At 50.0% G+C, this 70,470-nt stretch overlaps 2 protein-coding genes across 2 annotated transcripts; one reads left to right on the top strand and one right to left on the bottom strand.

Annotated features, from left to right (window-relative positions):
* Positions 1-3,174: 3,174 nt before the first annotated feature.
* On the bottom strand, positions 3,175-11,651 carry Psmc4 (proteasome 26S subunit, ATPase 4). Its single transcript, XM_032894086.1, has 11 exons — positions 11,535-11,651; positions 10,624-10,722; positions 10,325-10,511; positions 8,784-8,930; positions 8,591-8,700; positions 8,407-8,500; positions 4,262-4,429; positions 4,099-4,175; positions 3,789-3,957; positions 3,550-3,605; positions 3,175-3,386 (listed from the first exon to the last, which is right to left on the bottom strand). The coding sequence occupies exons 1-11, from the start codon at positions 11,568-11,570 to the stop codon at positions 3,273-3,275; spliced, it is 1,257 nt and encodes a 418-aa protein (XP_032749977.1). The 5' UTR covers positions 11,571-11,651; the 3' UTR covers positions 3,175-3,272.
* Positions 11,652-28,811: 17,160 nt separating this feature from the next.
* LOC116892406 (IgGFc-binding protein-like) lies at positions 28,812-66,340 on the top strand. Its single transcript, XM_032894084.1, has 19 exons — positions 28,812-28,868; positions 32,414-32,763; positions 36,800-37,370; positions 37,987-38,591; positions 41,478-42,045; positions 43,389-43,981; positions 46,822-47,404; positions 47,507-47,706; positions 48,691-48,832; positions 52,228-52,565; positions 53,728-54,301; positions 54,632-55,248; positions 55,688-56,231; positions 57,076-57,647; positions 57,963-58,536; positions 60,162-60,361; positions 63,124-63,507; positions 65,814-66,085; positions 66,185-66,340. Exons 1-19 carry the CDS (start codon positions 28,814-28,816, stop codon positions 66,192-66,194), a joined length of 7,752 nt encoding a protein of 2,583 aa, XP_032749975.1. The 5' UTR covers positions 28,812-28,813; the 3' UTR covers positions 66,195-66,340.
* Positions 66,341-70,470: the final 4,130 nt, after the last annotated feature.

Here is a 70,470-nt window from a genome sequence, read left to right as displayed (position 1 = left end):
CCAGCAATGTTGAGGGGAAGTCTGTTGTGAGGGCAGGTCTAAGGCATGATGGAGTCCTCCAGACAGGAGCATCAAGTTCCAGATGAAAACTCAGGTGTCATCTGTTGCTTCCTTCATAGAAGCAGTGTTTGAGTGGTCTTGGGATGGTTGTAGCACGGTATGTGTCATGTTCTCTGGTCTGTGTAAACTTAATAGTGACATCATGTTGGTGATGAATAGAATCTTCAATTACTTAGCAACATGCACACTGCCACATCACCTGACATGTGCTCATGGGAAATAGTAGAAATGTTACTAAAGACTACATGAAAACTGCCACAGGCTCTACACCCTAGTTCAACAGACTCCGTGATGCTATTCAGGCCATAAAATTTAGCACAGAGACAGCATACCTTTCAAAATGGAAGCAAAGACTTAATCAAAGTCCATAGCTCTGGAGTCTCCAAATGCACGGGCCTTGCTTTTTGGCTTCTGCAGTTCTGCTTCTGGCTGACTGCTCTTAACTGAGGTATGTCAATCCAGAATATGGCTTTTGTACTTAAAAGGTCACCTTGACAAAGGCTTGGGGCTACACTGGGATCCCCAAAATAAAATGTAGTCAACAGTTGGCTTTCTGTTGGTTTAAACCTGAGTCCCAGAGGTCCTCTCTGGTGAACCTGTGTAGGATGCCCTGAACACATAGAATTGTATACCAAGGTCACTGCTGACTAGTAGTCTGGGTCCTTCTACTTACATGAAATGGTACACATGCTCTGTGAAGCAGCAAGTGAACCAAAAGAAAAAACAGGTTCACCATCTCTGAAATGTTCCTGACTCAAGATAGGTGGCCAGGAAGATTGAGTTCAAACACTAGAGAGCATTCGATCTGAATTGTTTTTCAGGTCCATTCCCAAACTCCATCAAGAAAGAGCCCTCTGTACCACTAGCTTGCAAAACAGTGTGGTTACCCATCTGTGGTCCACTGACCCAGAGGCTGAAGAAGCATTGTTTGATCCCAAGAGGAGTGTACAGCCATTAGGACAATAAAGACCGTAAGAAATACTTGGTTGGTCACCTTTGACAACAGAGGCAGAGTCTGACTCAGTCACTCCAGTGCACCAGGGAGCCATACTGAGTGAGCAGCTCTCAACAGCAAAACCAACCGTGGTGTCTGCATCCCTGTTGAGGGCAGTCAGGCTCACAGGGAGACAGGACTTCTACAAAAGCCCTGGGTGTTCTCTCCCCTACCAAGAGATACTGGTTGGTTATGCTGACATAGGACTTCACGCCTCTTCTCAGTATTGCTGGGACTTGGGCTGTGCCCATTTTACTTAATGACACAGCCTTGGAAGTGGGCAAGATGTTCTGTTGTGGTTGTGGCAATACTCCCATGCCCTTACCCCACGGTACCTGTTTCCTGACTCCTCTGGAAAGAGAACATGTTTCTCATTGCCTTTCCACACAAGTTCATTTCCTCTGGTCTGCTAAGCAAGTTCTCAAGCTGCCACCAATCTCCACAACTATGTTCTCCATTCTACCTCACTCTGAATCACATGTGGTCTGGGGTGGGGGTGTCTTTTCTGTTCATCCTGCCACCTATGGAAAGATCACCTCCTTCCCTTCAAGGACTTGATATTCTCCAACTGTTTTCCCTAATATTTGTTTTTTTAAAAATGTACTTTTAATGTGTTTTTGCCTACATTTCTGTCTGTAGACTGTGCATGCCCAGTGCCCACAGAGGCTGGGGGCTCCAATCCCCTGGAACTGGAGTTACAGTTGGGAGTTATCCTGTGGGTGCTGGGAATCAAACTTAGGTCTTCTGGAAGAACAGCAAGTGCTCTTAACTACCCGGCCATCTGTCCAGCACCCACCCCCCTTCTCTTACATTCTTACAATCAGAGGATCCCATTGTTCTTTGAAATACATACTAAGTTCTGAAACAACACCCAAATATTCACCATGTGTAGAGGACGGTGGGGTGCCATTATAATCTATCTGCACTTCCCGACAGCTCTATATTCTAGTCTGGAGGGGATGAGAAAGTAACAGTCAAACGCAGTGGGTCTCTACCTGTCACAACTCCTTTGGGGGTTGAATAATCCTTTCCCAGGGGTTGCCTCAGAGCCGTGGGAAATACGGATATTTAATCCTGATTCACAGCTAGCAAAATTAGCATTGTTTAGCAGCAATAAAACTAATTTTATGGTTGGGGTACCAAAACATGAAGAATTCTAATGAAGGGTCACAGCATCAGGAAGGCTGAGAACTACTGGTCTAAACCATGGCAACTTTCTCCAAGCAGAGAACATGGACAAGCCGTACAGAGGATGGCAAAGGGACCCCTTCCTGACCTGGGTGAGTGGGAGCAGGCTGGGTAGCTGTAGGGAGGGACACAGATCTAAACAGTACTAAGGGGAAGTGGGATTGGCCTTGGTCTTCAGATCCCTGCAAGGACAGGCAGCCAGACAGGGCCACAGGTGGGCGGGGTCAGACCCGAGCCTGGAACGCCACACTCAACTGTGGTTAACAGCCGAGAAGGTAACAGAATAGCAGGACAGCCTCTTCAGACAGATAACCAAGGACACCACACCCAGGGAGGGTGGGCAAAACTTAACCAAAACAGAGCCCTGGAAACAGCAAGACAAACGAAGCACAAAGTCTCAAGCAAGGTGGAAGACATTTTGTTAGGTTACGAGTGACTCAGAAAGTCTCATTTGCCTCAGGAAGAGCATTTAGCCAGAAGTTTAGTCTTCATACACAGGGTAACACTCCCAACACGGAAGAGTGCACCTTGGGAACTTGCCCCTTAATGGGCAGACAGGTGTGTGCACTGGAGCTTAACTGTTTCCTTGGCAACCAAATACATCTGCACTCTCTTGACACTGCTGTGTACAAGGAGAAACCAAGGGGCTATCTCTGTCCCTGGCCCTTGTGTACATAAGACAGGCAGAAATTACTGAAAACCCAAATGACCTTCTTGGAGAAATGACAGAGGGGCTTCAGTCTGTGGCCACGGCTTTGGTTGAGGTTGTCTATCCCGTTTCCAAAGTCTTCGAAGTCATTTGGTCCACATTCTCCACTCTTCTCCAGGCTGCAATCCAGGACAGGAGCCTTATTTGTCAGGAGACAAGGAGGGCCCAGAGCATCCTATTCAACGTCCATATTCCCTAAAGGAGTTAAACACCTAAGAAGAAATTAAATAGGTCCAATCACGTCCATTTATTGACGAAACCAATCCTGGGTAAAGAGAAAACTAGCCTTTGGGACAGGTGCCTGGGGAGTGTGGGGAGGGGTCACTTGTAAAACTCATGTTCCTGCTCATCTTTCTTGATCACGGTCTTGTATGCTTTCTCGAAGTCCTTGGCCAGGACAATGTAGCGGTTCTCACGGACAGCCAACATTCCACTCTAGGATAGGATGGGAATAGAAACTGTACATCAAGAACTGCCCTCCCCACTCTCCAAACCCCATGAAAGCCAAGGAAGAGAAATATGGGACCAAGAACCCAGGGAAGCAACAAGGGGAAAAGACTGGAAAAGGGGAGACACCTTCAAAAAGACTATCGCTCACCTCCTGACAGATGGAGTTGATATCGGCTCCTGAAATCTTATCTGGGCGGGCCACATCTATAGTAGCTGAGTTAAAGAAACCTTTCCTCACATGATGGGGTCAATTCTTGAAATGGATGCTGTTCTGGTCATCACCCCTCTTCCCTGGACCTTTCCCTGTACTCCCCAAATAGTGGTAGTGATGAAGACCCAACCTTCATTTCCTGCTGGGTTTGCTCTTTCACTTTCAAAGAAGGATACAGTCTTCTAGGTCGACCTCCTCAGAAAGGTTCATCTTGCTGGTGATGGTGGAGAAAATCAACCTCTTCTGGCGACGATCAGGGAGTGGGAATTCAATTTTGCGGTCCAGGCGTCCTGGCCGAAGTAGAGCTGGATCCAAGGTGTCTGCTCTGTTTGTGGCCATGATTACCTGGCACGGGGAAGAACCAGCTTAGGCTTCTGCCATCCCTCCAGCCTCTTTCCCTGTCAGGATGTCTGGCCCTTATAAGCCATCCCAGTCTTTCCCCAGCCCCTATGCCATGCCACCCCCTGCCAGTCCTGAACCCTAAACCTTCACATTGACGTTTTGGTCAAATCCATCCATTTGATTCAGTAGCTCCAGCAGGATCCTCTGAACCTCCCTGTCAGCTAAGAAAGAGTGAGAAACGTGGTCAGCTCAGAACGCATCCTTTGACAAGCCTGCACGGGAACCAGGCCATTAGGGCACTGCTCACCTCCTGTCTGGGCATCGAATCTCTTGGTGGCAATGGCATCGATTTCATCTATGAAGATGATGGCAGGTGCGTTCTCCTTGGCCAGGCGGAACACATCCCGGACCATTCGGGGGCCCTCACCCAGGTACTTCTGAACAAACTCTGAGCCCACCACACGGATAAATGCAGCTGAAGGCAGAATGACAAGGGTATTAGAATGGGGGCTGTCCTCCTTTGGGGTCCCTTATGCTTTACCTGACTCTGGGAATTCCTAAAAATGCCCTTTTCTTGTATAACTACCCTCAGTAGCTCATAAGGCACAGGGTTGGGTCCCCACATCCAGCCACTGCTCATGCCTCACAATGACAGATAAGCCCCAATCACAAACCCTATATGTACATATCATGGGAGGAGGTACTTTTTAAAAGAATCAGAATATTAAGTACAAAACAAAACTAAAAGCCCAAATTTCTAGAATGCATGCAGAATCAGTTAACAAAACAGAAATGTCCATAGACTAAACTTGTCTGGCCCACGGCACCAAGTTCATGTTTGCTCTCTGAACCATACTTGTTTGTTTGTTTGTTTGTTTGTTTGTTTGAGAAAGGCTCTTGATACAGAGCTCGCTCAGCCTTGTCTGGGATTAAGTATGTAGTGAGGCTGGCCTTGAGTTTGTAATTCTCCTGTTGCAAGCTCTGCAGGGCTGGGATTAAACACATTTGCCCAGCTCTTCCCAGCCCTGGAGAATCAAAGGCTCTCAGGTCATCTTCTCACATAACTGACAGCTGGCGGCAAGGCTGACCGGGTTTGCTCTGGGCTCTCCACCTGCATTTGTTTCCTAATAGGCAGGCAGCTGCATGCCATGTGGAACATACTTCTGGGACTCTCCCTCCTGCCACCAGAGCAAGGAGACAGAATTCGTACACACAGGCCAAGCAGGAGCTGAACAAGACACTCCCTTGGGCCCACACTCACATTTGCCTGAAGGTATAGAGGTATCCACCCACTTAGGCATCACCTTAGGGTCCCCACACATCCTAAGCTCAAGGCTGCTGACTGTCCCAGACACATGTCACCACTTTTCTTCCTGCCCACAGGAGACCCATCTCAGGAGTGGCCTTCTATGACTTACTTCATCCCCGTCCTCCTTCACCCTCCCCAGCCTGTCACTCCTTTAGACTGGTCAGCCTCTGCCATTCCTCCCACCCACCCTAGAGCACTCCCCTGCTTAGTCACTAACCCTCAGTCGCCATCAAGTAGATGTCTCGTCTCACCAGGACTTTCCTTCTCGAGGGAGACAGCTCAGGGACTTTCCCATTGCTCTACCCCCACACCCTCTTCCAGTGAAAAAGCCTTTTCCAGATTCACTCAGAACAGAGGAGCCCCTCACTTTCTGTCTGTTCTTGGTCATGCTCACCTGTCTGGATTGACACTTGGGCAGAACAAGGATGCTAATGGACCACTGGTGAATTTCGAAAATGTCTATTCTCCAGTTCAGAGTAACTTACAGTGTCAACTTTCTGTGTTTTCTAACTGCTCTGTGACTCTGGGGGACATGAAGTGACATGGAGGAGTCTGGGTGAGGGGTGCATAAGAACTTTCTAGAATCACTTCCCCTAAAATGACCCTCAGGAAATACTTGAAAGACTGTTCTAAGGTGGCAGATTCCCGAGTCCCAGATATAACACAAAGACAGCGTTATGATTCTGTTATTAATGTCTTCAATAGTAGCCATGCTCTTACCAAAGCATGAGAATGTACCCTCTCTACCATGGGCATGGCCTACACATCCCTGTGTCTCCCTGAGCTCAAGGAATCAGTGGAGCATCAAGGGCCAGCAGTTCAGGGGTTGGAGGTCTTGCGTTAACTCCTAGCACTCTAGCTGGTCAGCTGGTGACCTTGGACCAGATGGAAGCCTGCTTTCTTACGTGAGGCATTCCTTTCTACATGGATGCAGCAGTCGGCAATGCCTGGTGCAGTGCCCAAAGCTACTCCTGGGCATAAATGTAGTTATTCAGTACCATCACCACACGGACGCCCACCCACAGGACAGCCATCATGGAGAACGGAGAGAGGACAGAACAGATGGTGCCAAATTTCATCAGCCTGCCCTGGTTCTTTAAGACAGTCCAGGAACCACCCTGCAGTCTCCCTCAGAACAACCTTGCATTTCCACAGGAGACGTTTAAATCATGTCCTTCCCCACCACCTGCCTTTTCCACATCATCTAAGCCTAAGCCGCCACCACAGAGACCTCTGAGCCTCAGGTGACTGCTCAGCTCCAGTGCTCCTTGCCGGGAAAGCACCTTCCATCACCCCTCTCCTGCATCCTCCTGTCCCTTCATCTCCCGCCTCTCCAGGGCTCTCTCCATGCTTGGATCACCAACCTTTCCAGCCAACGAGCTCCTTCCCAAGAGCAGTTCTAACAGTAAAATCCTCCCCAACTTAAACCAATCATGTCTACCTTTCCCACCACCTCCCCGGCCCTGCTGTCCTTGAGGACGCGGGCTCCAGGAAGGAACACTTGCTCGTTGCAGTTCCTCAGGAACTGGGGCACACGGCACAGGGTGGACACGCAGCAAACACCCAACGTGGCCCAACGCCAACTTCTGAAAGGTCTATGCGACTTCCATGACAGATGTCTGGCTAGCACTCTGACTTCTATTTACCATCGCTCTTACCATTTTTATTTCCCCTTTGGAAACCCTGACTTACACGCCCAAAGACGAACTGAAGAGGACACGCACTGATGACTTCCTCTCCACTCACAGCTCAAACCAAAGCGATAGTGCATCTGTGTTTTACGATTCTGGCTGATGCGCCCTGGTCGTGAAATCTCAGTGTGTCCCACACTGTTGGAACACCACTGTTGTGAAGCCACTGTTCCCTTCCCCAGTTCATCCCTCTATCCCACAAAGTCAACAAGAAACCCAGGGTGACCCAAACCAGGGACAGAGAACTGCTCTGGAATTCCACCTCTCGCCAACTACACCCAAGTCATCAGTAAATCTCAACGACGCCACCCTTAGTTATCCATTCCTAAGCACACAGCACGAGGTTAATATTAGGGGTCCCCAAACCAAGTTTTCTTTTTTTTTTTTTGGTTCATTTTTTGAGCTGGGGATCGAACCCAGGGCCTTAATGCTTCCTAGGGGCTCTACCACCTAAATCCCCAGCCCCCCAAACCAAGTTTTTCTGATTGGCTGTCAGGTTTCTTTTAGACTAAACTATTTTAGTCTGTTCATAATCAGGCCCCTCACAATTTCTTCAGCCTCACTCATGCTGCCAAATACAGCTCAAACTCACCAGGAAAACCCCAAAGTATGAGTTTGCTCTTGTGACACCTGCAGTCTACCCGAGTCTGTACATGAGTCCCTCTCCACCTCTGACCTCTGCATGTGGTGTTTATTCCCTGATGTCAATTCCTGCTCCCAATCTCTGCCTGACAATTCCTCCTTGCCCCCTGCTTCCTCTGGAAACCTTCCTGAGAGGTCCATGCAGGACTGACAGCACATCCAGGACGCTCTGTCTACCCTGATTCCCTAGGGTACCCTGTGGACCACCCTCTCCCGGATCTTATCTCTAACCATTTGCCCCTCTGGCTTCTGGTTGATAAGCACCGAGTCCGAACCCACCATAAGAAACACACTGCATCGGTTCACTAACTCCTCGTTATTACCCTATGGAATTAGGATGGGATGTTTGCTTAGTGGCTTGGTTTTTGGTTGTCTGGAGAAGGGTCTCACTTGGTAACCAAAGATAACCTTAAATATTCATCTTAATGCCCCAGTCTCCTGCGTTAGATTAAGGATATTTGCCAGAATGTCCAGATAGGCTTTTTAAATTTTATTTACTTACTGAGACAGGGTCTCACTATTTAGCATTGGCCAGCCAGGACCTGCCCATACAGACCAGGCTAACCTTAAATTCACCTGGTCCTGCCTCCTGGGTGCTGGGATTATAGGTCTGTGATGCCACACCTGGCTTGTTAGACTCTAATTTTGAGAAAACTGAGGCACAGTGAGGTGAAATCACTGCCAGGGACTGCACATCCCGTGAAGGCCCGCCTTCTGGGCTATGTTTACAGACACGACTGCTATGTCATCCCTACGGAACCCAAGGAAGCAGGAGGCAAGGCGAGCGAGAGGAGGCCATGAGAGGCTCACCTGTCGTGTGATGTGCCACAGCCTTCGCTAACATGGTCTTTCCACAGCCAGGTGGGCCATACATGAGGACACCTCGGGGAGGATCGATGCCAATCTGAAAGAGGTGGGGAAAGGATGAGCCGAGGGATCCCATCGCCAACCCTGGGCCCAGAGAGACCTGTCCTGCCCGCCGCCTCTCTCTCACCTGCTTGTAGAGCTCGAAGTGCGTCAGTGGGAGCTCCACAGCCTCCCGCACCTCCTGCTTCTGGATGTCCATGCCTCCGATATCGGCATACATCACGTCGGGCTTCTGGTCTGGTGGGACAGTAGAGCTAGGGCTTGCAGCTTGGCCCACAGGGCCCCCTTGGGACTCCCAGCGCCCTGGGTGTCCCCCTCACCTGAGGTGAGCATCATGATGCTGCTGTCGGCCTCGGGAGGCAGCACATCCACCAGTGCGTTGCTGTGCTTGTGCAGGGCCACTGAGGCATTGGGTTTGAGCAGCTCCCGATCAATGGTACTCAGGATGCGCACATAGTAGTTAGAGCCTTTGGAAAGCAGGCAGGCAGGAAGACGGTGACATGAGAACGCCAGAGACTCGACGGCGGTCCTTCCCCATTCCCCTCTACATCACAGCTGGCCCTTCCCACGTTTTTCCACATCTGGCCCTGGGTCACCCCCTCTTAGCCTCCCCTAACCTACCCCCTACTAATGACTTCCCTGCTGGTCTTCAGCCCTGACTCTCTCTTGAGTTCCAGCTCTGTGCATCTTATGTGTGGCCGCCTGGATGGCCCTGGGTATCTTTCAATGTGTCCCAACAGTCCTGGTACTCTCCGCTAAATGGTGCTGTTCCTCCTAGATCTGTTGCAAGGATACCCATTGTCTTTGAGTTGCCAGCCAGAGGACTAAGCCTCATTCTGGCCCTTTCTCCATTCTTTCAGGACTCCTCAGTCTCTCTTTCCACGCAACCTCCCAAATCCATTCAACCAATCCCTCCTCTGCTCTCACCTGGCCCACCGCTAAACCCCACCCTCATCTGGCGCCATCTTCAGCCCAAGACTCCATATAGATTCCTGGTTACCAGCCTCCAACTCCATCTCCCTTCTCCAGTCTACTCTCTACAGCGAGGCTTGAGTGTGCAGCGGCCTCCTAGACATCTTCCACAACAACCTCAACTTCCCTCACTGCCTGCCTCCAAACCTACTCCTCCGATTGCACTGCTATCTCAGGGAGCCCCACCGTCTTACGTCTCACTTTCGGAGCACAGGCTCCATCTTGGATCTCGCTCTCCCTTTACTTCCTCGAAGCCCATCTGCCCAATCCCACACAGTTATATGACTTTATCTACAACCTTTATAAACATATGGCTCAGTCCAGAGCCACGGTGGCCAGCAGCAGGAAAAGACAGGTAAGACACCAGAATCAACAGCCAGTGTTAAAAAAGCAGGGCACGGGTTTTTGTTACTAGCATCTGCTGTATGCTGGGTCCTCAACAGAGCCCAACGTCTTTGCATGCACCCAATGCTTCCGAACAGCAGCTCCAAACCCAGCAGCGGTTGTGAAGTTAAGTCAGTGGAGGGGAGTGACCATACGTTTGTTTAAAGCAAACAGACTAGAACCACAAACATAAATGCTCATGATCGATTTTTTTGGGGGTGGGGCTAGGGTGGAAGAGAGACAGGGTCTCTCTATGGAAACACACTATGTAGATCAGGCTGACCTCAACCTCGCAAAGATCCTCTTGTCCCTGCCTCCTCAGTGCTGAGGTTAAAGGTGTACCCCACCACACACTTGGATGGCTAAACTTTATATATATGCATACACATGGATTGAGGGGCAGAAAGAGACATTCAGGAAATAAAGTACATATCCACTTTTGGATTGGTCAATACTGTGGCCATTATATCACCCGGTCTTGCTCCCAACCTACCCGTCCACTCACCTGTGGTAGAGCCCACAATGGCTGTGTTCTGATCCACAGCTTCCAAAAACTGACCGATGACCAACGGAATGCTCTGGATTCGCTTTACCTCCTCCTGTGCATGGAGGAACTCCTTCTTCAGGTTCTTCTGCTCATCCTTGATATACTCCTCCTGCACCTCCAGGAACTCCAGCTCTTGCTGTAGCTTCTGTAAGGACAGAGAGAGCAAAGGGTGGGCGGTAGGTACCAGAGTGGGAGGTGGGAACAGTATGTGATGGGGGACGGTAGGGAGGCAGGATCCAGATTAGGGTTGAACGTACCTTGTAGCGGCTGTATAGGTCCTCCAGGTCCTCAGGTTCGGGTCCCAGAAAGGACAGGCCGGTCTGTGGCCGAGACACGGACAGTGCTGGGATCTCATCCTATAGACAATAAAGAAAACTTGGTATTGGAAATAGAGAATCATCTCACAAAATCGGTGAGAGCATTCTTCCTATTTTGCCATGAAGTCACTCCGTCTCTAGTACCTGATATAATTCATTATCTATCAATAGATATAGGAACTGCTCCATACCCTATGTTTTAGATTTCTAAAAGTAGGCCCCTTAAACAAAAATTTTCACGTCAGCATCTCCCATCTGCTACTATAATGCCCCTAACTAGGATGAAAGTGTTGCTGCGACTCCATACTGGATCCCAGTCCCCTCAAGAGGTTCTAAAAGTAGCATGGATTTTAAAGTCAGAGCACATTCGAGTCTCATTACCCAGTTTTCCCCCAAAAGCTTTTATGTCAGACTCCCAACTCACGTTAAGGCCAGAGGTCACTCGGCCAAACCACAACTAATACTTAACGCCTCCCAGTTCAAGCCACAACCACAGTCAGTCCACTAGCCCCTTGGCCACGGGCATACCTAGGCCACAGGGCCCCATACATCACTCTCCACCTGGTCCAACACCGAAATCGAAAATCTATTAAGCACAGCTATCCAGGCCTCGAAATCGCTCGATCTTAAAAGAGTCTTTAAGTTTAACACCACTTTCCTCTCGCTCTGCTTTTTTGAGCTCTGCCGCCCTCCTGACAACACGACTACCCAGCCAGGCCTCGGGACCACTCAAAGCTAAAGCTCTACACCGAGGCCTCTGAAACCAACCAGTCCAGAGCTGGGATCCTGTGAATCGCTCAGCATCCCACTCATGTCTAGCTCCCGCTAAGAAACCCCGATCCCCACCGCACCTGGATTTTCTCCACCAAAATGCCTATCTCCTCCATAGTGACCAAGCCGGCCTTAGTGCAGCCCGGCCAGTCACGGCTTCCGCTGACGCCAACGGAAGTCCTTCACATAGAGCATCTTGGGAAATGTAGTTTAAGGTATCGCCGAGGGTTGACCCGACAGGCCGGATTGCAAGAAGGGCGGGAAACTCTTGGCCCTGGGCTCCGCCCCCAAGATGCGTTCCTGCACTGTGAGCTCCCGGCGGGCGCGGGAACCGGCGAGGACTTTCCGCGTGTGCTGCAACTCGCATTCTGGCGCCATCTTTCTTCGCGGCCGCTCGCGCGTTGTGGAGGTTTCTCCAGTAGGTGGCGCGGCTGCGTTGAAGATTATTCAAGTCCTGTCCTGACTGATTAAAAAATCCAGAGATCTGTTAGAAGGAATTTTCAGATTTCGCGAAGTATAAGAAATGAGACCGACCCTGCAGAGAGAAGCAGATGTCACAGAACAGTGAAGCACCAAACAGATCTAACCAAAGCTGGAGAAACCGAGCCAGCCGCAGGTGCAGATCTTTGCCAAGTCCTATCGATATTTTTCTTCTCCTCCGTCTTCTTCATTTTATTTTTAGGAACTGGAGAGAAGGCTCAGTGCTGAAAAGCACTTGCTGCTCTTCTAGAAGACCTGAGTTCGGTTCCTTGCACCCCAGTGGGGCAGCTCACAAGCATCTAGCTCCTTGTGGTTTCTGTGGACACCTTCACTCAAGCACACAGATACACTCTTACACATAATTAAAAATAATAGAAATAAACATTTGAAGGGATTTTACATTTAACTACGTGTACATGTGTATATTGGAGTGCGAGTTTGTGCACATGGATTGAGTACATGCAGAAGCTAGAAGAGGGCATAGGAGTCTGCGCACTGGAGTGACAGACTGTGTGTGCCATCTCTCCAGCCTCCTGTTGAGTTTTTGTTGTTGTTGTTTCCCTCTTGGTGCTAGTGACTGGGCTCAGGGACTTTGATATTCTAAGCAAGCCCAGCTAAAATTCTTAATATGTTTTATGTTCTCTTTTACAGAGAAGGAAGCTGGTGTCACTTGAGCAACTGGTAAAGCAGGGTTAGAAGCTAGATCTATATTCCTTGTACCAGGGGCATACGCTACCGTCCTTCATAACCGCTATAGTTTTTGTTAAGTAAACTTTATATTGGGGTGTAAATAGGTAGCAGGCGCAAATCATTATTTTTCTAGGTATGTAATTCTGTACAAATTGAACTTCCTCTCTGTTCTGTATACTATGAAGACTGATCTACAAGAGCTGTCACACTGGCTAGCAGGTGGGTTCCTTTCGTCTGTCATTTGAAGAAGTAAAAGACAGAAAAACAGTCACCACAAAGTAGAGGTGAGGTTTAGTGGCAAGCAATACAAACGTCTGAGAGCAGGACCTCTCTGACTCTTAAGGAAGTTTGTAGGTTTTTTTGTTTTTGGTTTTTTTTGTTTTTTTTTTTTTCTATTTTGGTTTTAAGGTGTCTGCTTGGTGATTTCTGCTCTTCTATTGGCCTCATGGTGTTTGTTTTTTTTTTTTTAAAGAATTATTTATTTTTTATATGTGAGTATTGTAGCTGTCATCAGACACACCAGAAGACGGCATCAGACTCCATTTCCAGATGGTTGTGAGCCACCATGTGGTTGCTGGGAATTGAACTCAGAGCCAGTGCTCTTACCTGCCGAGCCATCTCTAATGGCGTTTATGTGCCCCTTCTATAGCAGGCCTATGTCTTGGTCCACTGGCATGGAAATAACTGAATCGTTGACTGGCTGAGGTAAGCGTGTGCACTCCAGCACTCTCTCCTCTTTGTGGTGTAGCAGGTTTAGAGAGGTCTGCGATACATGAGGGAGGAGTGGCATATGTTTCAGAGAAATGGGAATTTACTGATGGGGCAAAACTCTACGAAGAAACGGAAATTCACTATTGAAGGCAAAAAGCCATTTAAAACCTACGGGCCCAGGGCCTTATCTTGTCTTTCGGATTTGAATGAGTGGTGTGCGTGTGCGTGCATGTGCGTGCGTGTGTGTGTGTGTGTGTGTGTGTGTGTGTGTGTGTGTGTGTGTGTGTGTGTGAAGTAACAGATAAGCAGAAGCACCATGCAGATAACCCCTCATCAAGGCAGCTGGAATTCCCACTGGAGAGTCCCAGGTGGAGCAGCCTCCTCTTGAGTAATGCTCCAAGAGAAACAAACAAGCAAGCACACAGATCTCACCATCAGATTGGGTGATACCGCCATCAGATTGGGTGCTTACAGTCATCCATCAAACATGACTTGGGAAGCCCCTGCAAGGCAGCCAGCTAGACTCTCCCACTGGAGAGATGTTGGCAGAGCAGTCTCCTCGAGGGTGAGGCTTCCAAGGAAAAGAACAAATGCAGGCCACAGGTAAATAACAGAAAGCTGGCTCTTTCAGCCAGTCAGCAGAAACTGCCACAGCTTGACCTAGTTCCAGCCCAGTGGACGGTTCTCTCTCACCACGGCCAAGCTTTCAGCTTCCCTTTCCCACTGCAGGCATTTTTATCCCGTGGGAGAAGCAGCAGCCTCTGGTGGAATTCCTGTGCCTTCCGGCTGTTCACAACGACACAATGGTTTGCTGCTGTTGCTACTTTACATTTTTTTTTTATTATGGGGGGTGGGGTGCACAGACTTCAACTTGAAGATTATGTAAGCCCTGGGAGTGAAACTCAGGCAAGCACCTTCCTCTATTGAGCCACTCCACTGACCCATGCACAGTATGTTTATAGTTTCATTCTTATGCTTGTGTATGCGTGTACACCATGTGCATGCATGCCAAAGCCCTTGGGGATCAGAAGAGGGTGATAGAAACCCTAGAACTAGAGTCACAGGCAGCTGTAAGCCACCAAGTGGCACCAGGAATTGGACCCGGGTCCTCAGGAAGAGTAGAAAGTGCTCTTAACCACTGAGCCATCTTTCTAGCCCCCTCTTCTAGCCTCCCCGCCTTTCACATACACTTAACTTCTTGCTGTTTTCCTTCCTCCTAGTTACAGAGTTAGGGGATCAGCCTCCCCTAGGACAGGGACTTGGGGGGACAACTTACATACCTGGGTTTGAAATGGAGGGTCAGCTCCACTTGTGCAGCTAGTCCTCCGTGAGCTCAAGGATCACGTGACAGTTTACCAGCGCAATGGACACTGTACTAGACAGTTATTACCGAGATCAAGCATTAGCAGCCCCCAAAGCACCTCAGAGTTTCCCAACCCAATAGAAAGATTCACTCACGCTGACAACGATGACATTGGTCTGTTTTGAATTTTCTCCGGACCTGTTCAATGTACTGTGTGTTTGCCTTTTCAGAAACTTATCATTATGTCAGTGAGACCATTCATTTTTGAATGGTTTCCACTGGGGGATATCCAAGTAGATTTCTTCTAGTAAACATATATACATTTATTCGGGAAATATACCCAAGAGTGGAATTGGTGTCTGAAGGAATGGCTCAGTCAGTAGAACACAAAGCACAAAGACCTCAGAACCCACGCAATCCCTGTGCTGGGACAATAGATGGAGAAGGGAGAGTCCCTGCAGCTCACTGGCTTGCCTATGTAGACTAGTTAGTACACTCAAGCCAATGGGAGACTTCGTCTTCAAGGGGGCCAATGGCATTCCTGAGGATGACACCCAGGGTCACCGTCCAGTCTCTACACATAACCAATCACATGTTCACATACATATGATGAACTTTTTTAAATGAGCAGAAGTGGAGGTCAGAGGGGCACAGGATGTTTTTACCTTAGTTGTCATAGCAGTAACATAACAGTTATCCTAACAGACACACTGACCAGAATGTTTCCCTTCCCAGCATGTGTATCGTGGATCCTCACCCAGAACATTGCCAGTACTTACTTTTAGTCAGACAAATTCCAAGCCATTATCTCCTGATCTTCATAAACATTTACAAATGAGGAGACTGATGTGCCCTAAGAAATAATTTCCACTGGTTCACAAAGACACCAGTGTTTGCAAAGTGCCAGCCAGCTCTGTGTTCAGGGAACTCAGAGATTAGTCACACCTGGCCGAACACCTTTCATTTTCCTCCAAAGGGTTAGACAGCTTTTAAATTCTACCTTTCAGATTTTATCTAAAACACATTCTGGAACTCATGGTTTAAACGCCATGATTTAAAAATAAAATCCACTGTATGTTCTTTGCTTCTGGTCACCCCAGGTTCCAAGCACCGTGTCCAGTTCTCTGTGGTCCTGTTGTGGAGTATCCACCGGAGAAGACGGCCTGGACACAGGTTTATGCCAATAGAAAGTCTTTATCATCCAACCAGCAACTACACTGAGCTCTCGAGATCCCAGTGGAGAACCAAGCCTTTCTCAGAGTGAGGTTTTAAGCATAAAAACCACATCCTGGATTGACATACTTCCAGATAACAAAACAACCAGAAGCAGAACTACAGAAGCCAAAAACCAAGCTTGGTACATTTAGACTTTCCCAGAGCTATGGACTTTGATGGATTGGGCCTTTATCCCAGTTTTGGCAGGTGGTACTGCCTATGTGTGAGTTTTACAACTTGAATGGTACTTCGGTCATGGAGTCAGCTGTGCTAAGATCTGGGACGGGGGTGTTACATCCTTTACCTCACTTCCTTATCTCCCACAGCAGCCTTAAAAGGTTGATGGCAGAAGTAAGCAGTAGTGGTGTGATTTGTTTTGTTTTTGATTTTTGAGATCTCTCTATGTAGCTGTTGACTGGCTTGGAACTTTTTATGTATAGACCAGGCTGGCCTGGAACTTAGAGATCCACCAGCCTTGCCTCCCAAGTGTTAGGATTAAAGGTGTGCATGAAACTGGCTACACTAATTCTGAAGTACTTTTTACATACCTTTGGATTTAATCCCCATAGTGGTACTTGAAGTGAGAACTCTGGTTTAACCATGTTCTGTGGTCCTACGTGAGAAAACGTGCTCAGGAAGTGAAATTACTATACAAGCACCCAGCATGTAAACCACAGAGACGGCACTAAAGTCAGAGTCCTGAGTCTTAACATCATTTGATAGTTATCATTGATGTGATGGACACCTTACACAGGTAAGCCCATCCTTCTCAAGAGTTAGGAGATCTAGTGCTCTCAGGAATTTTTCAAGCTAGACCGACCTTTCCCTGCACTATGAGACCCTTCTTCCCACTCCCCAGAGCAGCCCATGGGGGCCATTAACACAGGACAACTAGAATCAGGGAAGCTCACTTAACTTCTTTATTAAGGTTCAAGCCCAAGCCCAAGGCTTGCTTTCTCTCTATTCGTCCCCCACCATCTAAAAGAAATCCTGACTACTCCCATAGTTAGGACTTGGGTGCTCTGGGAGAGGCTCCGTACACAGGAGCAGGCCAACAAGAAATCCTGACTACTCCCATAGTTAGGACTTGGGTGCTCTGGGAGGGGCTCCGTATACAGGAGCAGGCAAACAAGTAAGTAGAGATTGCCAGGTGAGACTGTCCTCACCCTCAGGAAGCAACGAGCGCCCAGCTCCCCTTGCCACTTCAGCAGCCTCGCCTCTGGCCAGTTGGCGAGCCTGGTGGTTTCTTCAGGATTGAACTACGAATCCATTATTGCCTATAATACAATTTAAAAAGGATTTAGTGACGTTTTCACAGAGTAAGACTTTAAAAAGAAAAAGTAAGGTCAGGAGAGATGATGGTACATGCTTTTAACGCAGGACTCAGGAAACAGGTTGACAGATGCCTGGTCTACACAGCAAGTTCTAGGCCAACTATGGCTACACAGTCAAAAAAAAAGTATGTCTTTATCAAAAATAATTTTAGTTTGAATTTTCAGGGTTAAAGCTTCTAAGAACTTCCCACACTCTGAACCCAGACTCTCTCCACACGTGTACAATATACCTATTTCCACAACATACCAAAAACCCTGTCAGGACTTCTGTGAGGATTGCATGCACGAAGACTTGACACAAGCGCAAGGCCCTGGGTTCAGTCCCCAGCTCCGAAAAAAGAACCAAAAAAAAAAAAAAAAAGAAGAAAAAAAAAAAAAAAAGAAGAAGAAGAAGAAGAAGAAGAAGAAGAAGACGACTTGACACGGTGGTAGTGCTGACGCTTCTGAGCCATATCCTGTCACAGGGCGATTTAGGCCTTTAGAGTGGAGTGGTGGGGTGCAGGGTGGCTGGCCCCGTTGGATCCACAGCGAGGAAGCAGAAAGATGTGAATATTAGTGCTCATTTCCCTTTCTCCCTTGTTCATCCTCATTCTCCCTGGGACACCTTAGGACATGGGATAGTGCCATCCCATTTAGGGCGGGTCTTTGCTCAAATAAAAGTCTCTAGAAACACCCTCACAGACATATCCAGGAGCACATCTCTTAGATGATTCCAAATCCAGTCTATCAGACAATGACGATAATGATGAACTGTCACAAGCTCACCCCTTGCCAACTAGACACGCAAACATGCCACTTTCAAATCGTAACATTTCGCTTTTAGCTCTTAAAATCTCATAGTTATCTCACAATGCAAAACAAATTTAGATCATTAAAGTCTCCAAAAGCTTGGCAGTTTTGGGGTATTTATTCAAAATGGTAAAGGCAGGGTCCTCTGCTGAGGCTGATTCCTCAACTCCAGGTGTCTGCTTTAAAGAAGTTATACTTCCAATACATAATGACACAGAGTAAGTTATTCCCATTCCAAAGGAGGGGAATGGGACATAGCAAGAAAAGACTGGACAGAAGCAAGATAGAAATCCAGCAGAGCAAACCAAATCTTACAGCTTCACGCCTGGCACCTTGGCCTCTTGGTAGCATCATCTCAGTTCCAGCAACTATATGCACCTTCCTCTCTTGGGGCCATTTTATTCCCTGCCTACAGCTTTCCTGTAGAGACATCCTGTGGTGCTAGCACCTACGACATCCCACCCTGCAGCTTAGGTTCCACATGCACAACCCTACATAGCGGAACTTTTCATTTTTATTTACCTATTTATTTGTTTATTTAATGAGTGTGTGCTCTGTCTGCATGTACACTTGCATGCTAGAAGAGAGCATCAGGTCCCTTTATAGAGGGTCATGAGCCACTATATGGTTCTTTGGAATTGAGCTCAGGGCCACTAGAAAAGGAGCCAGGGCTCTTAACTGCTGAGCTTTCTCACCATCTGGATAATGGGATATTTTGCATGGAACTTGACTCTATCTCACATTGCCTGTGTAGGGTAAGATATCTAAGCTCACTTCCCATCTTTGAAACCCACCAATCCCTGAACTAAAAAACTCAATAATCCCTGAGCTCAGCCCAAGCTCAGGATTTGAAAACCCACCAGTCCCTACTGTGGAAAACTCCACTCCCAAGAAACCCTGTATAACCCTGCTTCCCCCTCAGTTCTTTGCTGCTTCTCTTCCAATTGTGTCTTATCCAATAAATCTCTTACGTGAGGTTTGCTGTGTGCTGTGACTTTGTGGTATTCCTTGCCTCCCAACTGCCAGTGTAGACTTAGATTTTACAAAACTTACTTTAATAAGGTTTATTAAATACTTCCACCCCCCCTTCTTGTCCACCATCCAAAGGTAGGGGAGAAAAGATGATAAATAGGAAAGGGAGGATGTAGACCTCTTTAGAAGTAGTTCTTTGGGACGATTCCAATCTCTGTTGTCAAGATACCAACAGTCCAGCTCAGAAGGGTCAGGATACCCAATAGGAATCAGCAGTGGTGGCACAATCCAGCAGAAACGGCCAGGCCTCTGCTGAATAGGCATGAGTCAGTGGTCATAGCCAGGGAAGCCAGGAGGAATTCTCTCCCATGCTTCTCTCAATAAAGATCAGCAAAGACTGGAGGTCAATGAAGCTTTGCAAGGCTAGCTATGCAAGCGCCCCATCACTGTCCACTGAGTCCCACTCAGACTACCTCCAAACATCAAGTGTCCTCCCAATAGGTCTTGCCTCAGCAAAACACCATGTTAGTCCGTAACATATGACACAACCAGAAACTTCCTGGTTTATGGCCAGGATACCTTTCCCTTCAGAGCTGCAACACTAGCATTAGGAAATCTTTTCCCCTTGTTATGGGCTCCACTTAAATCTAACATAACTCAAACACCAGGTCAGTGCAGATGACAAAATTTTATTGTAATCAAGCTGCTGTTGATCAATTAGGGTCACAGAACAGACTCGGAGCTGACCTGCAACAAGCCAAAATATCACAGAATATTTACTTGTGCGACTATAAATATCTGACTAAGTTATTGGTACATTTTCCCACCAATCAGGATAGGTGTTGGTTCCTGGGCCTGGGAACATGAACTTAGTTTAACCCTGTGAACAATATGGAAAAGTTGTCCCTGAGATGGCTGGACCCAGATATCCCAGATATCTCTTTGTAACAGAAGCCATTGGGAAGTCCCCAGCTCCCCCTAAGACCTGGGACCTTGAACTTACTTTCCCCTTATGACTATACGGAGTCTGAATACAAAATGGCAGCAGTTAGGACAAGTTCCTTTTTCTACGATTGGAGATAAGCTTTCAACATCAAGCAAGAGATATCACCTGCATAAAAAGGAAGTCAAATTGCTATTCTTCTCAGATGACATGATCTTATATAGAGAAAATCTCGGATTCTACACCTTTAAAAAAACTCACTAGAGCTAATAAATGAACTTAGCAAAATTACAGAATATGAAAACTCACAAAAATCAGCCACGTTGGATGAGAGTGTAACTCAGTATTAGAGCACTATCCTTTCATGCACAAGAACCTGAGTCCCCAGCAAGAACACACGTGACTCAGTAGCGTTGCTGTACACCAGGGGTAAATCAACAGACGTAGGTCAAGAAAGCAATAGCTATTTTTTTTTTGTTCTTTTTTTCGGAGCTGAGGACCGAACCCAGGGCCTTGCGCTTCCTAGGCAAGCGCTCTACCACTGAGCTAAATCCCCAACCCCTAGCAATAGCTATTTTAAACAATGGGGCTGGACAGATGGTCCAGTGGTTGCTCACACCTCCCTAGAACTCCATCTCCAGTGGTATTCACCACCTCTGACCTCTACAGATACCTGCATGTGCACACACACACCACATGCTTTAAAAAAATCTAAAAGTATTACCAAGGAATAACTTTAAGAAGTTTTATAATGAATATTACTAAACATTGGTGAAATTGAAAAAGACACCAAAAAAGGAAAGAAAAAGAAAGAAAGAAAGAAAGGAAGGAAGGAAGGAAGGAAGAAAGAAAGTGTTCGTAGAAAGAATGTGTTTAGCAAATGATGAATGGCTCAAGAAGATGTCCACACATACACACACAATGGAACACTATCGGTCATAAAGAGAATTTAATCTGTTAATTTGTAACAACTTGGTAGAACTGCAAGACACATCAGGTGAAACATCACAGGCAAAGAAGAACAAGGTATTACATCATAGGCTACATAACTGGGTAATACATCAAACCACAATAAGAAACAAAGAACTAAAATTCTATAGGATATATTCCCTGGCTCTAATGAATAAGTTATGGATCATCTAATCACAGGAATATTAAACAACTCATTCCAGCCTTACATCAATGAATAAATTACAAGGCACAGTGTACAGAATTAAATGAAAAAAGTCATTCAGGTATATGGAATGCAGCTGTACTAGAGGGAAATTTTACAGGATTTGGTGTAGGCATACATTTTTTTCCAACTTACTTTAATAAGCATTCAACCTCCCCTCTAGCCCACCACCTACCAGAGGTAGTGGGAAAGAAAAGCTATTAGCACACAGGGGAAGTGAACCTGTTTAGAAATAGTTCAGGGCCATTTCAATATTCGTTGGTCTCAGTCCATTCACTAGCAAACACCCAAACGTATCAGAAGCTGCAGTCCAGTCCTCTCAGTAGTCACCACTCACAAATCAGCTAGGGCAGTTCAATCCAGAAGAAACTGCAAGGCTCACCAATCGGGTCAAGTTGTCCGAAGAAGTGGTAAGATGCTGCAGGGACCTCATGAGAAGTTCTTTGACAAGTTTCTCTCTGTCATCACCAGCAGCAAAGCTCAACAGAGCAACATAACATCACACATCATCAGGGAAGAGTAGTGCGGTGAAGCAATTCAAACATTGCTCCGGCTTCCTGCTGCCTACGGGGTCTCGTTTACACTCCTTCTAAACATCACAATTCCTTTCATGTGTCTCCTTTAGCAAAACATCCTTTCACGCCCGTGCGCCCCAGAAAAACACCGTTCGACATAACTGACTTCCCAAAGAAACCAGAATTTTCATTTCAATTTGGTGCTTACAATAGGAAACAAAGTCTCAGACCAATAATCTAATCTGACTAAGAAAGTCACAAAAGAAGACCGAAGTAAGCACAAAGACAGGCAGAGGGAAGGAAGAGTGGAGATTAATAAAATTAAACAGAAAAGAGAAAAAAATTAAGGGAATGGCCAGTAAACCTCCAGGAAGACAGATGTCACCAATGTCGAGATGGAAAGTGAGATGTTGCTATGTATGCACCTTTGCGTACTAAAAATGATAAGGGACAAGTTATATTGTCACACGCTTGATATCTTAGATGAACTAGATAAGTTCCTTAGACTCTAAAAGTAAGCAATGTAAAACAATCTGAACATCCCCCAAAGACTTTGAACTTAAAAGGATTAGAGGCTGGGGAGAGGGCTTAGCTGGTCAAGCACCAGCCACACAAGCACAAGAATCTGAGTTTGGGTCCCCAGCACCCATGTAAAAATTTGAGCACGTTGGTGCACATCTGTCACCCTAGTGCCGGGAGTTGGGGCAGAGATAGACCACCTCCAGAGCTTACTGGCCAGCTATTCTAGCCAATCAGAAAGCAGCAGATTCAATAAGAGAGTCTTTCTTAAAAGAAAAATAAAAGGGAGAACAACACCCAGTGTCTACGTCTGTTCTCTCCAAACTCACATACTTGCACACCCATGCATTTTCATGCCATTACAATGTTAATTGCCAGCCTGCCAGGGAGAAGGGCCCCTGGAGACGCCTCTGAGGTCTATCTTGATGACATTAATTGATACGGGAAGGTCAACTGCAGAGTCCACTCCCTGCACAGGCGATCCCGGATTGAACAACACACTGAGAGTAAGCTGAGCACTGGCTGGCGTCCATCCTTCTCTGGTTCTTGACTGTGGGTGTGGTTTGACCAACTGCTTCAAGCATCTGCTGCCTGGACTTCCCGCCATGATGGGCTGTACTTTGAACTGTGAGCTACAATAATACTTCCTCCGCCCTTTCCTTTTTTTCTTTTCTTCAGTTCCTCTTATTTCCTTTTCCTTCTTTCCTTCTTTCCTTCTTTCCTTCTTTCCTTCTTTCCTTCCTTCCTTCTTTCCTTCCTTCCTTCCTTCCGTGCTTGCTTTTTCCCTAAGTCAGGGCTTCAATGTGTAGCCCTGACTGGCCTGAAACAGAGAGATCTATCTGCCTCTGCCTTCTGGGTGCTGAGATTAAGGCACTCACCATGCTCTGGTAACACTTTTTCAAGTTGATATTGTCAGAATATTTAACCACAGCAACAGGGGGAAAAGTCAACACACACACACACACACACACACACACACACACACACACACACACACACAATGTTTAGAGAAAGCAATCGCCAGGCAGATGAAATATGAACCTTTCGCATACTTACAGAAATGAAAACAATTTTATGCAATGTTTCCCAAGAACATTTGCCAACTCAGTCTGAGACCAGCATGACCTTAACACCCAAACCAAGACCATCACAGAAAGAAGAGACAGTGGAGAGAAGAGAGGGGAAAAGTACAGTATGCTTCGTGAACTTCAGTTTTAAGGCCCTTGAGAATGTTAATAGATTGAATCCAACAGTATGTAAAAAGTATTTTAATACATACCACATGTAAGTGTGATTTCTTACAGGTATTCAAAGCTGGTTTGATATTTAAAAGAAATTAGTGTAATTCACCATTTCGGCAAGTTAGAGGAGTTTTATTGTGACACAGGGGAGGTGTTTGGTAATATCTACCATTCATTCATGGTCGCACTTTCAGCAAATTAGAAATAGGAGAGAGCTGCTGGAACCCAGTAAGACATCTACTCGAAGTGTATGTTACAGTAAAAGAATGAATGTTTCCCAGAACAGGAAAAGGCCAAGGACCGTTCACGCTCATCACTCTTACTCAGCACAATGTTAGAACTTCTACCCAGCTCAATGAAGAAAAACTATTAAATAAAATACATGTCAAGGACTAAAATGTCTCCACTTTGGGATAAAATACCAGCACTCAGCAGTCCCACAACTGAAAAGCGGCTGGGATCAGTAAGTCCAACAAGTTTGCAACGCGACAGCTGAGCGTGTTTCTCTACACTAACAGTGGAAACGCAGCGTCTGAAGTTGAAATCAAACTACCATTTGCACTGGATAAAAGTTAGAATTCATCAGTAAATCTAACGGAATAAGTAGATTTATATTCTGAGGGATTTCAGAGACTGATGAGATCAATATCCAAATAAATGGAAAAATAATGTTTATGGATCGGAAGGCTCAATATTGCCACAAGAAAAGTCCAGTTCCAAAAAACCAATACAGACTGATAAGTTGGACTGTGCATTGAGGATCCTCTGTGTTCTTAGAAAGACTAAAAAGCCAAGGCACAGAAAAGTGGAAAATATTTGCAAAACATGTAATCAACAAAGAGTTTGTGTTCAGAATAGATAAAGAATCCATTTAGATTCTTGACATGCAATGAAAGAGTGTTGAGAAAGAAACTTGAGGACGTATATTACTAAAATCACAAGAAAAGGGTCCAAACGGCCAATAAACACGTGAAAACGTGTTGAACCTCCCTGACAAAGAAACAGGAATTAAAATCACAGGTCACAGGCTGGAGACATGGCTCAGCTGCTAAGAACACCGGCTGCTCTTCTAGAGGAGCCAAGATGGCTCCCAGAACCCACGTGATTGACAACCCTCTGTAACACCAGTTTCAGGGCATCTGACATCTTCTTCTGAATGCCTTAGTGTCCTGCCTTCATGTGGTGTACAGACATATACTCAGGCACACATATGCAAAACATGAGCATTTAGAACCACAGATCCACACCTCTATGCTTTTAGAAAGGATCGGTGCAGCTCTGAAGCGGCCATGATGGTCACACATACTGTGCAGGATGAAATTGGTACCTTGGTTTTGAAAAAGTATTGACAGCATCCAAGTCTTAACCAGTGACCTGGGAAATTTACAACCAGGGACGTCACACTATTTCCCAAAGCACTGGTGTGCATTCACAAAAACCCATCAACTGGAGTGAAAACAACCCAAACGGTCATGGATGCGTATGATTTCATATAACTGAGTGGCATATCGCACTGAAAAATAAACTCTAGTTACTTGGGCAAAGAAGCCGATGACTGAAAGTAGGCAGTCAGAAAACCAGACAGACTCTATTGACACAGAATTCAAAACTAAAGTAGCCTCTGGGGTTAGAAGCCAAAATAGTCACCACCTTTCGAGAGACAGGGAGCGAATAGTGTTTGGAAGGGAGAACGAAGAATTTCTGAGATGCTGAAATGTTCTGGCTGAAGACTTTACCTTTACCTGGGCTTATAAAACTCATCTGAAGGGGTTGGGGACTTGGCTCAGTGGTAGAGCGCTTGCCTAGCAAGCGCAAAGGCCCCTGGGTTCGGTCCCCAGCTCGAAAAAAAAAAAAAAAAAAAAAACTCATCTGAAGATTGTAAGGGTGTGTTTATTTAAGACGATTTAATGGGCTATACACATTTATGATTTGTTTACTTATTAACAGTGTATCTTATTTTGATCAGATACTCGAAAAAGTAGACTCAAGGATCACATCAGAATAGTTGTCTCTAAGGAACCTAAAGGGAAGAAAAATGAGTATAAAAGAGGAAGCGATTAGGTGTGTGGGTGGGGACAGTGTGTAAGCTTCCTGGTGAGTAGATGGAGTGGAGGCTGTGCTAGTAACAGCTGAATGAATCCTGGGCACAGGCCCTCATTTGAAAGTACACTAGATAAAAAAAAAATCAGCTCGTCCCTTGCGCTTGTCACATTTCAAGTGCTCAGCAGCCACAGGGGTTCAGCGGCTCAGTTGTCTACCACAGGCAAAGGAGAGAGAGAGTGCCCATCATCACAGAGTGTTCTGTGGAACAGCCTGGGCGGACATGGCTGCAATCTGGAGAAGCAATTATGGTGAGACCATAAAAAGAATCTAAAACTCGCCAGCATTGATGGTGCGTGTGTAGGGAACGGACCAAAGTAGTACAAAAAAATGCAGAAAGTGATGTCATGGACGCCAAGACAGTTTCAGTGAGGAAACGCTGATGTTTGATATTATGGGAAAGGAGCTGGAGCCATGGGGCAGTTTCTCTGCGTGTGCAGATCAGATCACTGGGTCCAGAGGTGAAGGAATAACGTTAGAAACTTCTAGCAAGGGGTTGGGGATTTAGCTCAGTGGTAGAGTGCTGCTTGCCTAGCAAGCGCAAGGCCCTGGGTTCGGTCCCCAGCTCCGGGAAGGGGGAGGGGGAGGAAAAAGAAAAAGAAACTTCTAGCAAAACCTGAATTTAGATGGACACAATAAATCCTTTGCCCTGTGTCCTGGTTTGTAGAGTCCAGACAGGTCAGGGGTCCCCCAGCATCTGGAATGGCCTGCCTTATATAAGGAGAGGTCCAAAGGTTCAAATGTAAATATTCTTAGCTTAGGCTCAAAGGAAAGCGGTCATTGTGGCCATTGTCAGAATGGTTTTTTTGTTTGTCTTGCTTTGTTTTGTTTGTTTTTGACCATAAGGAAGTGTCCCTATAGGTTATTTCCGGGGTTATAAGTGAAATTCCTGAGAATATAAATAATCTGGGGCAGGGCACACGAATGTATCATAACACACACACACACACACACACACACACACACACACACACACACAGAAAAACCCGGAAAGGAGTACCAGGCCGGGAGGGTTGTCAAGTTACAGTATTTGTAAAATTGTTCCTCCATTCTATTCCTGGGGTCTCCATCTGCAGAGAGCCATGATCACAGGGGTAGGCTTCTCTTTGGTTTCAGTCAAGGGAGACATTAAGGCTTAGAGGAGTGCATGAAAGGGGGGCTAGCATTCTCTCTGAAAACTCAGCCTAGTGCTTTCCTTCACACACCTCACTTCTCTGAGTGTCTCAAGACCCACAATGAGCAGGCTGATGTCATAGCTTGCACTCACTTTCTTCCTTGGAAACCCTGATCTCTTCCTTCCCTGTCCACCTTTCCCCCGGGGACTCTCAGTTATCCAGAGTCTCACCCACACTCCACTTGTCTCTTGTTCTCGCTGGCTTCTATCCAGCCTGTGTTTACTCACTTTCCTGATTGACCTGAGGCCTCATCAGGACCCAAGCTTTATCTCTCCCTCTGAGAAAGTCACAGCCCTGTGGAGAGAAGATTCCCCCACCCACTCTGGCTGCACAGAAGCCTAGGCCGCAGTGATAAGGACAGGACTGGGAGGGGGTGTTGACAGAGGACAGCAGGCTTTGCAGCTGGTGTTTCTGAGAAGACTCCTCAGCAAACAATGGTCCCCAAAGTAGGGATTAGGAGAGTGGTGTGAGCTGGGCCAGCCCTGTGGAACAGGATGGCTCCAGCCCAGACTGCTATGCCACCTGCTCCCCATGGAACAGGGTCACTCAAAACCTATCTAGTCAGTCCCATCCAAGGGTATACAGGAAAAAGGGAAGGAAGGAAGGAAGGAAGGAAGGAGAGAAGATCACGAAACTACAAAATAAATAAATAAATAAACCAAACCAAACAACTGTCCAGGAAGTGAAACCCTCATGATCCTGTGGAACCAGGAAATAGAGACCTCCAGCCTTCATTGTACACACCCCAAGGCCCAGAACCCCCACCCACCTGAGCCCCAGAACCCCCACACACCCCTGTCCCCACCACACACCCTGAGCCCCAGAATCCCCACACACCCCTGCCCCACCACACACCCTGAGCCCCAGAATCCCCCACCCACCTCTGCCCCACCACACACCATGAGCCCCAGAACCCCCACACACCCCTGACCCACCACACACCTCTGCCCCACCACACCCCCTGAGCCCCAGAACCCCCCACACCCCTGTCCCACCACACACCTCTGCCCCACCACACACCCCTGGAGCCCCAGAACCCCCCACCCCTGTCCCCCACACCCTGCCCCACCACACACCCCTGAGCCCCAGAACCCCCACACCCCTGTCCCCCCACACCCTGAGCCCCAGAACCCCCCACACCCCTGCCCCCACCACACACCATGAGCCCCAGAACCTCCCCTGCCCCACCATAAGTAGAGTATACACAACATCAAAAAGCCCAGCAAAGCTAGTCTCCATGTTTTCATTTCCGAGGAGAGAAACCCAGGAGACTTTGATGGACTTGGGGTAAGGCTGTTATGATCCATGCCACAGGCCCGCTCACCCCCAGACACCTGTTCTCCATTGGTGACTGGAAAGGAGATGTGCGATGGCCTGGAACCACGGTTCAACTTGGGACTGCAAGGAACTAGGACCCGGATATGGGTCCTTTACTGTTGTTTCTGGCAGGGGTCAAAGAAATTAATCTGACCAGTAAGCCAGCAAACACGACCAGTTGCCACCTCCCATCTCAAGTTCAAACCCTGCCCATGTCCAGGGACTCAGGATCTCAACGTGCTGCTCCCCAGCTGTCTCCATAAGGATGACGCCCTTCCATGACTGAATCGATCTGTGAGCTGCCAGGGTGTAGCCAGCAGCTGCTCTGACACCCTTCCCAGCACACAGGCTGCAGGCTCATTCTCCACCCTTGGCAGACCTTCAGGGCTCCCCATTCCACCTGGTCTGAGATCAGCATCCTCCTCCAGGAAGTTGGCTCCCTGGGCCTGTCGGGTGACCTGAGGTGTGGCCAGAGGAGCCAGGAATCTCCACTATATAACCTAGCTTGCAATCTGGTCCTGCAGCTCTGGGACCCGCAGGTGAGAAGGGCTGGGATTCCCTGCAGAAGGGGGACGACGAACACCCTATTCTGTATCCAGGCCCAAGACCCCCCTCTTCTACCTCTACTCTTAGAGCCCTGGATACCAGTACGCCCTGCATTGCCCTTGGTCCTCACCTCCTCCTCACCTCATGCCCAGCCTCACCCCCACCCCAAACCCCTCTATTCAGTCCTATCTATTCAACTGCCCTTTCCCTTTGAGCATTCCTTACTCCAGGCGGCTCTTGTCCTAAGATTGGCCCCCCTCTTCCCCTTCTGTCCCCTCTGGAATGGTCTCCAACACGAGAGCATCTTTTGATCTCCCTCTCTCTTTGCTGCAGGCATGGGATCCCCATGGAGCTGGTGGGCCCTGTGGGCTGGAGCAACCCTCCTGTGGGGTAAGTCAAATCAAGCCCCTTATTCGTGTCTGGGAAGCTTCTCTAGGTCAGCACCCTCAAAATTTGTCCCCTCTACAAACCACCTCCCAGTGCTCCCCTCCGCCTGCAACCCGACTAACTTAGAGACCGAGGCTGGCTGAAATTGGAGACATCCTTAGGTACTGAAAGGGATGTGATAGAATTCATTTACACTCTCTCTCTCTCTCTCTCTCTCTCTCTCTCTCTCTCTCTCTCTCTCTCTCTCTCTCTGTGTGTGTGTGTGTGTGTGTGTGTGTGTGTGTGTGTCTGTCTGTCTGCCTGTCTGCCTGTCTCTCTCTGTCTCTATTTTTTTCTCAGATACACACATACACGCTTGCACATACATGCACACACCCATGTTGAAAAGCCCACTAGCTCTGCTCTTGTTTCACAGACGCTGGGTCCACACTCCTATGATCTCTTTTCCCCTTCATATCCTTCACAGAAACCACCAAGTCAGATTAAGACAGAACCCACACAGACTGGATGGAACTTTCATTTAGGACTTCAGCTAGCCAGCCAGATGTTCTTGAAAAAAAATTTTTTTGAATGTGTGGCATTTAAAAATGAAGGCTTCATTCTTTCATATTAACAACCAGCAAAAGCTGTTTCAGGTGGAGTATGGTGCACCAGTGTCCGGGATTGCTACCAAGGCTACTGCAACTCTTCTATCCCTCCTCTGGCCCTGCAGTATTTGAGTTTAGAGCCCTGTGCATGGCACTCAGGCTTTGGAGCAGCCAAGGCCAGAAGGGCTTGTAGGTGGGTGCTGCATGCATTAGGAAGGGAATGGAAGTCTAAGGAGAATTATTTCAGCAGGTTCTCAGGAAGGCCAAGGGGTTGCATTTGTAACGGGGAGGACTAGGTAACTGGTCCCACAACTGCATTTTCTTCAGGGATCACCTGGGAGGCCACAGTGGACCTCAGGAACACTGGTAGGAGAAGAATTCCTCACAGCCTTCCTGCAGAATTCCCAGTCTGGGAACAGCAAGGCCTGTCTCTGCCCCTTCAGCTCCAGTCTGTCAGACAGCACCGCCTCTGTCTCTCTCCTCAGCCAGGCCAATGACACCTCACAGAAGGGTCACAGTGAAGCCTGGGGAGTCAACATCACGGCCAAAGCAGAGCTGACCGGCAGTGACGCTTTCCGGCCTGCAGCGTGCGTCAGAGTAGACCACCCTATCTCTGTGCAGGCTAGGCAGGCCTAGCACAGCAGAGCTAACTCTGTGCTGGACTGTTGGAGCCCTGGGCGCAGAATACTTAGTGTTCACACTCCCAGCATCTCTGCCCGATATGCAAAGGAGTTTGTGTGGTAGCTGGCAGGGCGGGTGCCTCAGTGACTGTCAGCTTGAAGGCAGCAGCGACATTCCAGGGCACTTGCCATCCAGCTGGTAGTGTCGTGGCTGTGACTTCGCAGCCTTAGGAAGTAGTCCAGTTACAGAGCACAGCAGGTCTCTCCAGGTCAAGGGTCACAGCCAGCAGCCCGGTGGCTGTTTTTTTTTTTTTTTTGTTTTTTGTTTTGTTTTGTTTTTTCTAGTCACAGTTGTGCCTACAAGCACGCAGATTGTAACCAGGCGGTGGAGCAACTGCCACTCACATCTGCTTGGGAAACACATTATGTAGTCCCCACGCTGACCTCCCAGTCCCACTATGTATGATCTGGCCTACATCGTAGCTATTTAGGCCACAAAGCCAACCATGGGAGCAACATTGGTTCCCAGAGTCTCCAGGGTGACACGGTTGAGTTTGAGGTCTGGCCAAGCCGGCCACTCTACCTGTCTACAGACGTGGTTGTGCTGTTTGGCATAGGGGCCTTAAAGGATCAAGTGACCTATACGCCTTACCTGGTTCCGATCCCAGATGTAACAGTCTACTGCCCAGCCTATGTGATCAAGTGTATGCCAGGTACTGAGGGAGTGGCCCTGCTGGTTGCACAGACAAAGGCTACCAGTGAGCTAACCAAAGACAGGCAGGCATTGCGGGGCCAAGCTCGCATAGGTAGCTGGCCCAGGCAGTGAGTTCTCCTACGCAGAAGTGGACCTCGGCATGGCTGACAAGATGCACACAGCCAAGGCCCCTTCCAGCTTTGGGCTGCTCACTTTGGGACTGGCCCAGGCAGTGGGCTATAGGACAGGAGCGGTCTGCGACCTTTCTGTGTCACTTCTGTCCTCCACAGCACCTGCCCTAAATTCCTCTCAGCCCTTCTCCCCCTGCCACCTCCCCAGAAACTGACTCTAACTAGAGCACTACACCAGGAAGCCCCTAGAGTGCACTCTATCAGTTTGTGGTGAGGTTGTAGAAAGGGTCTTGGGGAGACCCAGGGAGCCAGGATGGAAGAGTCTTTGGGAAGGGACTGGTCAAGGTTTTGACATCCTAACAACTAATACAGTTACACTCGCTGCTGACGGCTACTCTCCACTCCTCACGTAGGCCCGCTGATGCTCAAAGCCAGGAGATCCAGAGACAGTAACAGTGAGGACCCGGGGATGGGGCGTCTCTGCAGTCCGGCCTCCCTGGAAGCTTCACCTGCGTTGACATAGTTAAGGAACAGAACCTGGGCTCTGTGGGCAGCCTCAGGCTCAGCCCATCCAGAAGCTGCCACCAGGCTCCCCACCTGTTGTGGGGATACAGAGCCAGAGCCACAGGGCCTGGGGTTAACTCCAGTTGTGCCTGGGTGGCCTTCAGCCTGTCACTCCACCTCTCTGGGTAGAGATAAGGCCTGGGGAGAGTCCTTAGATTAGCTTGTGGCAAGAGATCAGGGCGGTGCAGGGTGAGCTGTGGTGGGAGAGGGGCCGGTCAGAGAGTTCTTGAGGACTGGAGGGCACCAGGAAGGGCTGTCTCTTCCCAGATGGTCTTCTTCAAACTGGGACCCGAGACCCAGGGGGTCCTTATCCTGCCCCCCCAAAGGCAGCCCACTTCAAGGGATGCTTGTATCTGGATATTGGAGTGGGGGGTGGGCTTATATTAGTAATTGTATTAATTATTATAGGCTTAGTTACAAACAACCTATGCTTTAACTTGTTAAAATATGCCAGTGCCTCCCTCAAATTCCTATGGAGAAGCTGTTACTGTCAGACCCATATCACGAGACACCGAAGCCAGAGCACTGAAAATAATCTGTTCAATGACCCAATATTGGGCACCTGAGCTAGGACTTCTACTAAGGTCCCCTCTACGACAGTGGTCTCCATTTTACTAAAGACTCCATCTTCCTCTCCTATCCTCTGGCAACTTCTAGCCTGGTGGGAAGATAAGGAAGGGGGGGACATCGAACTATAAACAGTTTAATGTTTCAGCAGTCGCTTCTGGTCCTTCTTCATGACTTGCCATTCCTCAGGGCCAAGCTGTGCTAAACTGTGGATCAGAAACCCTAGGAGAGGAACTCTTTCTCTCTCCATGAGCCTGCAAACCTCAGTTTCCAAGCCTGTAGAAGGGGCGTAGTCGTGAGCCAACCAGGCACAGTCCACACTGGAGGAGGCCCCAGGTGTCTGACCTCAGGAGCATTTCTAACTCCAACTCTCTTCCCTCCCCAGCTCGGCTCGCCCCAACGGAGGCTTCCTGCCAAGGCATTCAGTGTGCATCTGGGCAGGGCTGCCAGATGGTGAGTGGGAAGGCCAGGTGTGTGGCCGAGTCCACAGCTGTCTGCCGCGCCCAGGGTGATCCCCACTACACCACCTTCGATGGCCGTCGCTATGACATGATGGGCAGCTGTTCCTACACCATGGCTGAGCTGTGTGCATTAGATGAGACCCTGCCAGCCTTCAGTGTGGAAGCCAAAAATGAACATCGGGGCAGCCGCCAAGTCTCCTATGTGGGCCTGGTCACAGTCTATGCCTACAGCCATTCTGTGTCGATGGTTCGTGGGGAAACTGGCTTCATTCGGGTAAGTAGTCAGAGTTTAACACCCCTGAGCAGTCAATGGGAGTCAAAGCCCTGGTGTTAGACCCCCAAACACAAGGCCTCTTCTGTACATGAGGTGGTAGGAAACTGGTGAGATTTGAAAACCAGTAGCAGATCTTTAAAACCCTTCCCTCACAAATGGCACCTCTAGAAATGTTAAGGACATTTAGTGACATGGAGAGAGAGAGAGAGAGAGAGAGAGAGAGAGAGAGAGAATGATGTTATTTGGAAAAGCAAAAGGGAATTAAAAAAAAGAAAGTCAGAAAAGAAATGCTATAATTGTCCAACAATAGGGGATCTGTGATGTGACAAAATCAGTTAGCGATCATGGGCTGCGCCAGGCCCATTCCCCAGTATGTGCCGTGCTCAGCACCTACAGGATCTCTTCGAGAGAGGCTGTCGTGCTCAGCACCTACAGAGATGCTGTACTGTGAACCGGCACAGGTAAGGAAATAGGCAGAAGGACATGCGTCAATTCCCAAGGCCTGAGAGCCAGCTCTTCCTAGGTTACACTTGGAAGATGCTTCCGGCCGCACGGCCTCTGTGCCGAGCCTGGTGACTATATTGCTTTAGTCAAGGCAAGCAGCAGCTCTCTCCCCTCCCTGCCACGTCACCCACCGTGGAATTAAGGCAAAGCCTCCAAACAGGCTGAAGTCACAGTCCAGCTTGAGAGTCCCTCATCTGAGACGCTGAGGCCAGAAATGCTTCAGATTTTGAACTTCTAAAACTTTTGGAACATTTGCATATCCATACTGTGCAGGGATCCAGGTCTGAACGTAAAATTTACTCAGTTCTCATACATTCCTAAACAAAGCCTACAGATAATTTTATACACTACGTTCAGTGCGCACATTTCTTGAATCTTATTCATCTTTACCGCGGGATGAACCCATGTGCAGCATTTTCCTAATGCTCACAAAATGTCTGATCCATTTATTATTCCAGATTCCAGATGTTGGATTCTTTTTTTTTTTTTTTTTTTTTTTGGTTCAACCAGACAATGGGGACCCAGGGCCAACCCCCTAGGCAAGCGATTCTACCACTGAGCTAAATAACCCCTAAATCCCCCAACCAGAGATGTTGGAGTCAAGGGTGTATCATCCAGACAATGGCCACCAGGATGTCATAGATTCTAAACATTGTAAATAACTCCTCATTTACCCCTCCCCCTCTTCCCATCTCCTCTCCCTCAGATTGTCCAGCCTCTCTCTCTCTCTCTCTCTGCCCTTCCCCCCTCCTCCCTCTCCCTCCCTCTCCTTCTCCTCCCCTCTCCCCCCTCCCCTCTTCCCCTCTCTCCCTCTCCCTCTCTCTCTCCCTCTCTCTCTCCCTCCTCCCTCTCCTCCCCCCCCTCTCCCTCCCTCCTCCCCTCCCCCCCCCCCCTCCCCCCCCCCCCCCCCCTCCCCCCCTCTCTCCCTTTCCCCCCCCCCCCCTCCCTCTCCTCTCTCCCCTCTCCCTCTCCTCTCTCTCTCCTCTCTCCCCTCTCCCTCTCCCTCTCTCTCCCTCTCTCTCCCCTCCCCCCCTCTGCCTCTCTTTCTCCCTCTCTCTCACCCTCTGCTCTCTTCTTCTCTCTCTCTCTTCTCTCTTCTCTCCCCCCTCTTCTCTCCCTCTCTGCCTCTCTCCCTCTCTTCCTCTCTCTCTCTCTCTCCCCTCCCTCTCCCTCTCCCCTCCCCTCTCCCCTCTCCCTCTCTCTCCCTCTGCCCTCTCCCCCTCCCTCCCTTCCCTCCCCTCCCCCCTCTCTCCCCTCTCCCTCCCCCCCCCCAATGTGCTTGAAAATCAATTCCAGTCATCAGAACATGTCACCAAAATGACTTCAACATATATATTGTTAACTAGAATGCAGTGTTCAGGTGATTTTTGCTTAATTTCCAGATAAATTTACATGTATTAAAACTCCGTAGCTGTGCCATATGAGATAGGCCTAAATCCAAGCTTCCAGGAGGCTATGTGGTAAGCACAGCCAGCCTGGGCAACTTAGGGAAAGGCAAAGCAAAGAGAAGATGAGGAGGTGACTCAGTGGTGCAGCGTCCGCTTAGACTGCAGACGCGCGTGCAATCAGTGGCAGAGCGCCCGCCTGACACGGACAAGGCCCTAGTTTCTGTTTTAATTTTTATTTCAGTCAGAGTCTTTCTATGTAACCCCTGCATAGATCCTCCTCTCTGCTCCCCGAGTGCTGGGATGGAAAGTGTGTGCCACCACACCCGGGAAGCCCTAGTTTCAACCCACAGTAGCACACACATCCCCTCTCAAAATCCAGTTCACACACCGTCAGTGGGCACTTCCTCGGCCACCCCATTAAGATGGAGATTTTTTTTTCATCACCTGGGACAATTCCCTACAGCAACTTTCCAGACAGTCTCCAAGCAGCCAGTCTCTCCTGGCCGTGGTCGTCTTCCCGCTTAGACTAGTTGCTCCCCCCAGCATTTGGGAGGCTGAGGCTGAGGCCAGCCTCGTCTACACAGTGAGCATGGAGATGCACAAAGAACTCCACAAAAGGCCATATGATAAAACGTACCATTTCTGCATATGACACCATGGACTCTTTTTCTCATTCACACAAGAAACCACTTCTGTGGGTACTTTTTTTTTTAATATTGATTTTTTAAAGGATTATTTATTTATTTTATATATGTGAGTACACTGTAGCTGTCTTCAGATACACCAGAAGAGGGCATCAGGTCCCATTACAGATGGTTGTGAGCCACCATGTGGTTGCTGGGAATTGAACTCAGGACCTCTGGGAGAGCAGTCAGTGCTCTTCACCACTGAGCCACCTCTCCAGCCCTTTATATTGATTTGTTAATGTTACTATTGATCTCAATGCCTTAGTGATGCGGCTGCCCACTGTACTGCTAAGCTACATTCCAGCTCTCTTCCTTTTACTTTGAGACAGGGTTCCCTGAGTTGCCTGGGGAGGCCTCACATTTTCAAGCCTCCTGCAGAGTATCCGGGACTCTTACAGGTCCTTCCAGGCTTGACCCAACAGTCCCTTCTCTAGGGAGCCTTCCTTAACTGGTGGAATTCATAAGGCCTGTTCTCAAAGCTTCCTATCCAGCCTTAAGGCCTCTGCCAGTGTCCCCTCTGTCCCAGAGGACGTCTTGGCTTACACAGCTTGTGGATGTTGTCCCAATGCTTTGTCCCCAGCGCTCTCCCAGCACAGGGCCAGAACAAAGCAAGCTTGTTCCATAGCAGGTGTCACAAGCGAGATGTGAGGCCGAAATAAGACACTTGGAAAGTGAAGGAAAGTGAGGGTGTGTTCCAGGAAAAAAAAGCGGCAGGAGGCGGCATTCAAGAACATGTGCCACTTTGTACCCAGCTCAGAATGTGCTGGTGCTTGTGTAAAGCACCCCCTGGGCAGGGACTTTGCTATTGCTGATTGATATACCACACTGATGGTTTAGTGAGCTGGCAGCCCTCTGGGAGATGTGTCATCTTGGCACTTGCAGGTCCTGACTGGTTCTGCCCACAGCCTCCTGTCTCTCACTTGCTCATGTCATGAGCATGCATCCCGCCATCTCACTGGCTCCCTGCAGCTGCCCCTTGCTGCCCCCAGACCTGCCAGGTTCCTTCCTCACACTAGTTTCATGCTTGGAATGGGCCTGCTGTTCTGCCAGCCACGGTTGGAGGCACTGGAGATAAAACCACGAGGTGGCCTCCCAGTGATTCAGACAGGGAGACCATGTGGGAAACTCGCACATTGTGAGAGAAGGTTAGAAGCTGTGGGGACTGGGGAGCAGAGGAGGAGAGGCGGCAGGAAGGGGCTACTGAAAAGGTGATCAGGGACAGCCTCACCAAGCCAGTGACACCTCAGCAGGCACTGTTGGGGGGAGGTCTCCATGCACATCTCGGGGAAGAACACTTCAGGCCACTGGAGGTGCAAGAGTAAGCATCCCTAGGCTCAGCTGGTGACGAAGGAAGGAAGGAAGGCATCTTGTGTGGCTAGAGCTGGGCGCTTGAGTGGAGGAGATGAAGGGCTGAAGGAGAGCTCACACGGGGGTTTGACCACTGTCACCTCTCTGCAGATTGACAATCAGCGCTCCCGCCTCCCTGCCTCCCTGAGTGAGGGTCGCCTGCGTGTGTACCAGAGTGGAACACGGGGTATTGTAGAGCTGGACTTTGGGCTGGTGGTCAGCTATGACTGGGACTCCCAGCTGACCCTGAGCCTGCCCAAGCGCTTCCAAAACCAGGTGTGCGGGCTGTGCGGCAACTATAACGGAGACCCTGCTGATGACTTCCTCACGCCGGACTCGGAGCAGGCCCCCAATGCCTTGGAGTTTGCAAACAGCTGGAAGCTGGATGATGGGGACTACCTGTGTGATGATGGTTGCCACAACTCTTGTCCCTCCTGCACCCCGGGCCAGATGCAGCACTACAAGGGGGACCGTCTCTGTGGCATGCTAGCTCTGTCCACAGGCCCCTTCTCTGCCTGTCATGAACTCCTGGACCCCAAGCCTTTCCTGGAAGATTGTGTGTTTGACCTGTGTGTAACTGGAGGGGAGCGGCTCAGCCTGTGCCGGAGCCTTAGCGCCTACGCCCAGGCCTGTGTAGAACTGGGTGTCACTCTTGAGAACTGGAGACAGCCATCCAGTTGCCGTAAGTATAGCAGCGAGGACCGAAGCCCACGATGAGGGGCCCATTGTCTGAATGATGACTGGGATTCAGCCTGATGTTAGGCAATGACGGAGACCCAGGTTGGCATCCAAGCTTTGCTAAAGGTAGCCCAAGATTGAGACAGACGTGGCCCTGGAAAGGGAGAGTTCGGAGTCACTGGAGGTTAAGATAGAGAAACCGTGCACAGACGGGTAGGGGTGTGAGTGAGAGGCGAGGACAGGGAGATGCTGAGAGGGAACCCCTGCGCCTTGGGAGGACTCTGCTTTCCCCTGAGTGAGACAGAGCCACAGGAGGGGGCGGGGCGGGGGGTGAGGTACTTGGCCAGAGCCTGCATTTGCAGTCTGTCAGGTACTGTGAGGAGCATATTTGGTATAGAGGAGCAAGGAACCAATCAGGAGGCTGCTGTGGTTCCTGGGCTATGGAGACAGGTTCTGCATGGGGTTGGAAGGTGAAAGTCCCAGGATTTGCCCACTGACTGCTTGGTTGTCCAGGGTGGAGGGGGGGCATTGGGGCTTGAGCATCAAGAAGGTACAAGTGCCATTAACCGAGGGATGTGGACCTCCCACCCTGGGTTGACACAACTTCTATCCTTCCACAGCCATGTCCTGTCCCGCCAACAGCTGCTATGATCCTTGCAGCCCCGCCTGCCCGGCCTCCTGCAACTCAGAAGCCCTGCCGTCCAACTGCTCTTCGCGCCCTTGCGTGGAGGGCTGCGTGTGCCTTCCAGGCTTCGTGGCCAGTGGTGGTGATTGTGTGCCTGTCTCATCCTGTGGGTGCACCTACCAGGGACGCCCATTGGCCCCGGGTCAGGAAGTGTTCGCTGACGACCAATGCCAGCGCCGCTGCACCTGTGATGGCGCCACTCAGAAGGTGACCTGCAGGGACACATCAGGATGCCCTAGTGGCGAGCACTGCAACGTGCAGAATGGCCTCCTGGGTTGCTACCCAGACAACTTCGCCAGCTGCCAGGCATCTGGAGACCCGCACTACGTGAGCTTCGATGGAAAGCGCTTTGACTTTATGGGCACCTGCACGTACCTGCTGGTGGGCTCGTGCGGCCAGAACGCCGCGCTGCCTGCCTTTAAGGTGCTGGTGGAAAACGAACACCGAGGCAGTCAGACCGTGAGCTACACAAGAGCCGTGCGAGTGGTGGCCCATGGCGTAGAGGTGGCTGTACGAAGGGAGAATCCTGGGAAAGTGCTGGTGAGTTGCACAGGGCAGGGAACTGGGGAAGGGTGTGAATCCCCTGAAAGATTGGTGACTGTAGTTAGGGTGCAATGGGCTTATTTAAAAAGCAAAACAAAACAAAACTTGTGGTTAAAGGAGAGGCAGAGGAGCCAGGCCGTGCCGTCTCTTCTCAGCCCTGACTTGTCTCTAGCCTTTGCCTTTTCCTCTGAGGAAGGACAGAGGCGCAGCCGCAGCAGCTCATGGTTGAGTGGTTGTGAGACTTGGATGAACTCATGCTGCCCCGTCTTTAAAAGAAGCCGTGATGCTCACGAAGTACACGGTAGAGGGTGGTGGCTGCTGTCTTTCTTCCGAAACTTGGGAGTTGTGGGCTTATGCATTTTCTGGAAGGTGATGGTTCTTAAAGCAACGTGACAAATGTCAGTATGAAGCTGGGTGTGCATGCTGGGGATAACGCAGATTCTCATCCGGCCTCTGGGAGCAAGATGGAGCAAGGCTTACAGGTGCCCAGGTGGTCTTCAGAAGGGCCCAGCCCCTACTGAGAGTAGAGAAGCATTCGTGTTCCCTGTAGACACCAAAGGTAAAACTGGGGAGTCGGGCAGATGGATATTCACACAATATCTCATTCTTATCACAAAGAAGTTCGGGCAATAGGTGGAGTTGGGCCTATCCCCCGAATGGAGACATTGGAAATGGGAGACCAGGAGGATCGTCTGTGCTTCCGGTCCCGTGCACCTCACGAACACAGCCCCCAAAGTGGACAAAATCTTGCCCATAAGCAAGTGTTTAGTACGGGGGCTCCAGATAAGGAGAGGGAATAATTCTTGATAGGCATTTGTTTTCTCACTTATCTGAAAGACTTTGCCCAAGGCTTGAGTACTAATAGCTCATTCACCTCTGGCTGGAAAATCCTGCCATGGAGAGGCTGAGCCAGCTACTGAGGGTCACAGCCGTGTGTTACTGGGAGGACCTCAGTGAGCCTGGGATGCTCGAGAGCTAGAATTTGGAACCCAGCCGTTTTGCTCTGGAGTTCATACTTCAAAAAGAAAAAAAAAATTAACAACTGGGTCGTGGCGGTGCACGCCTTTAATCCCAGCACTTGGGAGGCAGAGGCAGGCGGATCTTTGTGAGTTTGAGGCCCAGCCGGGTCTAAAAAGTGTGTTCTGGGATAGCCAAGACTACTAAGAGAAACCCTATCTCGAAAAAAAAAACCAAAAGAATAAATGAATAAATAATATTTTATTATTATTTTAACTTGGGGGAGAGGCATAGGTTGTGAACTTAAGTCCCAGAGGGACCCAGAGGTATGGCATGCCTCTGGTCTGGGGTTAGGCAATGTGCTGCCCACCATGGATCCTGAGAACTTAGCTCAGTCCTTAAGTCCTCTGCAAAAGCAGTTCGTGCCGCTAACTACTGAGCTATGTCTCCAGCTTGCTTGAATTGTTTATATTCTGTCACCTGACCCAAAGTCAGACACAGAACAGACAGAAAGGAGTTCTGGGGGGGGAAAGGGACAGCATGCGTAAAGAATCAGCGTGAGGGGGTGAGAATCAGTGAGCGAAGGGCCAGAGACAGTGACTGAAGAGCTGAGGCAGGGGCTAAGTATAATCAAGCCTTGGAGTTCAGATGAGGCCTGGAGGGCCATAAAGAGACCACCAGGGAAACCATGACCTCTTCCGGGCAGAGGGAACAGCTAACATGGAGCCTGAGGCTGGGTAGTCTTGAAGAAGATAGAGCAGGTGGCGTGCAGAAGCAGTAGAACTGTGGGTCAGAAAGCTGGGCATGCGTAGGGCCACGTGGGCAGAGAAGCTTGCTTTTAAGCAGGCTGTGACGGAGACATTAGCAGCTGTGGATGCAGAACTGGGTGTGGGTGTGAGTGCAAGTGTTGTAAGCAGGGGTACAGCAAGGAAAAGAGCCCCGAGTCTGAGCCCCGTGCTCAAGCACCTGCATGGCGGAGATGCAGGGTTAGGACTGAGCTGGGAGATTGAGTAGGGACCAGTGGGACATCAGGTCATCTAGGCCGTCACCTGAGGTCGAGCTGAGAGCTTGGCCCAAACCTGGCATTGAAACATGGACGTGCGGAGAGCAGGATGGAGAGTGAGGAGTGCTGTTCCAGAAAGGGTTCCCCAGAGGCAAGGGCTGGAAAGCCAGAGACGGTAGGGGCTGAGTAATGACGGGGAAAGCACCGGCAGGAACCAAGGTCTAGCAGGACATTCTAGGTGAGAGATGTGAACTGCAGCCAAGCCCAGAAGGATAAAGCAGAAGCAGGGGGCTGGGGAGTAGCGTTTCCGGCAGAATGCAAAGCCCACGATGCTGAAGCTCGACTGAACAGGAAAGCTTACAAGATGGTTTAGTCACTCTTCTTCCCATGCCAATGCCTGACAAGAAGCAACAAAAGGAGGGTACACTGTGTACTGCACTTATCTCTCAGTAAGTAAGAGAGGAAGATATGGCTCCTAGCGCCATTTCAACTGGAACGTGAGGAGAGGTTTGCTCACACCTCAGTGGACCAGTCCGTGGGAAGTACAGCCAGGCTATAAACCTGTAAAACCTTACTCCAGGATTTGTAAAACCTTACTCCAGGATTTTGGCCCACATCGCAAAGGTTCCAAAGCCTCCTAAGGCGGTGCTACCAGCCACGGTTGACAATCAAACAAAGGAGCCTGAGGGGAAAACACTCAAATAGGTTCCAGGGGACAGGCGAGGTAGGCTTTGAAAAGCAGCAGTCAGAGATTTGGGTTTGAGTTTCAAGAGTACGGGATGATGGGTGACGTGGTAGGCAGAGGGAACGGCCATCATGAAGTCCTGCAGCGGCGGTGGAACCAAGGAGGGTGTGGTGGGTGGGACCCGCCGAGTGAACACTGGAAAGCCCTGACCCGTTGTTCTTCCTGCGTCTCTCCCCAGGTGGACGGCGTCCTTCAGTACCTGCCCTTTCAGGCTGCAGGTGGGAAGGTTAGGGTGTATCGCCAGGGCAACGATGCTGTGGTGAGCACAGACTTTGGTTTGACTGTTACCTACAATTGGGATGCTCACGTGACCGCCAAGGTGCCCAACAGCTATGCTAAAGCTGTGTGTGGGCTCTGCGGGAACTTCAATGGGAACCCAGACGATGACCTGGCTCTGAAGGGCGGCGGCCAAGCTAACAATGTGTTGGATTTTGGGAACAGCTGGCAGGAAGAGATAATACCTGGGTGTGGAGCAACTACCCCTGGTGACTGTCCCCAACTGGACTCCCTTGTGACCCAGCAAACTCAAAGCAAAAAGGAATGCGGGATCCTTGCGGATCCTGAGGGTCCGTTCCGCGAGTGTCACAAGTTGCTGAACCCCCAGGGTGCCATACGTGACTGTGTCTATGACCTCTGCCTGCTGCCTGGCCAGTCTAGGCCACTGTGTGAGGCACTGGCAGCCTATGCTGCTGAATGCCAGGCTGCTGGGGGCACCGTGCATCCCTGGAGGAGCGAGAAACTTTGCCGTAAGTACCGGGAACGGCATGCCCGCCCGCGCTCATGACAGCCAGAAAGTCAGAGGCAGTAGTGCACGGCGACATTGCCAACTGAGAGACACGCAGTGGTGCTGCATTCAGAGGGAGCCTGGACCCCTCTGCGGTCGTCCTTGGTCCCTTCTGGCCGCTTTGCCCACATGCATCTCACATGCTGAGGATGTGGGTGCAGGAAGGGTTTGTTCTTCACAGAGATTCGGAAAGCCGTGTGCCCATTTCCCGAGTTTTAAACCCCATGCGAGTGTGCCCTGTGTGCATACTTTAGCTGGGTACAGGAACAAAGGGCTTCACTAGCTTTTCCAGCCTGAGGACAAATGTAAATGACAGTGCTAGCCCCACCCCCACCCCGCCCTCGGAGGGAGCTGCCATTTTGCTCTTGAGGGTTTGAACTCTAGGAGTGGAACGAGCACCTCTTGCTGCTCCATCTCACGTATAGATCATTGCAAACACTGGAACCCCCAGGAAGTGGCAATCTCGGACTTCTAAGAACCTTTGCTTGTGGGAAAAGCACAGGACATTGGACCTTTCATGTCCACCGTCCAGTTGCCACAAAGATTACCATGGAATTATTTAAAACTGCTACTTCAGAGTGTGTGTGTGTGTGTGTGTGTGTGTGCGTGTGTGTGTGTGTGTGTGCAGGTGTGTGTGTGTGTGTGTGTGTGTGTGTGTGTGTGTGTGTGTGCAGGTGTGTGTGTGGGTATGTGTGTGAGGTGTGTGTGTGTGTGTGTGTGTGTGTGTGTGTGTGTGTGCAGGTGTGTGTGTGTGTGTGAGCAGGTGTGTGTGGGTGTGTGTGAGAGGGTGTGTGGGTGTGTGTGAGGTGTGTGTGCAGGTGTGTGTGTGTGGGTATGTGTGTGATGTGTGTGTGTGTGTGTGTGTGTGTGTGTGTGTGTGTGGGAAGGCTGCTGCTGGGGAATGGTAGAATGCTTTTCTTGAATATTAGAGGTTCTGAGTAAAAAAAGAAAAATCCAGAAGCAAGAGAAGGGCACGCAGGAGGGTAGGGGGTGGTGAGGAAAGACCATATCTGCAGACACACTGCATAGATTATTCACATGTACATGGGTGTGCATGTTTAAAGCAAGCATTGCATGCAGTTTATGCCCAACCTGAATTCACAGAGATAATCACAAATTTCAGTGATGTTAGAATCAAGTAGTCATTGACCGACCAACTCAGTGTGATGGGAGATGGTCTGATGGCACTGAGCACACAGACGTCTCTCCACTGCCTCGGCGTGCATACATATGAATGAAGTGTATGGGGGGTCCGCTGTGACCCTTCAACAGAGCTAATGATCTCGGTGGCCCCTCTCTCCGCAGCACTCACCTGCCCACCTAACAGCCACTATGAGCTATGCTCCTATGGATGCCCGCTGTCCTGTGGAGACCTGCCAGTGCCTGGGGGCTGTGGCTCAGAATGCCGGGAGAGCTGCGTCTGTGACGAGGGCTTTGCCCTCAGTGGTGAGTCTTGTGTGCCTCTGGCCTCCTGCGGCTGTGTATACCAGGGCGCCTACCACTCGCCGGGAGAAACCTTCTATCCTGGGCCTGGATGCGAGTCTCTTTGCCACTGTGAGGAAGGTGGCCTGGTTTCCTGCGAGCCCTCATCCTGCGGCCCACATGAGGCCTGCCAACCATCCAATGGAGTCCTGGGGTGTGTGGCCGTGGGCACTACCACCTGCCAGGCATCAGGAGATCCTCATTACATCACCTTTGACGGCCGCCGCTTTGACTTCATGGGCACCTGTGTGTACGTGCTAGCGCAAACCTGTGGGACCCGGCCTGGACTACACCAGTTCACTGTCCTGCAGGAGAATGAGCCCTGGGGTAACGGGAAAGTCAGTGTGACCAAGGTGATCACCGTCCTGGTAGCCAACTACACCCTGCGACTGGAGCAGAATCAGTGGAAGGTCAAGGTGAGAGCAGAGGCTCCCTATGGAGAGGGCCACGTGTAGGATGAACATGCAGATCCCCTGGGGGACATGTGAAATGGGGGTCCAATTAGAGGACATATTGAGAGAAAGCCCAGAGGGAGGAGGCCAGGAACTTCCTAACGTGGCTGACTCCTCTGTCCCACACTGATTATCCCCACTGAAATTCTCTGTCTGCCTCTCTTCTTGTAGTCCATCTTCCTTTGCCCCACATAAGGTCTGCCCAGGCACCTCCCTGGCCTCACCATAGACAGGATGTGGTATAATCACACAGAGGAAAGGTCAGAGGGGGAAAAGGTTCAAAGAAGAGGGCAATCTGTGATCCCTTTGTCCCCTTAACTATAGCAACAACAATAAGGCAGCTACAGGTTTTAAACAGTGGCCTAGGCTGCTGGCACAGTCCCACAGTCCTTTTAACCTTGTGGAGTTGGGCTGCTTTCTCTCTCTCTCTCTCTCTCTCTCTCTCTCTCTCTCTCTCTCTCTCTCTCTTTTTACAGGAAGTGTTCTCATCACTGTACTGAGGTCCCTGGGAAAATTCAGTATTGTGTTGTTTTTTGTTTGTTTGTTTGTTTGTTGTTGTTGTTGTTGCAGTGACCTGGGAGAACTGCTTCAGGGAGGAAATACTTTTGGTGAGGGTCTTAGAGAGTTTAGTCCCAGATGTGTTCTTGGGAAGAACATAATGGCTATGGGGACATGGGATAGAGGAGAGTTGCTTACAGAGAAGGGAGAAATGAAAGGTCCAGGTGCAAGATACCCGTGGTCCTACCTCCAGTGGCCTGCATCCTCCAGCTTGGTCTCGCCTCCTAGAGTTTCCAGAACCTTCCAAAATAGTGCCTCTAGCTGGGAACCAAGCAGTGAAAATAGGACCCTTTGGGGGATCATTCATGCAGCAGCGGGATTTAAGCCCAGACCACTCCTCCTGGTGCATGCTTTTCTGAGCAGGAAGACTGAGTCTCACAGGAGACTGGCATTTGAGATGCACTGGGAATATCCCCACTGACATGCAGCACACAGCCATTGTGCTGGGAGCAGTAGGAACAAGAGCTGTCCCACGCCAGACACAGGTTGCAGGAGCAGCATCTTCCCTAAGGAGTCCCAAGCTCTGAGGTTAGCAGCTGACACATGAGCAGCTCCAGTCAGAGGGAGCGCTCTGTTCCTGTCGCCAACCCCCAGCTTCCCTGTGGCTGTCCCTCACTGCAGAGGCAGAAACTGAGCCCAGAGGGTTAGGTGACATGCCCTTCACTACCAGCCTGGGGAGGAATGGCTGTTGATGTCTTTTGGACACTCCAGACATGCCTAGAGCGTGCCTCTCCCTGCCTCCTCCCAGTCTCTTCGCACCTATGAAAAGCCGGTGGGCGGGGTGAGTGTGATGAGGAAGGGCACAGATGTGGCAAGCTCAGGGGTGCACCAGGCAGAGCCCTCGGGTGATCCGCAGAGGAGGAATGGAGCCTGGCTTTTCATCCAGCCACACTTAATAGCAGCAACTCTGAGTGCCCCAGACTGTCCAGATGGACTTACAAACACAGCCCCAAGCCACAGGCATGTCTACATGCCCAGCCTTTGAAGGTGTCGGGTATCAGATTCCTTAAATAACACTCTGGAGACAAGTCCCCCATCCCTCCTAGATAGTCAGGAAGCGGAAGCCGCAGGTGAGTCTCCTGTCCAAGGGCGCAGAGGGCTAACCAGAGGTCTGTACTATAAAGCCCAGCACGGGCTCCAAGCTCAGTCCCTGCATGTCACCTCGTCAACTGGTAACGAAGGAGCCCCTCATTCAGACTGCTGAGGTGATGGCTCAGCTGAGACGTAGAAAGGTTCCCTGGTGGCTGCTGTGACAAAATGTTACAAGCTTGCTGTCCTAAAACAACACAGTTTTAATTCTCACGGCTCTGATTGCCACGAGTCCAAAATCAAGGTTGCAGCAAGGCCACACCCCGTCCAAAGACTGAAGAGGAGAAACCTTCTTGCCCTCTCAGCTTTTTTTTTTTTTTTTTTTTTTTTTTTTTTTTTTTTTTCGGGCTGGGGACCAAACCCAGGGGGGCCTTTTAGGGTGTCTCCAAGCTAAATCTCAACCCGCCCTCCCTTTTGGTGTCTCAATGGTGTCAGTGCCAGCTTGGGGTCCTTGATCTTCCCTCTTCTCATTCTCCTCCCCTCCCTTCTTCTTCCTCTTTTCTCTTCCTCTCCCTCTTCCCTCCTCCCCTCCTCCTCCCTCCCCCTCCCCTCCCCCTCCCTCCTCTCCTCTCCCCTCTCCTCTCTCTCTCCTCCTCCTCTCTCTCTCTTCTCCCCTCAGGGCTCTTGTCCTTTGATTTGGAGTCCAGGCTGATATAGGATTATCTCATTTATCTCATTTCAAGATAATAGCTGTAATTACACCTGTTCTGAACTTTCTTCAAAAATACTTTCTGAAGTTCTGGGTAGACTTATCTTTTTATTATTTTTTGTCTCTTATTTTATTTTATGCATGTCTCTGTGAGTGCACATGTCCATGTGGGTGACCACAGAGGACAGAGAGGGGCATCAGGTCCCTTGGAGTTGGAGTTACAGGAGTTTGTGAGCAGCTGGGTGTGGGTGCTGGGTCTGAGCTCTGGTCCTCTGATACAGCAGTGAGTATTCTTAACGGCTGACTCCCCTCTCCAGCTTCTGGCGGGGAGATTTACCGTTCGGAAGCAGCCATTAAACATAAGGCACTGCTGTTATGCATATTTTACAAATTCAGGAGCTAGGGCCTACAGAAATGAGGTCACCCAGGATTTCAGTATCAGGAAGGACATTAGGGACAGACTGACTCAAAGCATGCCCTCTGAAGCTTAGCATCCCCCGCCTCCCAGGTGAACGGCGTGGACATGAAGCTGCCAGTGGTGTTGGACGGAGGCAAGATCCGCGTCTCCCAGCACGGGTCTGATGCCGTGATCGAAACCGATTTTGGCCTGCGTGTGGCTTACGATCTCGTGTACTCTGTGCGGGTCACCATCCCAGGCAACTACTACCAGCAGATGTGTGGCCTGTGTGGGGACTACAATGGGGACCCCAAGGATGATTTCCAGAAGCCCGATGGCTCCCAGGCAATCAACCCCAGTGACTTTGGTAACTCCTGGGAGGAAGCCGTGCCCGACTCCCCCTGCGCACCAGTGCCTCCCTGCACAGGAGACGACTGTAACCCTGCATGCAGCCCTGAGCTGGAGAACAAATATAGTGGGGAGAAGTTCTGTGGGCTGCTCACCAGCCCCACAGGGCCCCTGGCTGCCTGCCACAAGCTGCTGGACCCCCAGGGTCCCTTGAAAGACTGCGTCTTTGATCTCTGCCTGGGTGGTGGGAACCAGAGTATTCTTTGCAACAACATCCACGCCTATGTGAGTGCCTGCCAGGAGGCTGGGGGGCAAGTGGAGCCATGGAGGACCGAGACCTTCTGTCGTGAGTTACGGGACATTGAGAAGGGGTAGGGGTGGGTGGCATAGAGAAGGGGTAGAATCCCTGCCCCCACCCTGCTCTCTGACTGGCATCCTCTTCTTACAGCAATGAAGTGCCCGCCTCACAGCCACTACGAGATCTGTGCAGACACTTGCTCCCTGGGCTGCTGGGCTCTCAGTACACCCCAGAAGTGCCCAGAAGTGTGTGCTGAGGGCTGTGAATGTGACTCTGGCTTCCTGTACAACGGCAAAACCTGTGTGCCCATCCAGGAATGTGGCTGCTACCACAATGGGGTCTACTATGAGGTAAGAACCCAGGGCCTCTTCCTGGACACCCCCTTCTACTGCTCATTAGCACCCTAGCTTTTCCACCATTCAGCCTCTTGAACATGAGTGCATGCTGCCTACCATGAACCTCTCTTATTGTCACACACACACACACACACACACACACACACACACACACACGCATCAAAAATCCTCAAACGTGCACGTGTTGAGAGTACTGAAATGGATCGCTGCCTTCCTGCCCGTCACTCCCGCAGCCCCAGCTCCCAGCTCCATCTCTTCTCACCTCTGCAAACCGGTGGGAATGACTGAAGAGGTCACTCTTCAGCTCTGTCTCTACGTCACACATATCATCAACTCCGTTCTACTTTCTCAGATTGGCCCCACTTCGAGCTGTCATTTACACATGAGGAAACTGAAGCATAGAGAGGCTAAGCGACCGACCGTGTTTAGTCATACAGTTTGGGAACAGTGGAGCCAGGCTCAGCTGGGCAATGGGCTCCGGCACTTTTGCTCTGAATGACTACTTAACTCTGCTCCTCCTGTGCAACAGTGATTCTCTGCGTATTCTGGAATAAATGGGTGAATAAATGAAAGAAAATGAATGAATGAATGAATGAATGAGAATGAATGAAAGAAAATGAATGAATGAATGAAAGAAAATGAATGAATGAATGAGAATGAATGAAAGAATGAATGAATGAGAATGAATGAATGAGAATGAATGAATGAAAATGAATGAATGAAAGTGAATGAATGGATGAATGAGAATGAATGAACAAATGGATGAATGAGAACGAATGAATGGATGGATGGATGGATGAATGAAAATGAATGATTGAATGAATGAATGAATGAGTTGGGCGTCAAAGCCATGCTGTACCTCAGTTTCACTGGCAAAGGACCACACTGCTGAGAGCTGTACCCCAACCTCTCTGTGCCTGAAACACTGGGGATTGGCACCCACCTCCCATTACTGATCCACGCTCTCTGTCCACACAGCCAGAGGAGTCAGTTCTCATTGAAAACTGCCAGCAGCACTGTGTGTGCCATCCTGGCACAGGCATGGTGTGCCAGGATCACAGCTGCAAGCCAGGAGAGGTGTGCGAGCCCTCAGGAGGCGTCCTGACCTGCATCACCAAAGGTGATGGGCAGTGTGGCTGGGGTGGGAGGTGGGGGACACAGGACACAGGCTGGGGGCTGGGGGTGACATGTTTCATGGGGAGAGAGGTCAGAGGACTGTGAATTGAGATGCCAGACCTTAGGCTGGAATTCCAGGAGCCAAAAGCAGAGGTCATCCAATCTGGGTGTCAAGGGGCCTTAAGGAATGCCGGGCTGCAGGAACCCTGGGGCAAGATTTTGATGGTGGATGTAAAAGGTCCTTGGAGTGCTGCAGAGCTGGGTGCTCTTTTCTCTCAAGGGCCCTTTCAGCACAACTTCTCAGCCCTTATGATGTAAAATAACCGGAGACTATGTGTATAAAGGGGCAGAGCAGCAAGACAACTTTATTTGCAGCAAGTACCAGCTGGCCCCATGGCTTCTTGTCCACTGGCTCATTGGATTATGTTGGGGCTTTGGACACCAGTTTGTCCTTAAAGGAAAATTTTGTTTTAATTCCCACTTCCCCGATGACTAGGGACACTGAACTTGGCTGTGTGTTTACCTGGGAAAGCAGAGCATAAGGGGATCCCAGAGCACAGGACTGGGCCAAGGCAGAACCTTGCAAATGGGGGTCAGAATTTCTAAGGGTTCTGTTTAAAGGATTCCTAGTTTAAAGCTGTGACATAGGGCCTCCCTTGAATTGACTTCCTAAGGTGAGGGGCCAGAGAATCGCAGAAAAGTGTAGGAACTAAGATCTGGAAGGCTGAGACTGCAGAAATGATAGATTGGGGAGGAGGGGTCCTGTCAGGAGAGAGAGACCACCCCATGTGAATGGGGAAAGCCAAGTCTACACAATGAATGATTTGTGTTTGCCTGTGATCCAGTCCAGATGTAGAATCTTTGCCTACCAGCAAACAAAAGGACTGGCTGTCCGAGAACTCGATCTGTAAGCCAGGCTGGCCTTGAACTCACAGAGATCTGCCTGTCTCTACCTCCCAAGTACTAAGATCAAAGTCACACGCCACCACTGAAAACCACAAGAAAAGCAACACTGCTTTGCTTAAGAACTATGTTTTAGGGGTTGGGGATTTAGCTCAGTGGTAGAGCACTTGCCTAGCAAGCACAAGGCCCTGAGTTCGGTCCCCAGCTCTGAAAAAAAGAAAAAAAAAAAAAAAAAAAAAGAACTACGTTTTAATAGCATACCGTCAGTTACAGACAAGAAGAGCATTTGTGATTTCACTCCAAGCATCCTTTCACCACTCTGTGTCACTCCTCTTCACCGCCTCCTTCCTCTTCCACGTCCCCCAACCTAACTTTGAAGCTTCACACCCTTTTCCTTCCCTAACTTCCACGTGTGAGAGAAAACTTTATAATGATGACACCATCGATCCCCATTAGATCCATTTTCCCTGGGGGTGATGTCATCACATTCTTTATGACTAGGTAGGGCTCCTCTATGCACGAGTGCCGCATTTCTTATCCTTTCAGTCGACGGGCACCTAGGATGGTCCCATCAATGGCTACTGTGAACAGTGAACAGCAAGCATGATGTGCAGGAAGGAACAGGGTGCTCCTAGGTTTGGTTTCATCCGGAACTTCATTCTGAGTTCCACAGAGGCTACATCAGTTGCCTTCCTCCCAGCAGTGGCTACGTCTCTCCTTGCCCAGAGGCCTCACCAGCAGTGCCCGTTTCTGTGATGACCGTCATTCTGACTGGGCCGACATGAACTCTCATTTTAGGTTAAAACAGGGATTTTGGCCCCTTGCTCACTGGTTGTTTGTGTTCCTCCTTTGAAAAGATCATTTTTCTGCCCATCTGCTCGCTAAATCACGTGCTGTCTCATTTTTAACTTTTTCGAGTTCTTTATATAGTCTGGATATTAGTTTCCTGTCAGATTCACGACTAACAAAGATGTCTCTCCCATTCTGTGAGCTGTCTCTTCACTCTGTGAGTTGATTCCTTTGCTTTTCGATTTAGTGGAACTTTATTTACCAGTTCTTGCCACCATCTCCTGAGCAGTTCATAAAGCTGTTAGCAACTGTTCCTGGGTTTTTTCACTGTTTCCTCTAGCAGTTTTAAGACCTAGAGACTGGTCTTAAAGTCTGTGGTCCATTTTAAGAGTTGATTTTTGTACAGGGTGGTGTGTGTGTGTAAGAGAGAGAGACAGAGAGACAGGTAGAGAGAGAGAGAGAGAGAGAGAGAGAGAGAGAGAGAGAGAAGGTTTTTGTCTTCTACAAAGGAAAAAATGAAAGAGAACTGATTTGACCAAAAACAGGGAATTTTAAAAAAAGTAGTGAGAAAGAAAAAAAGGGATTGAAAATCAAAGGTTAGGGCTGGAGAGATGGCTCTGTGGTTAAGGACATTGGCTGCTCTTTCAGAGGGCCCAGGTTCAGCTTCTAGCTCCCATATGGTGGTTGTGGAGAGACAGAGACAGACAGACAGGCAGGCAGGCAGGCAGGCAGACAAGAGTTTGCTGTCTGTTCACTACTAAAGCTTGCATATGTTTCTGGCATCACCCACCACAGGGGTTAGCTGCTTTTCTGTTGTCTCTGACTCATTCCTCAGAAATAATAGCATTTGCTGTGTGTGTGTAATCCACCTCCTTCCTTCTCTGCCCACTTCTAAAGGGACTGGCTGCTTTCAGGTAAGGGAAACAGAAACACAAAGCTCGTAGGAGCCCCACCCTAGAGCTAAACCCAAATGCTGAGAGAAGGCGGGGACTTAGAAGGCCTCACCATAGGACTCACTGAAGAGTGCAGGATCCTGCAGGCTGGACTTGCTGGAGTGAAATCCCCCCTGAAGTTGGTAAGACTCAACCGAAAATGGCCACCTGGGATGCTTAGCTGACTAACTGGAGAGCCAATGCCTCACCTGTCTGGGGCCCCACCGAGTAGTAGCAGCAGCAGCAGCAGCAGCAGCAGCAGCAGCAGCAGCAGCAGCAGCAGCCAGAAGAGCAGAGCAGGTTGTGAGAACAGGGAACCCCTGCCTCCCCAGCGCCCTCTGCTGGCAAAGCTTCCAGGCTAATTTCAAACAGGAAACAAGACCGAGGACCAAGTTTGAAGGCTGAACACCTAGACACAGCCTTTGAAGCTGGAGCCACAGGGAGTGTGACACTAGAGGGATCTTGAACGCAAAAGCCTAGGGGACCAGTCTTTCAGAGACTCCTGAGGCTGGATTAACACCCAGGAACGGAATTTCGCACTATGGGCTATCCAAGCCGAGAGACTTAGATGTGGGGACCCTGAACCCGAGATATGAGATTTCTGGACCCCTAGTGCTGGGTTCTCAGATCTAACACACAGAAACTTAACACACAGGTTTGGTCACACCTGCAGCAACCTGTCAGAGATGACATTCCTGCACAGACAGGCAGATGCCGGGAGCAGACAGGCTTGTGGTGGGGCAGCCCCTCAACGTACTCTCTCCTCTCCTCACAGACCCATGCCATGGTATCACCTGCCGGCCACAGGAGACCTGCAAAGTTGAAGGTGGTGAAGGTGTGTGTGTGCCCAACTATCATGCCACGTGTTGGCTGTGGGGTGACCCTCATTACAACTCCTTCGATGGCTGGAGCTATGACTTCCAGGGCACCTGCAACTACCTGCTGGCAGGAACAATCTGTCCTGGGGTCAATGCCGAGGGCCTGACTCCCTTCACTGTCACAACCAAGAACGAGAACCGGGGCAACCCTGCCGTGTCCTACGTGAGACTGGTCACTGTGACCACCCTCAACACCAACATTTCCATCCACAAGAATGAGATCGGCAAAGTCCGGGTATGTTCAGCATGATGGTCCCAGAACACTCTAGGGCTTGGGGACACGTGACCTTGGTATTAAGAGCAGTAATTAGGAGCTAGAAACTCTCCACTTTCACATAGACATGAAACCATATAAAGAAAATTACAAGAAAGGGTCACCTTTTTCCTGGGAATTAAGCACAGCCCTCTGCTACAAGTACATCCATGATGTTTCCCTTCATATAGGCCAGCAGTTCTCAACCTTCATAATGATATGACCCTTTAATACAGTTCTTCATGTTATAATGACCCCAAGCCATAGTTGTTTTTGTGGCTAATTCATAGCTGTAGTTTGGCTGTTATGGATCATAATGTGTTTACTGGTGGTCGTAGGCAACCCTTGTGAAAGTCATCTGACTCCTGTGAAAGTCGTTTGACCGCCAAACCTACAGGTTGAGAACCACTGGAATAGACATAGATTTGAGCCCAGGCTCTATCCTGATGAGTTCTGTGACACCATGAAAGTGACTGAACACAGCAGACCTTGAATCTGCCCGAAAACACAGCACTGTGGTGCTAGTTAGAGCTCAGTTCAGAGCCCAACTCCGTAAGCAAGCATCTGTTAGTGAACAGGAACAAATGAAAGGCCCAGGCTCAGAGAACATCAAGGGAATGGGGTCGGGGGCAGGGGCGGGTTGGGGTCAGGGACGTAAGCCAAAAACTCTGAAGATGGAATGAGGGTGTAGGTAAACAGGGACTTAGAGAGAAGGCAGGGCCAGGACAAAGAGTCAGAGCCAGACATATAGAACATAGATGCAGAGAGGAGAGGGACAGAAAGACAAGAGGAGAAACAGAAATGTGGGTAGAAAATGCAAAGAGACAGAGACCAGAATGGGAATTCTAAAGACATGGACCTGAGGGAAGAGAGAGGCTAGATGGAATAACGGGTTGGAGGAGAAAGAGGGTCGGGGAGAAGGAGGAGAAGGAAGAGAGTGACTGTAGAGGAAAAGCCAAAAAGGCAGGGGAGTGGGGAATTCATTTCTCAGGGGCGAGATTAGATGTCCACGGTGTTTGTAAAGGTACTATCCCCAACAGTCAGGAGGAAACCCTCTAGGAGGAGGGAGGTAACCCAGATAGCACAGGACACAGCTCCCCCTGCACTGCTCTCATGACCTCTGTTGGACTCCCTCTCTCCCCAGGTCAATGGAGCTCTGATGGCCTTGCCTGTCTACTTGGCTGGTGGGCGGATTTCAGTGATTAATGGAGGCTCAAAGGCTGTGCTGGAGACTAACTTCGGTCTTCAGGTCACCTACGACTGGAACTGGAGAGTAGAGGTCACACTGCCCAGCAGCTACCATAGTGCCGTGTGCGGGCTCTGTGGAAACATGGACAAAAAACCCGAAAATGACAAAGTCTTCCCTAATGGCACAGTGGCGCCCTCCATACCTGCCTGGGGTGGCAGCTGGCAAGTTCCAGGGTGGGATCCTCTCTGCTGGAATGAATGTCAGGGATCCTGTCCTACGTGCCCAGAGGACCGAGTGGAGGAGTATGAGGGTCCTGGCTTCTGTGGACCTCTGGCTCCCGGCACAGGGGGTCCGTTCGCCAGCTGCCATTCCCACGTGCCTCCTGAAAGCTTCTTCAAGGGCTGTGTGCTGGATGTGTGCCTCGGCGGTGGCAGCAAAGACATCCTATGCCAGGCACTGGCTGCCTATGCTGCCGCCTGTCAAGCTGCTGGCATCAAAATCGAGGACTGGAGGACTCAGGCTGGTTGTGGTGAGTGGTGGGGAGCAGACCAGACCTGGGTGCATGACCTTGACGCTGCTGGGTTGGGCCGGCTTCGCTCCCACCCATTGGGGTCTTTCCGCTGGCTTCTGTTCATCGCTGTCTCCTGGCTGTGTCTGTCTGTGTCTCCAGCTCATCATCTCTCTGTCTGCCCCTCACTCCATCAGCTCTACTTTGTCACTGTGTCCCTCTCTGACTGTGTCACTGGATCTGCAAGTCTCTCTGTCCCCTTCTGTCTCTGTTGATGTGTCTACGTACTTTGTCCCCAGAGGCCAGTCCAACATTGTTCTTGGTTTCTCTCCCTCCTTCTTCTACCCACAGAGATCCCCTGCCCTGACAACAGCCACTATGAGCTCTGTGGCCCACGCTGCCCAGCCAGCTGCCCACCCCCTGCACAACACACCCCCCCAACGGCATGTGACGGGCCCTGTGTGGAGGGATGCCAGTGTGACCAGGGCTTCGTCCTGAGTGCTGATCAGTGTGTTCCCTTGGATGGTGGTTGTGGCTGCTGGGTCAATGGCACATACCATGAAGCAGGCACCGAGTTTTGGACTGATACCACCTGCTCTAAGAGGTGTCACTGTGGACCTGGAGGTGACTCCTTGATCTGCAAGTCAGCCAGCTGTGGGCTGGGTGAGGAGTGTGCCTTGTTGCCCTCTGGGGAGATCGGCTGCCAACCTACAAGCATAGCTGAATGTGAAGCCTGGGGTGATCCCCATTACACCACCCTAGATGGGCACCGGTTTGACTTCCAAGGCACCTGCGAGTACCTGCTGAGCGCACCCTGCCATGCACCACCCCCAGGCATTGAACACTTCAATGTCACCGTGGCTAATGAGCACAGGGGCAGCCAGGCTGTCAGCTACACCCGAAGTGTCACTCTGCATATCTATGGCCTCAGCTTGACCCTCAGTGCCCAGTGGCCCAGGCAGCTACAGGTGAGTGGGTTGAGCATCTTTCCCAGGTTGGCGGGAGCATGAGGCTGGCTCAGCTTAGAGCCGGTGGGACCGGGAAGGCTGGAAGCAGCGGCTTCTCCAGGCTCAGCCTTCCAGTATTCCTCGGCAGGGTGGATGATGGGAAGTACCTACTTAAGGGAAGTGCGAAGAGCCAATGATGTGGTCTGGTGGGCGTGTCCTAACTCAGCTGTCAGAGACTGAGGTAGGACAGTTGCAAAATTTTGGAGCAGCCTAGGCTACAATCTTTGTTCCTTGCTACAGGGACAACAAACAAAATATAAACAAAAACAAAAAGGAGTCTGTAGCCCCATGTCTCTTCACTTTTACAAAGTAACCTGCTTTGGATACTGTAGCTTTTAAGTCCTAGTACATATGCAAAACTGTCAAGTGCCTCTCCTCTCGCGTTCTCCCCGCCCCACAGGTGAATGGAGAGTTCGTTGCTCTGCCCTTCCATCTGGACCAGAAACTCAGTGTTTACATAAGTGGAGCAGATGTAGTAGTGAACACTGCCTCAGGGCTCTCCCTGGCTTTTGACGGAAACAGTTTCGTGCGCCTGCGTGTACCTGCCGCTTACGCAGGCTCCCTCTGTGGCCTTTGCGGGAACTACAACAAGAATCCCAACGATGACCTGACCGCAGTGGACGGGAAACCTGAGGGCTGGAAAGTGGGCGGAGCTCCAGGCTGCGACCAATGCCAGCCTGAGCCTTGCCCACAGCCCTGCACACCTGAGCAACAGGAACCCTTCCGTGGCCCCGACGCCTGCGGCATAATCACGGCCCCCGAAGGCCCGCTAGCACCCTGCCATAGCCTTGTGCCACCAACGAAGTACTTCGAGGCGTGCTTGCTGGATGCCTGTCAGGTTCAGGGACACCCAGGAGGCCTCTGTCCTGCCATAGCCACCTATGTGGCAGCATGTCAAGCTGCCGGGGCCCAACTTGGAGAATGGAGGAAGCCAGACTTCTGTCGTGAGTACTGAACCATGTAGCTCCACACAGACAGGGTCACCCCTTCCCCCCGTCGTGACAAAGACACACCCTGACACTAATACGGAAAAACACCACTGGGGTTGGGAAGTACCCAGGGCACATCAAAGGCAGAAACCCTGGGTACAGACCACTCTGGAGGTTCGTCTTTCTAATGGACTCAGCAAGGAACCCCTGTCAGAGATCAAGTTTCAAGCCTCTGGACCATCTCCCACACTGGAACAGACCTAGCCACACAGAAGTGGTCAGATAGCCCAGTGGTGTCTCAAGAGACCCTACATTGCCTGCCACATGCAGGTCAGACATCAGATGATATGCTCAGCTGGAATCAGGACCTGTCCCCAGCAAATCCGAGCAGACTGAGTCAGAAGGTGTGGGACAGATCCTTCAGGCAGATCCAATCTGTCAGTGTCACACACACTGCCACAGTGGTACCCTGAAACAGCACATCAGAGAGGGGCATGGGTGCTCCAGTCATGCCGGCACTGTCCTCAGTCAGGCTGCCTGGCCTCCCACACACACGAGTCTCTAGTCACACTCACACCAGTAAGGCATAGTCTGTTCTGGACCGTTCTGTTCATATGTGTGTGGTCATATCCCCAGACAGTCACTTGCTTTAGAAGTACTTGTCAGAGTGGTACACCCTTCTCAGTGAGACCAGGTCATGCCCCACACCTGAGATTCCATATCAGTGTCCCTGTCATATGTTCTAGGTCCAGTCACGTGCCAAACCAGAGGGAGCAGGCCTCAGTCAGGCTCTCACACCCAAGCCCTCCTGATCCCACCATCGCCTCTGCCTGACTCTTCCTTGTTCTCTCCCCCTCAGCCCTTCAGTGTCCTGCCAACAGCCACTACCAGCTCTGTGGTGACTCCTGCCCTGTGAGTTGCCCAAGCCTCTCAGCCCCCGAGGGCTGTGAAACCACCTGCCGTGAGGGCTGTGTCTGTGATTCTGGCTTCGTGCTCAGTGGTGACACCTGTGTGCCTGTGGGCCAGTGTGGCTGCCTCCACAATGGACGCTACTATGTGCTGGGTGCCACCTTCTACCCAGGTCCTGAGTGTGGGCGGCTGTGTGAGTGCGGGCCTGGTGGCCAGGTCACCTGCCAGGAAGGTGCAGACTGTGAGCCCTATGAGGAATGCCGGGTGGAAAATGGCGTTCAAGCCTGCCATCCCACAGGCTGTGGCCACTGCCTGGCCAATGGAGGCGTCCATTATGTCACCCTTGATGGACGAGTGTATGATCTTCATGGCTCCTGCTCCTATGTCTTGGCCGGTGTCTGTCGCCCAAAACCTGGAGAGGAGGAGTTTTCCATTGTGCTTGAGAAGGACTCGGCTGGAGAGCCCCAGCGGGTGGTGGTTACTGTGGCAGACCAGGTTGTGGTTCTCGCTCGAGGGCCACAGGTGAGTGGACACAAGCCTGCCCATAGTTCTACAGGGACATGACCCCAGCTAGGCTTTACCCTCTGGGGTCTCAGTAAACCTTAGAGAATTCCCAAGTTTGAGAATAGAACACCCCTACCATGATAGCTCTGGGTTTATGGGTAAAGGTGCCACCTCAAAGTCTACTATAGCCATCCTCATCCTCATCCTGGGAGTTTAGTGGATCTGATTCTAGTCAAAAAGGGACTTAGCCCTTCCAAGGAGGTCTGAGATACAAATCACTCTACGAAGGGGCTGAGAGAACCTGCCCTTATCCTAACTGACCCTTCCACCCAGGTGACTGTGGATGGTGAAGCCGTGGCCCTGCCTGTGGCTACAGCCCATGTGAGCGTGACAGCCGAAGGCCGAAACGTGGTTCTACAGACAAACAAGGGGATGAAGGTTCTGTTTGATGGCGATGCCCATATCCTCATGTCCATCCCAAGTTCCTTCCGGGGACGCATCTGCGGCCTCTGTGGGAACTTCAATGGGAACTGGAGTGATGACTTCGTGCTGCCGGGTGGAACAGTAGCCCCCAACGTGGATGCCTTTGGAACTGCATGGCGGGCTCCCAGCTCCTCCTTGGACTGTAGTGAAGGCTGTGGACCCCAAGGCTGCCCTGTGTGCTTGGCAGAGGAGACAGAAGCATACGAGAAAAATGATGCCTGTGGGAAGATCCGGGATCCCAAAGGCCCTTTTGCAACTTGCCACAAGGTTCTGAGTCCCTTGGAATACTTCCGCCAGTGTGTGTATGACATGTGTGCTCATAAGGGTGACAAAGCCTATCTCTGCCGGAGCCTGGCAGCCTATACCGCAGCCTGTCAGGCATCTGGCGCAGCAGTGAAGCCCTGGAGGACAGACAGCTTCTGCCGTGAGTGTCTCTGAGCCCTTGTGTGAGCCCCTGGCCCTCCTTCCCTGTCTGCTGCTCAGGAGAAGTCCCTGCCTGGAACGGGACTTCCTCCAGCCCTGCCCTGCATCCTCTGTGGCTTTCCTCCTTTCTGTCTAACTCCGGGGTCTCAGACTCCAGTCAAGAGTCCATGCTCCCCAGCCCTAACATTCACCTTTTCCCAAGGCGTTCCCAGCTCTTTCCACAGTGACCTGAAAGGGAGGTGGATGGGTTGAGAGCCCATGGGAGGCCTGAGTCCCCGGTTCACTGGCCCCTCCCACAGACTCTGTATTTTCTCACATCCTCCTTGAAGGCCACACCACAGGCAATAGACCCCACTAATCTAGGACCACATACCTCTTTCCAAATTCCAGAGCAGGAATAGGTCACCTCAGACTCTACATGACAAGGCTGTAGCCACCGACGCTGGTCTATGGCACAGCCACTTCTCTTCCTGTCTCCTGAGGGCAGAACCTTCACACAGGGCCTTCATCCCAGTGACAACAGTAGAGACTGTCTCCAGCTCTGAGCTTCCTGCTGAGTACTAGGCCTCTATCCTCCTGGGTCATTTACCCTGTGATCCCTCTGAATACAACATTCCATCCCAAACCTGATTCACCTTCTCTATCCCAGGGCCTATTTGATGACATGCATACCATTCTGGAATTACTTAGCTAGAGCCTAGAGTTTTGCCTGGTTTTCTACTGTCCTTGCCTCAGCCCTCTCTCTGCCTATGGCTCCTCGTGCCGTTAAAGCCTCATCTGACTTTCTCAATGAACCATGATCACTTCAGCTGTAGCTGTTTATGACACAAGCGCTTTCTTCAGAGCTTGTGTCCTCTGCCACATTGTGTCGGGTTTTGTACTGTGGCAAATGCTTGAAAGAAATAGTTTTTGAGGATTTATGTTGCCTTGAGGTTTCAGACATTTCTGTTCAAGGTAACTGAATGCACCTTTGGGCCTGAGGTCAGACAGGACTGTGGTAACAATGTGTCCTTTTACTGCAACTAGGAAGCGGAGGAAAAAAGGTGGTGATCACAGAGTCAGGCACAGAGATAGAAGTGAGGGGCAGAAGATAGATATTCTTGAAAGGCCCATTCTAGCTGACCTGTTTTGTTCACCAAGCCCAACCTCCAAAAATATCCATTATTTTGGGAGTAATGTCATAAAACTATGTCTATCCACGGATTAGTCATTGATAGAGTCAGATCATCCAAGACTCAAGTACCAGTCAATGACTCAACCACCAAGGAGACTAAGGCTTCAACATATGAGTTTGGGGAAAATGTTCATCTCCAATCCCTACATTCCACTCTTGATCCCAACAGACTCTTATCTGCATGATAATAAGAACTGCCTCCAGTCCATCTCCCAGAGCCCGCAAAGCCTTTATAGTTCCCAGATTGCTTAAATGTCCAAGTCCAGAGTCTTTAGTCTATACCTCCTGAGTAGGTCAGAGGAACTGGTTTTTTTCTGGGGCATGGGAGTCGGGAGCAGGGGTGCACTATATCCAGATTACAGCAGTCACTCATCCCAGACCTGAGATCCCATAAATTCTGGTAGTCAACATGTTACAGCACATGTGACCCACTGGGCCTCCTCTCCCTACAGCTCTCCAGTGTCCTGCCCACAGCCACTACTCAGTCTGCACTCGCTCCTGCCAGGGCTCCTGTGCTGCTCTCTCTGGCCTCACTGGCTGCACCACCCGCTGCTTCGAAGGCTGTGAGTGCGATGATCACTTCCTGCTCTCCCAGGGCGTGTGCATTCCTGCCCAGGCCTGCGGCTGTGTCCACAATGGCCAGTATGTGCCGGTGAGTGGAGGAGGCTGGGAGCCTCTAAGCAGGCAGTGTGGGTGGAGGGACTGGAGGACATTCAGAGCTGCTGTGCTCTGGGTTTCTGTTCGAGGATTGGGACACACGGAGGGCCACCACCTGCTCCCAGCTGTGGCTGCTGAACCGAGTCACCCTAGTCTGACTCAGCAGGTCAAACATGAGAGCTTAGTTCCCCACAGTTCTGGAGGCCAGGAGTCAAAGATCAGACTCACTGTGCTGACACCAAAGTGATGCATGGGGACACTGGATTATCTTAAGGGGACAATCTAGTCCTTGCCTCTCCCACCCCCTGGTGGCCTCAGTCAGTCCTTGACTTGGTCACACCGCTCCAATCTCTGCCATCATTTCTCTGTGTGACATCTCCTTGGAGTTCTTTTATGAATGCCCATAGGATTTCCCACCTAGATAACCAGAATAAATTCTCCATCTAAATAGTGTTAGTCACACTGCAAACACGGGTTTCTGTTTAAGGAAGCCTGCCTGCCCCCAGGAAGTGGGAATTGCTGTTGTGCTGTGTGGCCATTCCTCCACTAGCCTTCCCTCTCTGAACTCCTTCATCTGCAGAATGGCTGAGTCAGCATCCTGGCTCCATAGGCACCTGGTGCTCAGAACAGTTGGTACCCAGTGAGGGTCTGCCTCGTCCTCCTGTGCATCCCATTCAGCAAAAGGAATGGAATTCATAACAGTGCAGCGGGCGGCTCAGCCACCAATCACCAGTGTGATTTGGAATTTTATAGTTACTATCCTTTGTTGATGCTTTTCGAAAGATCTTTGCATGCATAGTTCATTTGAAACGTTAATTCACTTTATATCCATAGCAGTCCAACAAGATAGATACCTTTGCTGCTCTTCCCATTTTGCAGAGAAATTGTGCCACAGAGAATGCATACCAATTGCAAAGACAGCCAGACTTTTCTTCCTTCCCTTGAGTCTCGCTGTCTGCTGGGAGCCATCCAGGATCCCGTAGGTTAGGTGGGCAGCCCCTGGGGACTCACAGACAGCTGTGCTTCTCATCCCAGGCTGGCTCTTACCTCCCAGCCTGTCCTGGCCATCTACCTGCACCTCCAGGTCTCGCATTTAAAAATAAGGAAATTTTATTTATGTGACCCAGACGACAATTATCGAAACCAGGAAAGCAATGTTGACTCAACACCATTATCTAATCTGTAGACTGTAACCGTATCTCACCAGTAGTTCCAGTAACGTCATCTACAGCAGTTACTTTTCTCTGGGCTAGGGGCCAGCTGAGGGCCAGGCTCTCCTGGCTTCCATAAAATCAGATGAACTCACCAGGGAGTGAAAAGAGCTAGAAAACAGTCATTGGTGGAGCCCACGAGCACAGACAGGGTCTGCGGGAGCACAGGAACCTCACTGGCCATTGAGAAGGAGCAGCTGGCCAGGGAAGAGACACTGGGAAGGTTCATGGGTTGTAGGGGAGCCCACCAGAGACCACCGCACAGCCGCTCTCAAAGCTGCTACTGTCAGCCAGCATCTGCACGGAGGACCTTGGCCAAGTCTTGTAGCCCCGAGTCTTACAGCCCTTTGTCTTCATGTTCTGAAATCACATCCTGGTGGTCATACTTCAGTTAGCAAGAAACAGAGCCGTTAAAGACAAGAGGCGAGGTCAGCGCATTTAGGGACTTTTCTGGAACTGTGTGTCAGGTCTTTGATGGATTGGGTCTTTGTTTCCTCTTTGTTTCCATCTTGGCAAGTATAGGGGCCTTTGTGCTGGCTCTGAAGGTCAGAATGCAGTCTCTAACACGGCATGAGTTGTATTCGAGTCTAGGGGCCCCCTACACTAGGAAATGCATTCCCAGGACACCATCGTCGTCTGTGCTGTGGCCACCAGTACACTGTGGGGACACACTGGGTGGGATACCCAAAATTGTGCATGAAGTTAGCTCTTGCAGTGTTACAAATCACTGCTAATGTGTTGCTCTAGGCTGATTCTACTTGTCCTATAACCTTGATCCCCAGAACGGGCCAAGGATTCGGCCATCTCCTCACTCTGTATGTCACACTCACCTGAGAGGTCGAATGAAGATTGTATTTGCTTCGTTGGTGTAAGAAAACACTGTTGCAAGCCACTTTGAGGAGAAAATAGGTTTACGAAGCTCGCAATTTTGGAGGCTAGAAATCTAAACAGCATTCATAAGGAAGGCTCTCAGGAGCCCCTTTGGCTGCGTGACACCGCGGGAGGAGCATGTCTCTGCCAATGTCTTGCTCTCCCTGTCCTTAAGGAGCTGCCAGACCCAAGGGAAAAGCCACCATGGATCAGTCACAAGGGTTCTTTCTTGGTGACTTTACTAATCTAATCACCTCCCAAAGTCCTCACTTCTAAACATGAAGCTTCCAACCTCTTCGTACATAACGCCTTAGGAATAAACTCTTACATGGGTTCAGGCAGTTGAGCCCTATTCAAACCATGGCAGATAGCCTGAGTCAGTAATGTTGTCTCCATGTGGTCTTTCATTCTCCAGTGGCTAACTCAGGCTTGGGCTCACTGAACCTGGGCACAGTCTGAGGCAGAGACAGAGCAAGTGGTGGTGGGGTGAGTTGTCAAGGCTCTTGAGTCAAGACATGAACTCCACACAGCCTGGCCTCTGCTCGGTTTTATTTACAAATCACAGTCTGAGGGCCACTGAGACTCCTGGGTAGAGGACATATAAGCCATTCCTTACTGGAAACTCTACAGTTTCCCTCTGTGTGAATGCACACCATTTATCCCTTTCCGTGCACAGGTGAACTCCTCCCTGATGTCCTCAGACTGCAGTGAACTCTGTTACTGCTCCGAAACCACCGGTCTGACATGCCGTGCAGCTGGCTGCCCATCTGGCCAGGTCTGTGAGATCCAAGCTGGAGTCCGGCAGTGCCGGGCTGCTCATGGTCTCTGCTCCCTCTCTGTGGGTGCCAACCTCACTACCTTCGATGGGGCTCTCAATACCATCAGCTCCCCCGGTGTCTATGAGCTTTCTTCTCGCTGCCCGGGATTCCAGAAGAATGTGCCCTGGTACCGATTGCTTGCTGATGTCCAGCCTTGCCTTAACAATGACAAGATCGTGAGCAAGGTCCACATCTTCTTCCAGGATGGCATGGTGACTGTGATCCCAAGCAAGGGTGCATGGGTAAGCCTGGGTACAGAGGGCAGGGCCATCTTCCCTGGCTTTCCTTCTTCCTGTCTCAGTATCCTACATCCTGGCTACCCGGTGACCTTGCAGTCTGTTTTCTTCATCCGGGTCTCTGCACTTTTCTCTGCATTTGTACCTGTCTCTCCACATCAGCCTGGGTCCCTCTCCTTGGCCTGAGTTCTTACATTCGAGTCACAGGCTGGCTTTGCTGTTGAGTTTGGTCAAGACTCTACTGCTTAGCAGTGACCGGAAACCAAATGCAAACCTGAGGGCTGCAAGGGAAGTGAATGGACTGGCTCCATATCTGGGAAACCCAGAGTCAGCCCCCCAGAAGCGTCTGGATCCAGATACCCCAGCTACACTGCTGGAGTTTCCACCTCTAGGTTTCTGATTTGTTTACCACTCTGTCAACTCCGTTCTCGGAGTTTCTCTTACAGGAGCAAAGCATAGGCAGCGTCTGCCCTGGGCTTGTAGTCTGCCAGCTTTGCTACCTCAGCACAAAGTGACCCAGCAAAGGTGCCCACAGTGCGTCTCACTAGGCAGGTTTGGAACAGACACCCCACTCCCGGAATTAATCACTGTGGTCTTAAGCAGAGAATGCTCTGATTGGCCAGGCTGGAGTCACATGGGTTCCCCATGAGCCATTCTCAGGGAGGCGCCATGATTCCCTCAGAGGATTCTGCAGATAGTTGTGCTGATAGCTAAGAAAGATTACAGGGGGGGGGGAAGGACTCAAGTAAAACCGGCAAGAGGGAAGGAGCCACTCGGTGCAATCCTGGGGACGCAGACACTGCTGGAATCACACAGAGTGGTCAAATCCTCTGGCAATAATCATGGCAAAGTTTGGGAAATATCTTCAGGCGGTTCATAGAAGCCTCCGTTCAAGTTTCCATTGTAGCTGGCTACGTCAGCACTGTCTGCCTAGCATGGACAAAGATTTCAAGAGAAACCTGCAAGTGTTCAGCACTGTTGTCAGCCTGAGAGGGTAGGCACAGGTCAGTAGGGATCCTTTACCAGTCCAGACCACTCCTGCCAGTACCAGGAGCACAGCCTGGTAGCCTGGAGGTACCATGAAATCTTGGCTTTGTGCCTAAACTCAGTCCTTCTCTCTGTGTGCAAGGCCCTGTACTGGCCCACTGATAGGACTCTCACTGCAAAGCACGCAGCCAGTCAGACGCTCTGCCCACTGAGTCTCCATGCACCCTTTCCTGTACCCGTCCTTTCTCCTCCCCTCCTTGCTCCCAGTGCCTGTATCCACTCATTCTCTAACCCTCTCTTCCTCCCTCCCTCCCATCCGCCCATCCCTTTTCTCAGATCTCTATATGCCTTTCCCATCTGTGTATCTAGGTTCCCAATTGTGTGATGGAGAGTGTGAACACATTTGAGAAAAGAGTGGGAACATGTCCTTCCAAGAAATTACAGTGGGGGGATCTAACATCAGAAAGCTTGATCTATAAGGAGAACAGACAGACGTTGGAAATTGATCACAAGGCTGTGAGGTCTACAGCCGTTGATAAGAAACTGAAATTTGCCTGCATGATTATTTCATTGCTAGGATCATTCAGACATAAGCCCCAAAAAAGAGCTGATAAAGTGGCTTTTGTTAGAGATCCAGTTACTTACAGACAATCTGAAAAGTCGATGTGAAAATTATAACTTAATAGTTCAAGCCTGGAATTTCTGATCTGTTTATCTGTCTGGTTTAAAAAAAAAAGTGTTGTACCAGCCATAGAAAGTTGTAGAGACAGTTTGGTCCCTGTCTGCATTCTTCTTCTACTCCTCCTTCTTCCTCCTCCTCCTTCTCTTCCTCCCCCTCCTCTTCTTCCCTCTCCTTTTCCTCCTTCTCCTCCTCCTACTTCTCCTCCTCCTCCTTCTTCCCATCCTTAGCAATGTATACAGAAAGACATTCCCCAATAATTAATAAGTTGCTATCGGGCCAGTGAAATGACTTGGTGGGAAACAAACCACAAGCCTGATGGGACCCGAATTTGGTCCCTGGAACCCACAGGGTGGGAAGGAGAGAACCAACTCCCACAAGCTGCCAAATGACCTCCCTACTTGTATCAGAGCACGTGCATACACATAAATTAATTACTTAATCTTATTTTAGAGCAGTAGAAGAATGCACAGTGAGCTGTGTGTAGACGCCCCCAGCTGTCTCCCCACCTGTCCGTCCCTCCTCTCTGCCAGCGCTTGCCCCTTTGCTTGAACCATCGCTGTGCACGAGGACTCCAGCCTCAGTGACCCCTCAGCTCTTCTGTCCCTCAAGTCTCACTTCTTCATTTCCCCTCCCCCTCCACCAGGTGAACGGTCTCCGAGTGGATCTCCCAGCCACTGTGTTAACCTCTGTGTCTGTGAAGAAGATGCCCGACGGCTCCATGTTTGTCCAGCAGAAGGCCGGGGTCCAGGTGTGGCTTAGAAAAGACGGGCATCTGGATGTGATGGTTGGTGATGACCATGCAGCCGTGCTGTGTGGGGTCTGTGGAAACTTTGACGGGGACCGGAGCAATGATGCGCATGGTTCTCAGGGGAAGACGACGATAGAGAAGTGGAGAGCACAGGACTTCTCCCCATGGTGAGGATGGAGAATGGAGGCCAGACTTTGGGGAACTAGGGAAAGAGTGGGTGGGTGCTTAGTCTGCAGGATCAAGGGCTAAGTGTCTGTCTTTTTCAGTTCCAACTGATCAGTCACCACTGGCAATGAAGACATCAAGACCTGCCAGAAGTCACAGTGATTGGAAGATGCCCTGTGTGTCCCTTCCCCGCCCCTCCCCCTTGCTGAGCCCCTGAATTCAAACCTGAAAGCATTGAGTAAATATCTTGACCCAGAGCGTCTGCCTCCTGCTGTCTCCCCAACCTCCTCCTCACTGTGGGGGACGTGGATGGTGACGAGTCTTTATTAGAAGACGAAAGGCTGCGTGTGTGGGTGCGTGAGCAGAGGCAGAGGCAGATGGCCAGAGTGGGAGAGACAGTGGGAGATTGAGAGTCACAGAATGGATGACTAGAGGTGTGGCTGGATGAAATGGTGAAGGGCTGGATGGGAGACGAGGTGAAGGGTGGAGAGGGAAGGACAAACAGACTCTGTCCTTGCCATTTATAAGCCTGGTGAGTTGCCCGGTTTCTCTCTGACTTGGTCTCATCACCTTCAAACAGGAGGACTAGTGTTTTCTCATAGAGTTAGAGAGAGGATTTAATGCCTGAATCCAATCAAGAAGGCAAAAATGAACAGAGAAGTTGATGGAGACCATTGAAAGCTGAGTGGAAACACACAGGAAGCTGGCAGACTGTCAAACGCTGGTTATGAAGGTGGCAGGAAATGGATGCCCCATTGGCTTTAATACCAGGGAGGTCTTTTGCAGCTTTTGGTCAACTGATGGAAGGAAAACGCTTATTGAAATTAATCCAAGAAATAGAGATGGAATAAAGCCAGCAAGTACAAACGTTTCTTCCAGAGAATTTCATTACAAACCAGCTAGAGAGGTCCCATGTTTTAGCCCTCCACATTCAGCTTCTAGGGCACAGGAACAGAGTAGTTGGGGACATGGAGTCAGTTTACAGTCTGAAATGTGAGTAAGGGTGTGTGGTGATGAGGGGTGGGGGTGGGCTGGGTGCTGAGGGCAGCGTGGGCATAAGGAGGTGCAGGGTCACACATTTATGAACGGCTTCATGGCAGCTGGGACCGGAGGATGTTCAGTACTAAAGAGAGTAAGGTACCCAGCTAGAAGCTGGTGGGCAGAAAGTGGCATGTCTGGAACTGAGGCTCTCTCCGGAGGGGGCTGTAGTTCAGTAGCTGATGCTGTCTAGAGATGAGTAATTCCTCCCAACAGGCTGGGATCTCTGGGGCTATCACAGCTCCACTCAAGTCCCAGCATACAGCACAAGTGTGACTGTGGGACGGACAGCTTGGTTTAAGGACATGATCACTGGAGAGGAGGAAAGCATGGTACTGAGTCGCCTCGGTGTTTACAGGATGAACTTGAGTTTGAGGTGAATCGTAATGGGAGGAGCGTGTTAGGAAGGCTCGGCAGTTAGTGATCTAATACAGAATGGTGCCGATGATGATGTAAGGATGGAGGACATCTTTCAGTAACTGTGGGCTTCAGTATTAGAGATTAAGGGGTGAAGGCGAGAGAAGGATGCCAATGTGGCGTTGAAGAGCATGGGTTGGGAGTCTTATCCCTTCTACCTGTGCAGTGAGCAAGAGGGTGGACTAGAAGCAAATCGTCACTGTCTCGCAGGGCAAGGTGGAAAGCCAGGCCTTTGGAGGAGAACAAGCAGTGGGTAGAGCAGGAAAACGAAAAGAAGCTTCAGAAGGTGTTACCGTCTGGATAGGAAATGTCTTCCACGCTGTCAGCCTCAAATGCAGTGTCCAGGGCCGCTGATTCTGTTACCACGCCAGAGAGACCCTTGTTTCTTTCTGTCTCAATGGAAAGAACTTAGCGGAGAAGCATTAACACTTTAAGCTGAAGTATGTTTGGCAAAGCAAAGTGACGACACACACCAAAGTGCTTAGCAAGGGCTTGCCTGAAATGGGGTAGCAGCAAGAAGTCATGGACTTACTAATTTTGTAAGTTGTGTTCATGAATGTGAGATAAGTGGATGTTTGTGAGACTAAGATGACCTTTTTCTCTCCCATATCACCGTACAACAGTCTGTCCGTTTAAAGTATTTCTTCCTATGAGGCAGAAGGACAGAGTTGCAATGCAAGTTAGATGATGATGATGATGATGATGATGATGATGATGATATTTCAATGATGCTGACGCCCCCACTAACATGCACAACACATGGGAAATTCCCTGAAGTCTTTGTTTCTAATATAGCGAGAGGAACTTAACTTTAGCTTCAAAAGATGCTCAATCGCCAGGGTTTGTTTTGACAGTCAGAAGCCACAGCCTCCAAGATACAGCTGCAGGTCTAAGCCCCTGCCTACCTGGTCTCGCTCCCTCCCTCCGATCAATATGGACCCCGATATTTTTATAGGAGGGCAAAGTAGGTCTCTTCCTTCAGTAACTTAAGACTTAGGACAGACGTAGACCCTACCTATGGACCCAATGTCCTTGCTGTCTATGACACAAAGATCCTGTGTCATTTGATCTACTATAGAGTGCGATGTCTCAAGATCTGGTCCAGGGGAGATGGATCAATGTCTTCACTGTATGAACCCCTGAGGATGAATCTGTTGAATCCTGGAAGAACCAAACCAGGAGAGCCATTAAAGGAAGCAGGGACCAAAACTGAAGAGGGAAATGCATGTTACTAGAGGACTAGAGAAACCACCCATGGCCACATCCATCTAAGGAATGGTTGAGAGATTCTAGCCTTGAGAAAAAAGAGACCTGGGGACAGGAACGCCCAGGAGGGAAGAGAACAGAAATAATCGAAAGCTGTTGTTCCATAAGCAAGAGCCAGATGTTTTTGTATGTTTTCTGGAAGTCCCCACAAAGCAAAGGGAACCAGAATCTGAGGTGGATTTAGTATGACCGTTGAGTACATGCTTGCTACTTAGGGACACCCTGAGGGTCCCTGGGCTTCACAGTTAGTGGATATATTTTTGAAGATCAGAATAAAGTAGAGGCTGCAGATTGAGCCCGAGGATGAGTATGGCAGACCTAGCTGTGGAAAAGTCTCCCACGTGGAAACAGAAGAGATCCCGAACAGAGGGTGGATTCCCAGTCACTCGGGGCCAGATAAATTAATTTTTAACAGAAAAAAATACAGTAACTTAAAAGACTTTTCATAACAGTCAAAAAAAAAAAAGTATTTGCTCAGCAAGGCACAGGTACAGGTTGGCATAAACATTATCCAAACATATCCCATGAGGAAAACTTCCAAAATCAGAAGATACGATCATTCGTCCATACGTATTAACTTTGGTCCTTTGGGTTCCTTTCCAAGAAGATATGGCTTTTTGATGGCTGGGCCTTGATGTTTTGAGAGCTGGATCTTGGTAATCAGTCTCAGGAATGAGTCATGCATAACGAGTGGCCAAATTGGGAATGGACCTTGGCGGCTGGCTTTAGGAATGTAATCTAATGGTTTAACAAGTTAGAAGGAAGAGGAAAGAACAAAGCCTTTGGGTGCCATGACTGGGCCTGAGTTTTCCGTGCTCAGGCCTCCTAGAGCCCCTTAGGCTTAGGGTGAGCTGAAACCAGGCCAAGGTCAGCTTCCTGGTTGAGTACTTGTAGAATCTTTAATTTTATCAATTAATTTTCTATTACATGTGTCGGGGAGAGCTTGGTCAAGCATTGTGTGGAGGTCAGAAGACACCTTGTGAGGGTTGGTTTTCTCCGTTTACCCCGGGGGTCCCATGGATTGAACTCAGGTAGTTGGGGTGGTGGGAAAGTGTTATTCCCTGCTAAGCTGCCTCGCTGGCCCTAACTTTACTCTTGAGTTATACTTTCCTGTTGGGTGTTTGAGGCCATGCAAGAGACCAAGAACTAATCTTTTCTTGGTTTTGCTGTTAAGATAATCAGGACTCAGCTGGCAGGAGTGGGAGAAGCTTGCTTTTAATTGCACCGGGGGGAATCTCTGAGGGGCCAACCTGATCTCCAAATCAAGTTCCAGGACAGCCAAGGCCACACAGAGAAACCCTGTCTCAGAAAAGAGAAAACAAAACAGATAACCAAGACTCAGTAGGGCCACTCTTCGAGCTTTGGGAGGTGCCCCTTGGCTCCATTGGCTTTTCCTCCAGCAGTTGTACTGATGTCTCAGGGTCTCCTGACCACTCGCTTTCTCTTGGGCTCATAGGGGACATTTCCTCCTTCAGTGGCCCTCTCTACAGGATATAGGCAGTTGCTATGGTGACTCCATGGCCTCCTGACTTATCAGAGTTCTAGGGCCACTTTAGAGAATTCATGTGTCATCTCCTAGGTCCTGAATGACCTTACAGAGCAAGGGCCATCTTGTGGCTCTCCTCTCAGTCTCTGTATCCTCTGGCCTTGACCTGCAAGCTTTGGA

The sequence above is a fragment of the Rattus rattus genome, chromosome 2 (assembly GCF_011064425.1).
Source record: "Rattus rattus isolate New Zealand chromosome 2, Rrattus_CSIRO_v1, whole genome shotgun sequence".
NCBI lineage: Eukaryota > Metazoa > Chordata > Mammalia > Rodentia > Muridae > Rattus > Rattus rattus.
Note: the sequence above shows the minus strand (reverse complement) of the source record. Positions and strands in the feature narration are given on the sequence as shown.

Excerpts from the sequence above, each read along its gene's own strand:
- Psmc4 (XM_032894086.1), bottom strand. The coding sequence starts at position 11,570 with ATGGAGGAGATAGGCATTTTGGTGGAGAAAATCCAG. Across the intron at positions 8,701-8,783 it reads CATCATGATGCTCACCTCAG|ACCAGAAGCCCGACGTGATG; the intron begins GTGAGGGGGACA and ends CTGTCCCACCAG. Across the intron at positions 4,176-4,261 it reads ATTCGATGCCCAGACAGGAG|CTGACAGGGAGGTTCAGAGG; the intron begins GTGAGCAGTGCC and ends ACTCTTTCTTAG.
- LOC116892406 (XM_032894084.1), top strand. The coding sequence starts at position 28,814 with ATGGGATCCCCATGGAGCTGGTGGGCCCTGTGGGCTGGAGCAACCCTC. Across the intron at positions 28,869-32,413 it reads TGGAGCAACCCTCCTGTGGG|CTCGGCTCGCCCCAACGGAG; the intron begins GTAAGTCAAATC and ends TTCCCTCCCCAG. Across the intron at positions 58,537-60,161 it reads GAGGACAGACAGCTTCTGCC|CTCTCCAGTGTCCTGCCCAC; the intron begins GTGAGTGTCTCT and ends CTCTCCCTACAG.